This window comes from Benincasa hispida, chromosome 9 (genome assembly GCF_009727055.1).
Source record: "Benincasa hispida cultivar B227 chromosome 9, ASM972705v1, whole genome shotgun sequence".
In the NCBI taxonomy this organism is placed as follows: Eukaryota; Viridiplantae; Streptophyta; class Magnoliopsida; order Cucurbitales; family Cucurbitaceae; genus Benincasa; species Benincasa hispida.
Window position 1 is genome coordinate 77,620,142 of NC_052357.1, and position 61,613 is coordinate 77,681,754.

A 61,613-nucleotide genomic window follows, 5' to 3' on the forward strand; every position below is an offset into this window, starting at 1 on the left:
TTTTTATTTTTGTTTTTGAACATTGAGCTTATAGATACTACTTTCATCTCTAAATATGTTCTTTTGTTATCTATTTTTTACCAATGATTTAAAAAATCAATCCAAATTTTAAAAACTAAAAAATGGACTTTTAAAAACTTATTTTTATTTTTAGAATTTGACTAAAAATTCAACTATTATACTTGAAAAGATGTAAATCTTAATCTTTGTACTTTTCAAATAATTGGATCAGTCTCGAAATTTTAGTTTTATTTCTAACTTTTAAAGTTTCATTCATCAATTGACCGAAGTTCCTTTTGACTTTTTTAATACTAATTGCACATGTACATAATAAAAATATTAAAGGTGTTTTTCAAAAATGTCATTTTTATTATTTTTTATTTTTTTATTATTTTTATTTTTTTATAAAAATGGTTTAAAATAGAATTTGAAGGTATTTCAAAAACTATTTTGAATGGTTATTAAATACTTTACATTCTTTTCAAAATGATTTAAGGTGTGTTTGGGGCAAGAAATATCTTAAAACTATAATAACTACATCTTGCAATAATAAATATTATTTTGTATTTCCCAATTAGCTACATTCAACACTATTTCAAAACCCCATTTGCTACATTATTTACTATCTACTACAGTTTTTACTATTTTACATTCATCTTTTTTTTTTAACTCTTTTCTATATTGTTTACTATTTTCTCTCAAATTAAAATAGTTTACTCTTCAAACACATACTATAATAATTCAAACTAAAATAATTTACACCCCAAATACAAATTATAATAACTTGAACTATAACACTCCTTATTTTTTAAATTAAACACTTAAAATTTAAGTCAAAGACATCCATAAATAATGGTTTAAAAATACACTTAAATTAAATTAAGTTAAAAGGTAATTGATGTAACCACTTTATTTTTTAAAAAAAAGAATAATCGCTTAGCAAGTAAATTGTATATTTTAAAAAATTATATTCACCACTATAATAACAATCTCTTTTTATCAACGGTTACGAACTTGTACTAAAAAAAAAAAAAAAAAAAAAAAAAAAAAAAAAAAAAAAAAAAAAACCTTTTATGAAAAGTAAAATTATATTTTATTATTTTAATATTTTTTAATAAATATAATTTTATAGGTTGAAGAGAAAAAAAAATAAAGAAAATTGAATCGAGGCCCCACTTGAATGGGAGTCCATTCCTTGTCTTCTTCAACCATATTCTGCTTTGCTATGGAATGTGACAATACCCATTACTTACTATTCTTCTATTTTTCTCTTTCCATTTTTCTGTTGGCAATTAATTAATTGAGCGATAATCGACGATTAGAGATTCAAATCTTTACTTACGTAAGATTAATTTATATGAAAATTATTATTATTATTATTTAATTAATTTTGATAGGAATTAATCTCGATGGTTGATTTATTAAAAGTATGAGAATGGAAATTGGACCATTAAAAATAAATGGGGTGAAAGAAATTTGAAAATATAACCAAAATATTTTAAAAGGTTTGAAGTGAAAATAAAATAATATAAATTCTTAAGATTGGTCAAATTTATGTGTCGGTGTAATGGCTACGAGGAACCACAAACAAACAATTTATCCACCAACTAAATAAAATATCCCAAAGTAAAGAACACTTAAAATCGATCAATTTTGGTCTCTAGGCATCGGTCCCTAGTAAATCATGTACGGATACAAATCTTTTAAATTTTGGGTAATCAATTTTGGATTCGTATCTATTATCTGTTTGTTGATATGTCTGCATTTTGCTGCCCAAGAATCATACACAATAAATCTTATTCAAACAAATTAAAGAACACAAAGTATACATAACTTGGATTGGACTGACGGTATTTTTTTTTTAACTAATCCAAAAATTTGAATTAATTGGGTTGGCAACTCAAAAGACCCAAATAAAGTCTGAAACCCAACTCAACCTTTAAAATTCGGGTTAAGTTGGGTTGGATTGTCGGGTTATACCTTATTTTTTTAATTAGTTTAAAATATGTAAATTTATCTACGGTACATAACTAATAATTAAAATCTCATAAAATTCAAAGGTTATATAACATATATCTATGATATTTATTACAAACTTTGAACAAAGATAAACATCATAACAATTTTAAAAAAAAAAAAAGTAGTCAAGCTTTAATCAAAGAGAAGTATATATATCCATTTTATTATTGTACATATAATTCGAGTTGGGTTGGATCAACCCGATTTTTATTTTAGCCAACCCTAGACTCAACTCAACTCAACAAATATAGAAAAGTTCAACCCAATCCAATCCAAAAATAAAACTAACCCAACCCAATCCTTATAATTTGGATTGGATAGTCTAGATTGTTCGGATTATCGGATTTTTTGAACACCATTACTAAAGAGCAATCAAAATTAATATTCAAGAGGAGTTGATTTTCATTTTCACATGTAGCTTATATAATATTTGACGACATAGAAGCAACTTTTATTGTTCTTGGTAGAGTAAATCAAATGATGATTATGAGTTGATGAAGAGCATAATGTTTAATTTGTAAGAGAGTGGAGTTGGTTTTTTTAGGTGTTTCGAGGTTGTCGTCTTAGTTTATGTTTGAAGTTCTTCTAAACTGTGAAAGAAATAGTAGAATTGTTAATTATAAGATTTCTTGTTAATAGTATAATAAGATCAATAATATAATTGTTACAAGTGTTGAGAGATCAAGTAAAGAGTATCCAAAGGGGATTTGACTTAATTCGTCTTTGTAGGCCTGATTATTAACTTAATCCAGAACATATATATAAATACATATAAATTAATCCAACAACTCATTTTTTTCCCCTCAATTCTCTATCTTTATTGTTTCTTGTGTTGCCAATAGTTTCAACAATGTAGTGAGAATCAATCCAATAGTTTCAAGAATTGAGTGAGAACTAATATTTGATGTCATTGTACTTATGACGTAATTTGTGAAATTAACGGTTTGATCTTGAGAATCTATTATTCTTCCATCCTCTTAGCAAAATGTTGAAAGACAATGATTTGCCTTTTGAATTAATCAAATTCCTCACAAAAATATGTGAATGTCGTACAATTAAAAATTCAATTTGATAAATAGTGAAATGCAAAGAAGTTAACAAACTAAAATTGTCACGGGATAAACATTTAATAAACCTAAGCATGCAATCTAAAAGGAGTTTAGAGAAGAGAAGACCTAACCCTTGATGAAAAACCTTTTCACGCAATTCCCCTCTCAAGATCACGAACCCCAATGCTTCTGTACTCGAACAAAATAGGCAATAATCTAATCTTGAGAACACAACAACTCAATCTCCTCGTTATTCTCTGGGAACAAGGAATTGGATGCGTGGGCTCCAAAATGTTTTTGGCATAGGAAATTTTTATCCGATAGAGTTCTTGAAAATTTTTAGAGAGAGGTCTTTAACTTTTTATAGTATATTCTTCTTCTATCTTTTCCAAAAGAAAGATAAAGGAGAAGAGTGAGGGAGATGGAATTATAATAACTCCCTCTTATTCCGCCGAATAACTCCCTTGACATGAAGAGTTATAATTATATTATTAAAATACTAAAAATATAATATTATATTATATGGTTAGTTAATTGTTTAACAAACCATATAATATGCATTATAATCATATTAAAATGCAACTCTCACTTATAGTCTATAGTTTTAATATGAATCATATTCACATTAAATTTTAACCTATATTATTTATATAAATCATATTTGAATCTCATTCAAATATTTATCTCTTGCATATTATATAATTTTAATTATAAATCATATTTATGATTAACTATATATTATAATGTATCAATATACATTCTACTTTCTATTAATCATATTAATATAATTAATAACTAAATTCTCTTAAATAATTTGAACAATTCAAATTTGAGCTAACAAAAGGATCTTATAGACCTACCGATTAGAAGCTCCAATGATACGAGATTAATCAATTAAACTCTTTAGTTAGGTTAAATAACATTCATTAACTATCGATCAGTCCATAAAAATCGACAGTTGCACTCTTCGCATTATAGATATATTTCTGTTTTCACGGATTTAACCAATCAATAGTAAGTTGACCCTTCACCTATGAAACACAGACACATATCGGATACCGATACCTCCAGATACGTATTTGACACATGACGTATCTATTTCTACGTGTACTTTTTTTAAGAAAAAAGACAAGTAACTCATTTAATCTTTCCCAATCTAAAACTAGGCAACCTATTTAAAAAGCTCACTCCTTGAGTCCAAAATTAAAAGATAAATAAATAAATAAAAGACCAAACCCCAGAATCATCTAATCTTCATCTTCATATTTGATTCCCCATAAAATCCATCAAAATATAAACCATTTGGATATCTTCAACAATTCAATGAAGAAGTTTTTCGTTTATCTTCATACTTCTCTCTCTAATCTTCTTCTTCTTTGTAATATGAGTCACTTTTCTATTGCATTTTATTAACTATTATACTTCAACATCTTAGATGTTGTTTTTTTTATATATTGTATTTCAGTGTTTGTATTATATTTTGTGTTGTTGTTATTGACTTGTATACTAAATTTATCTATATCCTAGATTTTTTTAAGAAAAAAAAAATGTATCTTCAATGTATCAGTATCTTCGGTTTTTTAGAAATATATATATATAAAATGACGTATCTTTAGACATATCCGTATCTTAGTTTTTTAGAAATTGACGAATCGCCATATCCGATCATATCTGTATTGTGTAACCGTATATGTGTCTATGCTTCATAGCCCTTCACAAATTGCTCATAACTACAGCTGGGTCAAATTATTTTTTTTACTTCTGTAGTTATATTTAACTTCTTAAATACCACTTACCCTTCTAATGAACAAACAGTCTATAGCCCAATAATAAACTAACCTCTCTCGGGCTAATGAGAGGGTGGAGCTTCATTGTTCAAGACCCGAAATCAACTATTAAGGGAGCAATTTATCTACTTTTCTTAACTACGGAAAGGAGTTAATACCATTTTATGTAGTTGTGTTCCCAGCTTCTTACTCAGACAATTCCCCAAAATGATAAGCATGTTGAGTCGGCGAAGCAAGCTACTCTCACTCATACAAATCAAAGGATTGTTCTCATAGACAGGAGTTCGTAACTCACTTAGAATTAAGATCAAGTTATCTATGGTCATCCTAGTGAAATGTTAGTCTCTTCAAGTAACGGTGTTATATAGAGAAATCAATTATTAAGTGGTCTGATATTATATAAATTCTTTATACAAGATACCCCACTCACATGTCTCCACGTGTACTTACAATTCATGTAACAGTTACAAAGTAGGTCATATCCATAGTGTTACTAAGATAAGACATCCAACTTTATCCATGTACTGCAGACTTTTTACGTTATTACTTGAACATGATCCGCTTGTATGTCTGCCACATACTATTCATTTGCTTGAGTTTATTAGTTTATTTGATTGAGTTTATGCTATCTAAATGTCAAATAAAATATTTCTTATTTTAATAAATAAATAATTTATATTATATTTATAATAATAATAATAATGTGGCCAAAGAATTAATTATCCTTGTTCAAAAATCATTATTACAATTTGGACACTAATATTGAAAACTACACTATAGTCATTTTGACATTTAACTTTTCCTGCTACACTCAACAAAATTTATATCTTATAAAGAACAAACTTACAACTATAGTTGAAATTTGGTGGACTTCTTTAAATCTTGTTTGAAAATTCTCATATGGCCAAAATTCCAACATATGACAATGTAAAGAAATTAGCAAAAGCTAAACTATCATCTACTACTTGCCATATGACACAATTCTTGTTTTCTGATGTATGATGACAATGACAGGACAACAAATTATTCTCAATTCATACAAAGTTTTTAAAAGATAGCTTGGCTTTTAACTTTTTCCCTGCCACACCTAACAAAATTTATATCCTTTAAAACAATACATTTACAGTTAAAATTTTGTGAATTTCCTTCAATAATGTTGGAAAAATGTTGTATTACTTTTTTAACTGATCTATGGGGTGTTCATGGATTGGGTTGGATTGAGTTGAAAGACTTTTTAGACCTAACCCAATTGTTCGGGTTGTAAATTTCTTCAACCCAAATAACCCTTATTAAAAAATGAACCCAACCCAACCCAACCATGAAATATTTGGGTTGAATTGGTTCGGGTTATTCGGGTTATTTACTTAAAATTTTGTTATAAAAAAAAGTAAAACATAAATATGTAAAAATCCAATTTATTTATTTTTCATATATTGAATTAAGATTAGCAACTCAATTTCAATTTATATAATGAAAAAACTGCAAATAAACTACTTTTAAGAGTTGTTGAAGAATAAATTATTAAAAAATATTGGAATTAAATAAAACTAAAATCAATATATGTATAAATAATTGTGTTATAAGTAATAAAAAAATATTTTAAAGTTAATAATAACTTCGGATTGGTTTGGGTTATATTAGGTGAACCTATGAACAAACTCAACCCATAAAATTTTCATTTATTTGAACCAAACCTATCCCAAATGAGTTGATAATCTAACCCAAACCGCACGGATTGGATTAGGTTGATCGATTTTTTCGGGTTATCGAATTTTTTTAACACCCCTACTGATCTGACCCGGGTCAAATCTTAAAGTCCTCAAAAATTCAAGAGCTTCTTTTTTGTAATGAAGATTAATGTTTGTTATTTAAACCTACCACGTAATCATTTGAACAAAAACATAAAAATGATATGTCAAAATCAAATCTAACTCTACATAACAAAAGTCAAACAATAGTCTACAAATGTTAAAACTCAATCCGTTAGTAGCATATTCAGATATTGTTGATATACTATTGAGATATGATCTAATGTTACATATATTTCAACAATCTTACATATATGGCTGACATCTAAAGGTTGGAAGACAATATATTCATTGATTTCATCCATAACCTTTTTTCCAATTTTTTTTTTCAATCAACTTGTTTTTTCATCAACTAATATCCTGTGTCTTTACTATTTTTTTTTTTTTTATTATTGAGAATTTCAGGGATGTAATGAGAATTAATATTTGACGTCATTATAAAATGCACTTTGTGGTGAGAACCGATATTTGGCGTCATTATCAACCACAAAAACTAATGGTTTGACCTTAGAATATGTTATCCTTCCATCATCCAATAATTGTAGCAAAATGTTGACATAAAGATGGGTCTTTCCAATTTCAACAAAAAGTACCACAAAATAAGACCTTCGACGAAACATTCAACCAGCTGACCAACTTTTTCATGACTAGCATAACTAGGTGGTGTCTATACCAAGCAAGATACATGTTTCTCCATATATTCACTCACATCAATTCGAACGAGTAAAAAGATACCCAACCAAAGCTTTTGCATGTTCAATTTTTCTACAACAATTGGACCCATAACATGAAGGTGGTTGTAAGTTGATTTGGATACGAGAGTCCTACTCTTGAACTTGGAATGACACCTGCAACTGATTTTCCTATGATATCTTGACAAATTAGCTAGTGATGGAGGACTTCTTCGAGAAAATCTAGCTTGTCTTCTCAAATTGTTGGAGGTCGGACAGAGGTATGCTCGTCTATTAGCTTACAATCTCAGCAATATCAAGATATGTGACCTCTAAAGAAATTCCAGACTTTCGTGAAGATTCTTTTAAGCCTCTTTTAATTTACAGTGAAGAAATATTTGAGTTTCATACTTGAGCTTAGTAGCAAATCAAATTCTCACTTTCATTTCTTAGGGTTACTAATTTACAAATATGTCACTAATAAATAGTTGTAAATTGTACTAAAAATAATTAACTATAAATAATTACTTAATTATTATCAACAATAATAAACAAAAGGAATACCAAAAGTATTTTTCTCTACCATTTAAAAAAAAATTTATTCATTCTATTATAACATGTGATGGAATCTCAAAAGTTTTAGAATACAGTTTGGTAACTTTTTGTTATCAACTACTATAAAAAGGGCATTTAATTCATTATTTCACAACACTTTCACCAAATATTTCTCTAAGATTGTACTCTTTTTCTTTTTCTTTTTTTTTTAATTATTCTTGTTCTCTCACCTTCATTCTCGAATGCATCTCTTACTGATGTCAGATAAGTTGGATAGAAGGTCTACCGTTGTAAACTTTTGCAGTTAAGCTTACTATTTGACCTCACCAGAATATGTTATCCAAGTAAAAACAATTGTTCTATAATGTGGTAAAACTTTTAAATGAAGAAGACGTTACATTAATTGAACTTGGCATTTTGCATTGTATATTTGTGTACTGCGAATAGAAGGTTGTATTTTATTTATTTATTATTATTATTATTTTTTTGTAAGTCACACCAATAAAAAAAACAAACAATGTCTTCTTATATTAATATCTTATAGATGTTTTATGTAAAGTTTTTTTTTTCTTAATTCTTTTGGTTGTTTGATGTAAGGATCAATTTTTTTTTTTTTTATTTCTCAAACTATTTTTAATCTGATAATTAATAAAATATATTTTTCCTCCTCGAAGCATATAAAATGAATATTGATTTTCTTATTTTTGTATTTTCCAAGTACTAAACAAAGAGAAAATAACTAAACTAAAATGATAAGCAAATAACTTCTAAAATCAATGGTACACCATATCCTATCCATTTAATATAAAGTATTTTGCTCAATCTTAAAATTATTAAATTAATTACTATCATCCCCTTTTTGTAACTACATTGAAATGGTATTATACCCAAAAACAAAAATTTATATTTAATTTGAGGTTTTCATTGTACCCTCTTAGATTTACATTTATTACAATCATAGTTCCATATTAATTTTACAATATACGACACCATTAAAATAAATAGTGAGATAAAAGGGTGCTATAAAATTGTTTTTAATTTATGAGGGTCTGATTTAAAATAATAAAAATGGTTAAAAATTTATATGTTTCTGAAAAGTAACCATCTAAATATTCAAATTCTTTACAAATTAAAACTATAAAATACAACTCAAAGTCGACTCCTACTCAACCGTGATTGAAGAGTTACAGTCTATTAAAATGAATTTCTAGTGAAACCAATTAAAATAGGTAACTTTATAAATATTTGGTAGAGACTAATTTTAAAATTTATAAAAAGTACAGATACCAAATTTGAATATTTGAAAATGCATAGTCAAAAAAAAAATGAAACAACCAATCATAGGTACCAAAATAGTCTTTTAACTCATTTCTTTCTATGGGACTAAAATTAGTTTTTTCAAATAAAGAGTTTCCTCCATAAATTAAATATGTATTTTTAAGAAGTTATAATTTTTAGGGGTTGTTTGGGAGCCACTTGAGTTGAGATGAGATCCAATATCATCTTAGTGTTTGGGGACCTGTTTTTGTATGTCATCCATTTCATATGTCCAGCCCACTGATTTGTAAATAATGATTTCAATTTGGAGGGGGTGTTTCGTATCTCACCCTTTCTCACACATCTCTCTTTTCTCCAATCTCCCTCCCGTGATTCTCATCCCTAGATCTCATCGATCTAAAACCCTAACATCAAACCTTTATCTTCAGATCTCACATCTCAAACTCTCATATTTGAAACCCTATCACAACCCCTAAAATCTCTCATCTCAAACCCTATCATCTAAACCTCAGATCTTTCCTTTCATCAATTCCTTCCCTGCATGCAGATCTCAGATTTTCAGATTAGTCCCCTTCCCCCTCGTCGCTTCAATGAAAAGCTCAATATGCCCTTTGCCGCTTCGATGGTCCTCTTTCACCTATAACCTATTCTACATTTGACTTTCGGTCGTCAATTTTCTTTTGGGTTGTCGATCATCGAATACATAGTAGGGAGTCATTTTAAGACATTGAAGCTCGATGGGGAAGATACCATTCACCTTAGGTTTGTTTTCTAAATCCTAAGAGGTTGATGATTAGTTATTCCATATGAATATTTCTTCATAAAATCTCAATTTCATGTTGTTATTCTTTTATATATTTCATTTAATTATGTGTTCGAACTCGTTATTGCGTTTGAACCCTCTGTTGAATATGATCCAACTATTTGTTATGTTTCATTGTCATTTTTTTAATATGTTATATTTTTTATGTTCTAAAATTGTATTTTTTTTTTTTTTTTAATTTTCAAATTCATTCCTATGAATTCCAATTTGTATCAAATGATACACTTGCTTGATTACTTGATCCTTTTTAAAGTGCAATTCAAATGCAATATTCAATTTTGTGTGTACTTTTCAATGTTGCAGTGACTCACCCACTTTTATTTATTGATTTTGTTTGCTGAATTACACCATAATTTTAGTTCTGTATAGGTTATTACTACTTATGCGATGTTGGATATCCCAATGATGAGGGTTTCTTGGCACTGTATAGGGGAGAACGAGATCACCTTTCAGGATGGCGTGGTGTTGGAAATGCACCAACTAATCCAAGGGAATTTTTCAACATGAAACACTCATCCGCTAGGAATTGCATAGAGAGAGTGTTTGGCATGTTGAATGGTTGGTGGACAATTCTTCGTGGAAAGTCATTCTACCTAGTGAAGGTCCAATGTCAAACAATAACAGCGTGTTGCGGAGATAGGGCCAGCTATAATGTTGGAAGCACCAGAGAGCGAGGATAATATACAATTTATTGAAACATTTAATGAATGGACCAACTTTAGGGATGATTTGGCGAGTAAATCATGAAGAAATACTTTATCGTTGAAATTGCCTTGTTCTTTATGAAAAATGTCTTAAGTAATTCGTACTACTAAATGTATTTCTCTATGTAATCCCTTTTTAATTCAATTTAGATATACAAATGCATGTAGCTTAATGGCCGGCCGTGACAAGATCAAAAAACACACTTGGTCCAAGGTTGAAGACACAAAGTTGGTTGAATTGTTAAAGCATTTGGTCAAGAATGGGTGGTGAGCTGATAATGGAACTTTCAAGCCTAGCTATCTACTTGAATGTATGATGCAGGAGAAAGTTCCAAACCGTGGCATCGAAGCATCAACTAGTGTAAGGTGAGGTTTTTAAAACGATAGTATACAACAATTAATGAGACGCTGAGCAACGCATGCAAAAGAGTCACTTTTAAGGATGTATTGAGAGTTTTTTAATCATATTTTAAATATAGAACTTTGTTCTTTATAGAGCTTTTTTGAGTCCAATGATGGATTTTTCTTATTTGGTCATAGGTTTTGTCTAATGTTAAATATTTTACATCATTTTTCCATTATATTGTTGTAAATATCTAAAAAAAAAAACTTGTAAAATGAAAAATATTAAATTCATCTAACTAGAACTATAGAATATGGAATTTCGTTTTTTTGTTTTTTTTTCTTATGAAGTAAAAACATTAAACTAACTAAAAAAGTAGAAGTATTATTGAGAGATCCAACCTCCGATCCAAAATAATTTAAATAAAATAAAAATATAATTTAGACTAAATAGAAAATTATTAAAGTTACTTCACTCATATGAGTCAAATCATGATAAATTTAAATTATTTCAATTGATAAAAATAGTGTAGTACAAAATAAAAATTTTATTATAAAAAAACTACTCAGATAAATAAATAATCATCTTATTAATTTTACTTCATATTCACATTTTATATAAATTGAATAGCATATGATAAAAAAGAATGTATTATTATAATAAATATAGAATTATTATATAAAATTAATTAATACATATGAAATTAGAATTACAATGTCCAGGAAAGATATCATAAGAGTTGTTTTCAAATATAGGAAAATGAATCAAAATATTGACGAATATAGGAAAATTTCATTATCTATCAAACCGTGATAGACTCATATAGTAATCTATCGAGATCTATCGTGGTAGACTATGATATTTTGCTATTATTTATAAATATTTTCAGTAATTTGATTTTACATATCATAAATCTTTTTCATGAGTAAATGGTAGGCATCACCCCTCCCATGATTAAAATGTTATATTTAAAATTTTGAAATTAAAATTTTAAAAATAATTATTAAATTAATTGCATCAAAATTATATTTACATGAGCTATTTACCAACTAAATAATTCTATATAAATTATAAAAATTAATATTTATTAAATTTTAAATTAAATTTGTCAAATACTAGATTATTCAAAATATACATTTTTAAAAAAATAATACATGTGCCCTGGCACTTGGTAAAAACTAGTGGCGCAGCGAGGGATTTTATATAGGGACATTATATGTACAATTCTAACAAAAAAAAAATAAAAAAAAAAAAAATCTATAAATGAATGTAAAAGAATATATATTCATAACTTCGTATATTAATTAATTTATTACATTACAATTTTCCTCTACAAATTTTTATATTTTTAAATCGATTATAACTCTTTACTTCTGGTTTTAATAGATAACAATATAAACAAAAATCCTTTGAAATGTTTTATTTTAACTAATTAGAATATTCACTTAACCAAGCTATATTAAGTAAATATGTTATATGAACTTGATCTCGAATATTATAATTATAATCATAAATTTTGGTTCTTGGACCAAGATGTACAGGTAGTTTTTTCTAGATTGATTTCTGTATAAGATCGATCAAAATTTAAAACATTTTTCTTCTTTAAAGATGATACCTCTATAGTCTCTATTGTTGTTTTTCTTTTATAATATCTCTCCATATTATTTTAAATCAAAACTACAAAAGTACTAATAATAAGAACATTACATTCTATTATATAGATTTAAAGGCATAAGAACTTAAAGTTTAAGAAGATTTTAAAACTTACTCATCAAGTTTGTATATCTAAACGAGTGGCAGCAAATAATCCTCTTGTTTGAACTCTAAAATTAATTTTAAAAATCTATACGAGTAAATGTTAATGTAAAAATAACATGGAAACAAACAAAAATATGTAAAGTGTAACGTGAATATAAAAATTATGTACAAAAAATGAACGATAACTTTTTAATTGAATATTCTTGAGATTGAAAAATAAATTTCGAAAAAAGAAAAAAAAAATTCTATAAACTGTCCAATCTTGTTACTGATAAAAAAAAATATTGTTTGATTATTTACTAAAAATAACACATTATTATATTTAGTAAAAGCCATTAGAGTTGAAAAATATGGGTAAAAACTCATACAAAAATCTGAAATAAGATGTTGCATGAGTAAGAGTCAAACTCCTATCTATTGCCATCCAAACAACACTACACGCCAACAAAACTTACCGCCATCGTTGAAAATTTGTGTACTTTTTTAAATATTGTTTGAAAATTCTCACATAGCCAAACTTCCAACATGTCATAACTTAAACAAATAAATAAAAGCTAAACTATCACCTACCATTTATCTTATAACACAATCTTGTGCGTTCAAGAGTTTCAAAGATGTAATGAAAACCAATAATTGACATCATTATCAGCCGTAATATGTGAAACTAAATATTTGACCTCGAGAATCCATTATCCTCTCATCATCCAATAATTGTAGTAAAATGTTGAAAACATAATGATGAGCCTTTCCAATCTCAACAAAAAGTATCGTAAAGCCAACATGAGCGTTGCTTAACTAGCATAATTCTTGTACTAAAAAAAAGTACCACAGAGTAAGACCTTCAATGAACCTCTAGTTAGCTACCTTCTTGAACGTAGAATGACATCTTTAACTTATAGTTAGCCACCTTCTAACTTAAAAATTACTAGATGTTTCAAACTTGTAATTAGAAAAGAATAGGTATAGAGATGTATATGCACACGACAACACGATTCAAATCAAATTCTCTTTCATCGCTTTCATTTAGAGGTTAACCATATGAATCTATTAAAGAAGAAATGAAAATTGTTGGAGATGACTATCTATTTTCTATCAAGAATTGGTAGGAATTTGCACATGCATACATATTCAGGTTAACTTTGATGTAGGATTTTTTTTTTTTTTTTTTTTTTTTTAGATGACATGCTTTTTAAAGTAGAGATACATATTTTACCATAATAGTAACAATAATAATGTTACAAGACAGAAGAATTGAAATATTCTTGTTAAAAAATCATTACTGCAATTTGGAAACTACACTGTAGCTGTTTTGAATTTTAACTTTTTTCTTATAACACCCAACAAAATTTATATTTTCTAAAAGAACGAACTTACAGTCAGTTGAAAATTTGTGGAATTTTTAAATATTGTTTAAAAATTCTCATACCAAAAATTCTAACATATAACAAAAGAAATAAGCAAAAACCATACCATCATCATCTACCATTTACCATATGACAATCTGCACATGAATCAATCTTTCGCAACCATAACCTCTAACAAGAATTGCTGTCTATTTTTCTGATGCACCCTTTCTGACGAAACATCTATTTGGCCAACAAAGATCTATGACGATGATGATGTTAATGATGACAAGAATAACAAATTATTCTCATTCACACAGGAAATCATCATTAAATTTGGACACTTTCTAAAAACTACACAAGAACAGTTTTGGTTCTAACTTTTTTCCTACCCCACCGAACAAGATTTATATGCTTTAAAATAACAAACTTACTGATATAGTAAAAAATTTGTTGACTTCACTATTCTTTGAAAACTCATATACCCAAAATTCAAACATGTCAGTGTAAAGAAATCAGTGAAAACTAAACTATCATCACCTACTATTAACCATATGACAATCCTACGAGTGAAATCAGTCATTGGCAACCATAGCCTCCGAAGTAGAATTGCTGTTTATTTTCTTGATGCACAATCTTTTTTGGGGAGGCAAGTCTTTGGCAAATGAAGATTTATCGACATCGAGAATGATCGAGTCATCTTCTTGAAAATCGCCTCTCAAAACTTGCATCGCTATCTCATTTTCGACTAATTGTTGTATTACTCTTTTAACTGGCCTTGCACCATAATTAGGGTCAAACCCCAATGTCCCTAAAAGCTCGAGAGCTTCTTCAGTGTAATGAAGATTAATGTTCTTCTGTTTAAGCCTATCACGTAGTAGTTTGATCTGAAACACAAAAATGATATGTCAAAATCAAATATAACTTCTACATAAAAGAAAGTCAAACAATAATCTAAAGCGTTGAACTCAATTCATTAGTAGCATATTCAAACATTGTTGATATACTTTTGAGATAAAAACTTGTAAATGTTACCTGTATTTCAACAATCTTGCATATTTGGGTGGCGTCCAAAGGTTGAAAGACGATATATTCATCAATTCGGTTCATAAACTCTGGCCGGAAAGTTTGCCTTGCCAATCCAATAACTTGTTTTTTCATCAACTCATAAACTGCATCTTTACTATCTTTCGTGTTACTGAGAGTTTCAAGGATGTAGTGAGAACCAATGTTTGATGTCATTATCATGACACAATTTGTGAAACTAATGGTCCGACCCTGAGAATCCGTTATCCTCCCATCATCCAACAATTGTAGCAAAATGTTGAAGACATCATGATGTGCCTTCTCAATCTCATCAAAAAGTACCACAGAATAAGGCCTTCGACGAACCACTTCAGTCAGCTGGCCGCCTTCTTCATAACCAACATAACCAGGTGGTGCCCCTACCAAGCGAGACACTGCATGTTTCTCCATGTATTCACTCATATCAATCCTAACAAGAGCATTCTCAGTGTTAAAAAGATACCCAGCCAAAGCTTTTGCAAGCTCAGTTTTCCCCACACCCGTTGGGCCCATAAACATGAAGCTGGCTATAGGTCGATTTGGATCAGAGAGTCCTGCTCTTGAACGACGAATGGCATCTGCAACTGATTTTACTGCAATATCTTGACCAACCACCCTCTGATGGAGTACTTGTTCAAGTAAAACTAGTTTGTCTCTCTCGGATTGTTGAAGGTTGGACAAAGGTATGCCCGTCCATTTGCTTACAATCTCAGCAATATCAAGATCTGTGACCTCTTCACGAAGCAAAGAAATTCCAGACTTCCGGAAGTCCTGTAGATTCTTTTCAGCCTCTTCTAATTGCTGGCGAAGGGATATTAGAGTTCCATACTTGAGCTCAGCAGCCCGATTCAAATCAAATTCTCTTTCAGCCGCTTCCATCTCGAGATTAACTCTATCAATCTACCAATGACGAAATGACTATCCATTTTTTAACTTAAAAACAGTGAGATCTTTCAAACGTGAGAGAGACTAGAAAAGAATGTTGTATGGAGATGCACATCAAATTTTAAGTAAATTTAAAATTACCTCTTCCTTGATAGATCGTATACGGGTCATGAAAGATTTTTCGCGATCCCATTGTTCAGTCAACTCTTTTTGCTTTTGTTTAAGTGAACTAAGATCTTGCTCTAATTTGCTTAACCTTTCTTTGCTGGCTTTATCTGTGTCATTTTTTAAGGAGAGCTTCTCCATCTCCAATTTCAAAACCGCACGGTCAATCTCATCCAACTCAGTAGGCTTAGAAGTAATCTCCATCTTCAACTTTGCAGCAGCTTCATCAACAAGATCAATAGCTGCAAAGAAAAGAGAATTCATGAACCCAAAGGGACAGCACAAAAATTTCAACTATTTTTCTAATAAATTGTATATCCAAAAAAATAATCAAACTTGATTGGCTTTGATTGGTTATTTGTTCAAAAAAAAAGAACAAAAAAGTGCATGGAGGAAAGGATAGACAATGAGAAAGGAAGGAACTAGAGAAAAATCCAAATTTTAAGCATGAACCATAATAGTAACCTTTGTCAGGCAAAAACCGTTCTGTGATGTATCTGCCTGCTAAAACGGCTGCTGATACAAGTGCACTATCAGATATCTTTACACCATGATGTAGCTCATATCGCTCTCGTAACCCACGAAGAATAGAGATTGTATCTTCAACAGATGGTTGGCCACAAAATACTTGCTGAAATCTACGTTCGAGTGCAGGATCTTTCTCAATGTATTTTCTATACTCCTTCAATGTAGTTGCACCGATACATCGTAGTTCACCTCGACCAAGCATAGGTTTCAACAGGTTGCCAGCATCCATCGCACCACCAGTAGCCCCTGCATGAAAATCATTATCCAATTATGTAAATTCATATCCGAACCATCAGCATCATGATTACAGCATCGTAGACACCATAATGAGATGAATACAGGACAATGATAAATAGATTGACAAAATGAGTCAGAAAACAAACCTGCACCAACAACTGTATGAATTTCGTCTATGAACAAGATAATTTGCCCATTTGAGGCAGTGACTTCCTTTAGCACGGCCTTCAATCTTTCCTCGAAATCTCCACGGAATTTTGCACCAGCAACCAGTGAACCCATGTCCAGAGATATTAACTGCAAATGCAATCAAAGTAATGCATATAGTTTTAGGTAACAAACGCATTGAAAAAGAACGAAAGGAAACAATAGCATAAAAAAGATGTACAATACAATGACTAAATGATGGTGCCAAAATATACCGGATGACGAACAATAACACTACTATGAACATAAGAAAAGTAAATAGTGAAGCCACATTTTACATATATCAGCTATTCTAATATTCAAGAACAATTGGCCTCGATAGGACTTCGAGCGGACATAGCGAGAAACAGAGCATAAAGTCTATAGAAAATTTACACTGATCTTTCCACAAATAATAATAATAATAATGTAACGACCCGAATTCAGGAGGGATACATGAATGAACCGGTATCACACCCGAATGAGAGGGATATCCTGAGGACATGAAAGTATGGTTAAGAAAGGCTTAAAAGAATTGAAAGTTACTATCTATACCAACAAGGTGCACCTTCCTTTTCGGTGGCTCAATCTTAAGAACTCCAAAGTTAAGCGTGCTTAGCTTGGAGCAATCCTATGTTGGGTGACCTCCTGGGAATTTTCTTAGGATGCATGTGAATGAGGACAAAGCATGTTGAAAGGATCCGTGTTGGTTTATGGGGACAACTTTCACTTCTAAAAAGCATTCAAGGTAAGGGAGGAAGGGAGGTTGATATAGTCAGGTCGCAGGGGACGTAGGGGGAATGCCGGGACCATTAGGGGTCGAATCCGGATTCCGAATCCTACTCCGGGGGTGTTACAAATAATAATAATAAAATGTGTAGAAGATAATAATAAGAGATCCTTTATTAGATTTACAGTATCCTCCTTTTACCATTATTTTATAATTATAGAGGATCATTTACAATGGTTTCAGGCCAAGAAAAAAACATATACAATACAACAATGACAAATGTATGCTAATGATCAACAAATGAAAATTTAGGTTTCAATAATAGTCGCACATCACATCAGTGAATATAAACATACGCAACTTCTAATATTGGTTAAATGAGTTACAACCTTTCTATTCAACAAAGGTTCTGGAACATCCCCACGCACAATTCGTTGAGCTAATCTGCAAGAAGAAGAATTCAGGTTCTGTATCAATAAAAAATACCAACTCAAAGCACAGATTTCTGAAGCAAAACAATGAAGACACCTATTTAGTATGAAGCAGGAAATTCACCAGACAATAATGCAAAATAAATCCAGTATGGCAGTAACATACCCTTCGGCGATTGCAGTTTTCCCAACACCTGGCTCACCAATGATCACGGGATTGTTTTTAGTTCTCCTCGATAGAATTTGGATGCATCGTCTTATTTCATCATCTCTTCCTATGACTGGATCGAGCTTACCGCGTCTAGCAAGTTCAGTTAAGTCAGTCCCATACTTGTCAAGAGCCTCATATTTTCCTTCAGGATCTTTGTTCAAAACGAAAGACAAAAATACAATCAATTGAAAAAAAAAAACAAACAGAGAAAATACAAGAGTATTTGACAAATGAAATTCGATTCCAATTTTTTACTTTGATCAGTCACCCTCTGATTTCCACGAACAGCCTGAACAGCATCCTTCAAGTCCTTTTCACTAAGTTGCAAGTTCTTAAATAGTTGCTGCCCAAATCTCTTATCTGAATGGAAGGCTAACACAAAATGTTCCACAGAAAGAAAATCGTCTCCCATTTCTTTTTTATGTTTTCGAGCATTGTCCAAAATCAAACCTAGATGGGTGCCTATTATTGGACCACTAGTTTCGCCCGTTACCTGTTATAAGATTCATGATTATTTCTTGTTTTTTAAAATAAAAAATAGGTATAACTATATTATCTAGATGTACCTTAGGTTGTTGAGATATAAAATCAACTGTAGCCTGCAAAACTGATGAATTGTCAAGTCCGGCCTTAGAAAATATTCTCCTTGCAAGGCCATCCTTCTGTTCAAGAAGTGTTTTCATTAAATGTTCACTCTCCACAACTTGTTGTTTATTCGCCCGTGCAGTATCAACTGCCCCAACTATGCCTTCCCATGCCATCTCAGTGAAGTCTGTCTGATTTATCTGATAAAAAAAAGAAATGTTGATCAACTTATCTTTGGCATACAACAGACGTTGACCTTTTCCAATCAATCATAAAAATGGATGGAAAAAATCCCTACTAGATTTCAACTATCACTAGTGGATGGATTTCCTCAGCAAAGAGTGAGACTCAAATTGATACCATTAGTTGATGCTGCAAAACTAGACATCTGAATTCTTAGTCAAATTCCAGGGAAAAAGGTTCTGATTAGGTTTGAACACACTCCAAAACATAGATAGCCCGACAGAGAAATCAATAATGTAAACCATTGGTTTCTTTCAATTGATTTCTTTGTGCTTGTTATGAGTGTTTTCAATATCTAAGCAAAGTTTTCAAAGCTACCCAAAAAAAAGTTTCGAAAAACTAAATTTGGCAAGGAATTCAAATATCTACCTATGAAAGATGAAAATCGGAACAAATTATCGGAGTTATCGAATGATGATCAAACGGGGCCTAATCTCTCAAAAACCAACTCATTAAACACTGAAAATTACTTCTTTTCCATCAATTTACGAGACTACACCATCAATTAATTCTATGAATAGATTTTTCAGTCAATTCCAGTCCTCTTCAATACTTCCAGCACCAGTAACTGCACATCAAATAAAAAAGGCGATAGACGGATGATAAAGCAATTAATTTGTTATCTTCTTTACTCCACTCTAAATCAAAACCCAAATGCAAGAAAAAAAGTTCAGATATGGACAAAATCGAACCTGAGAAGAAGCCGTGGCAGAGTAGCGAGAAGGAAGCGTAGAATGGAAATTCCGAGTGAAAATCGTAGCCAAATACTTGGCCGACGCCATGGAAGCGCCATTGACAGGTCTGGAACCAAAAATCTTTGCAACAGAAGAGGGACCGATGGAATTACTAAGAGAAGAAGACGAAGAACGCGACAGTGCAGGCGAAGAAGAGAAAATGGAGCGAGAATGAGAAAGCTTGGTGGCGTCAATGGCGGCTAAAGCAGGCCTGGTGAGCTTCGAAACTCTTCTGGTCGCCATTTTTTTTCCGATCAAAGAGAAAAGATTACAAAGAGAGAGGGACGAAGATGATAAACGCCGGCTTGTCGATAAAGCAATGGAACCTTGGAGAATGCTCGACTCTGTTCTTGAAAACATTCTATGATATTTTCTATTTTCTAGAATATTTTACGAAATTTAACCAAAGAACTTATATTACAAAAATGGAAAAAATAACTTTTTTATCCCTCTATTTTTCTAGTTTCAATTTAATGTTACATTTTGAGTCCACGAGTTTTGAGTTTAACTTTAATTTAGTTTATAATTTTAAAATGTTACAATTTTACGTTTGAAATTTGAGTTTTGTTTCAATTTAATCTTTAAGATTCAAAATTTATACTTTTAACATTTATTTTTCCACTGAATACACGCATTCAGATTTTGACGTTAATGTTTATTTATTAATTTAAAATATTAATAAATGAATTTTTAAAATTAATTTAATAGTGTTGAAAAAATAATGAAACTTAATTAATCATAATTCTTTCAATTATTTTAAATTAATTAATAGACATTAACATTAATGACTAAATATGCGTATTTAGCGAAATAATTGAGATTAAAAACGTAAATCTTCAAACCTATAGACCAAATTAAAGCAAAGCTCAAATCTCAAATGTAAAATTGTAACATTTGAAAACTAGAGACTAAATTGAAATCAAACTCAAAATTTTAAGGACAAAAAATGTAAAATTTTGAAACTAAGGACTAAGTGGAGTCAAGTGAACATTAGGATCGAGTGGTGTTGAAGTTGTGGTAGAGTTAGTGATGCTTGAGTGGGCCAATAGATCAAAGACATATTTTGCTTAAGACAACAAATAACCAACAGAGTGTATTGACACCTCAAGACCAGGAAAGTACCTAAGTGAACCTAAATCTTTCATCTCAAAGTGTTCTCCAATATAACATTGTAGATCAAAAATTACCTGGGGGTCATCCCCAGTAATAATCATATCGTCAACATACAGGAGAAGGAGAACAATGTCATGAGACGTTTTGTGCGTAAAGAGTGTCATGTCATGTGGACTGGAAGTATACCCAAGTTGAACGATGGTAGAATTGAAAGTCACAAACCAAGCTCGCAGAGCCTGCTTCAAACCATACAATGCACGACGAAGAAGGCACACTTTTTAGGGTGGAGGAGAAATTTCTAATGCTGGTTACATGTATACTTCTTCAGATAAAACCCCACTAAGAAAGGCATTATTGACATCCATCTGAAGGAGAGGCCATTATTTGGTAGCAGTAACTGCTAAGAGACTTCGAACAGATGTCATCCGTGCAACAGGAGCAAATGTCTCTTCATAATTGATGCCATACTTTTACGAACATCCTTTCAATAAGCCGAGCCTTATATCGTTCGATAGAACTATCATAGTGAGTCTTGATCTTGTAAACCCACAAGCAACCAATGGGTATTTTTGTTGGGGTTGATATCCTAAATCTCTCATGTATTCTCATAGTTTGTAAACTTTGTAAACAAATTGTTATTTCATAAGCATATACTCAATCCAATAAACTAATATCCTAAGTTATTTTATGTAATTTAAACATGTATGTAGAGACATAAAGGGGGATCATATATAAATGATAGTCTGAACGGTCTGTGGTAGATGGATAAAGTTGGGTACCTTATCCTAGTGACACTACAGATACGACTTGCTTCATAGTTGTTAGTTGTTACAAGTGTTGTAAAGTGCTACAAATGATCTAATCCTGATCATTCATGTGGAGATATGTGGGCGAGGGTATCCTATACAAAGAGTTTGTATAAGACCGGACCACAAAATGAATGGTCTCTCTTTATAACACCGTTGCTAGAAGAGACTTACATTTCACCAAAATGACCATAGGTGACTTGACCTAAATCATGAGTGAGTTGTGAACTCCTACCTATGAAAGGGGTTCTTGATTTTCATGGGGTGAGAGCGGCCAGTTTCACCAACTCAATATGCCTACCATTTTGGGATTTTTCTAATTGAGGAGCTAGGAACACAACTACACAAGAAGAAATTTACTCATGCCCTAAGACTTGAACAATGGTGCCACACCTTCTCTTGGCCCGAGAGGGTTTGATCATAGTTGAACTATGACTTATTGTTCATTATAGGAATCATTGGTACTTAAAGAGTTAGATATAATTATAAGGGCAAAACTGTAATTTTGGTCTAGTTATACTTATGAGCAATTTGTGAATGGTTAATGCACTATTGATGGTTATATTCAATGAACACAGAAATACACTGTAGTGCGAAGAGTGCAGCTGTCGGTCTTTAATGGAATGATCAACAGTTAATGGAGGTTGATTAATTTAATTAAAGAGTTTATTTAATTAATTAATCAAGTATCATTGGAACTTCAATCTATAGGTCCATAAGGTCTCCTCTGTAGCTCAACTAGGATTATTGATAATCGAATTAATTTTGGATTAATTTAAATAGTTTAAATTAATTGAAAAAAAATAATTATATTTTATATAATTAATATAATGTATGTGATACATTATAATATAAAGTTTTATTTTAGAGAAAATAAATATTTGAATATGATTCAAATATTAATTATATGAATATGATTCATATAAAAACTATAGGTTAAATTTAATATGATTTTGATTCATATTAAATACTATAAGTTAAATAAAAGGTTAATAAACTATAGGTTATGTATTGTATTTGATATAACATAAAGTTTAATAAACATACATATTAAAGTAGTTAATATATATATGTATTAATTTAAATTATTCTAAATTTGGGGAGAGAGTTATTGTAATTCCCTTGCCCCAATTCTCTCTTCTTTTTTTTTTTTCTTTATCGTGTATAGACAGAAAGATAATGGGAGTTTTAAAATTGATCTTCCTTTCCTTCTTCATAGAACATTCACTCCTGACAGAGTACACAAAGATCACTCCTGCATTTTCCTCTCATCTCAATTACTCTCCTGACAGAGTACAGAGTACACAAAGAAGAGACTTGCATTTTCCTAGCCCTATAAAGAATACAAAGGTCTCTGCTTAGTTGTGTCCAAGTCTTGATCATGAGTTTATGGAAGAAGGAATATAGTTCGAAGTGTTCGTGATCAAGAAGAGGAAGTCGTGAAGATATTGTGACTTCAAGGGTAAGTACGACTTCCCCTTTGTTCTTATCTTGTCTGTAAAAGCATGTTATAGGATATTGAATGTTTATCATATCGTATTTCCATCACATCTCTGATTCATGTATGTTCTGTAAAATTAATTGAGATACACGATTGCGTATCACGCTTCTGTGTGGGTTTTTTCTAACCTTCAATTGGTATCAAAGCACTAGGTTTAGTCTCTTGATTTATTTTCTGAACATTAAAATTAGATTTAAGGTGGGTGCATTAAGATCTACATGGTTGATGTATATTCTGTTGGTTTGCATTATGGATGTTTACGAAATTGGCATATTAGGTTGTTTTCTTCTTTAATTTCCTCAGTTTGTAAGGGCCCATTGTGTTTTTAAGGGCATTTATTCATGTTATCGAGTCCGTATTCATGTCCATGTCGTTCGGGTCATGATTCTAGCTTCATTTTGGAGAAGATTGAAGTATTTATGATGAATTCGGAAGAAGGCAATTGCCTAGAGCGCAACTGCGCCCTTGCGCAGCATTGCGGCGCTTGGGGAAAACCACGCGGACATAGCGGCACTCGAGGAAAACCGCGCGGAGCATAGCGGCGTTCTTCATAGAGTGTCGCGCGCTATGCGACTTTCCGCCAAGTGCCCCTGTGCTTTGGCCATAGCGCTGCGGCGCTTCGAGAAATTAGACCAGAGCGCCGCTGTGCTCCGACGACGTGCACGCGCATTTGGGAAGTTTGTGAGACATGCATTCGAGCCCTAAGGAAAATAGTTTGCAACAATTTTTTATTCTTTAATTTATTAATTATTGTTTGTAATAATTAATTTAGTTTTGGTTAATTAAATTATTATAAGTGTTATAGTAATTTAATCAAAGTTGGGTATGCCAATTTCAGTCCACAATTGCTATTTTAATTAATTGTGGATGCGATGTATGATTCTATATAATTATATGACATATTGTATGTCATATAGTTAAATTTTTACCTTAGGATAAACATTATTCATGCGTCGTGTTTATTATAAACGTTATAATTTATAGTTGCATAAATTATTTATAGCATGCTCATGCATCATATAATGTAAGAGTTATAATATATGAACACATACATTAATGACATTACCATGCATCATACATTATAAATATTATAATATATAGTTAACATGTATGGATGTATGTTTTTTTTTTTTCATTAATTTAGTATATAATAGTATGTATTGTATGTAATGAAAAATGGGGATTGTATGAAACATGACATTACTTTAGAAAAATAATATTGCTATATGTTTTTTTAAGGTATGTCATTAGATACATGGCAATAGGTTTTAATTATTGCATTCAACCTTATAATAGTTATAAGTTAAAATGAAATTAGATTTAAAATCTATAATAAGGAGTTGCATGCAAACATAAGTTAAATAAGTTTTAAAATGGTTTTAAATTGATTTCACTTTTAGATCTATGTTTACAATATTTCTAATATGATTAGAAATAAGTTTAATCTTTTAGTTCTGTTTAATAAAATTAAAATGGATTGAATAAAATATTAAATTTATGATATAATTATCTATAAGATACCTTTGTCTAAGGAAGGTTCTATCTAACGTTGGGAGTTTTAAGCTGACAAAAACGGAACACTCTTACTTGGAAATCGACCTGGAAGATGAATTATATAATTATATTATAAGCATGCAATGAATGATTAAGGTTTATTAAAGTGTTTAATAAACAAGAATCATTATTGTCAAACTATCCAATGCAATAGTTACTTTGGTTAAAGTTAACAATCACTTAGTTAAATTAATTAGTCCAATTTACCCAATTGAAAAACCTTAGGTTTTAAAATACTTAGTGGGAGGAAATGGATGTATATGATACGTCATTTTTCCACTCACGTTCTCCCTTAATATTCACACCATGAGACTCATGCTTGGCCTTGGGGTGCCCTGGGAGCGTCCCCCTTCGGATAGTGTTTGCATAAGTCAATATCAAGGTGAATGGAGAGAGGATTTTTAGTAAGTGGGAGAGAGATATGTGTCAACATGTCCTACAGTCTCCTTCATTGGTTTGCATCATGAGACCTTCTTGTACAGCCTCGAGGCGCCCTAGGAGCATCCCCCTTTGGATGATTTGTGCATTAGGTCAATATTAGGGAAAACTTCAGAAATTTCTATTGATTGGTTAAGAAAAGTTAGCTCATTGGGGTGGAGCTTTAGGGTCTAAAATGAAGGGTTACACTTACGAGAAATTGTTAAACTAGTTAATGATTTCTTGACCAAATCAATGTTGACTAATTGTTATAGGAATAAGAGTTATTTTGGTGTAATGACAGGTTGAGAATGTCTCAATTCAGTGAATGGACGATTAACTACCCTTCGGTGGCTTTTGTCCTAAATCACTGAAACGTCACTGTGAAATTAGATATTAAATAGGGTTCATTTAATTTATGCTAAAATTGATTGATATTTTAGAGTGATGCTAAAATCTAATGTAGATCAATTTGTTTCATTTCAGTAAAATGTGAAATTTTATTCCTTCGTCGTTTGTCTCTACTTGTTTGACCGAATTTAATTATACAACTTGGAAAGATTCGATTAAAACTATTTTCATGGAAAATGACCTTGACTTCGTCTTGACTGAGGAATGTCCTCCAGTCCCAACCCCTAATGCAACACGAAGTATTTTTTATGTATACAAAAGGTGGACGAAGGCCAACAATAAGGCCTGGGTCAAATTTTGGCGAGCATTTTGATGTCTGATCCAAAAGGTTTGAGAGTATGGCCATTGCACTTAAGATCATGTAGTCAACGTAGGAATTGTTTGAGCAAAAGTTCTCACAATTCCAGCAGAAGGGGGTTAATATTGACAAACAAGTAATGCCAACTCTTTAAACAAACTTCAATCCATATTGAATGTCAATGGACTAATAGAAAAGACAAATGTTGCCAACTCTAGTGAAGTTAATCAAAGAGGTTCGTCCCTGAGATAAATCTTAGAGTTTATGATAAAGGATATAAAGTTGATCCCACTACTCTCTAGAAAAGGAAGAAATCCAATGCTGGTAAATCTGATTTACTTATCTTGGAGATGTGCTTAGTAGAGAATGATGATTTTGTCTGGATAATTAATTTAGTGGCTACTAATCACGTATGTTCTTCCTATCAAGGATTTAATTCCTGGAGACAGTTGGTAGCTGGAGAGATGACTCTTCGAAGTGGTATTGGTGAGGTCGTTTCAGCTGTTGTCGCATGCAAGCTTAAGTTATTTTTAGACAAGAAACGACATATGTTATTATATGACATATATGTAGTTCCTAATATCAAGATGAACTTAATTTCTATTTCTTGTATAATTGAACAAAAGTATTATCTATCCTTCTCTGAAAATAAAGTGTTTATTTTTAAGAATGGAATGGAGATAGACTTAGGTTCAATAGAATTAACGTGTATATACTAAAGTTGTTAGTTACAAAGGTTCTCCTAAATACTAAAACATTCAGAATGGAAACCACTGCAAGAAGACCAAGAGTTTCTCCTAAAGAAAATGTCCACATTTGGCATATAAGATTAGATCACATTAATCTCAATAAGATTGAGAGGTTAGTGATAAGTGGACTTCTAAATGGTTTAGAAGAAACTCTTTACATGTATGTGAGTCATGTTTCGAAGGCAAAATGACAAAACGACCTTTTACTGTAAAAGAATATAGAGCTAAAAAGACCTTGTAGCTTATACATTCAGACCTATGTGGTCCAAAGAATGTAAGAGCAAGAGGAGGGTGTGAATATTTCATCTCTTTCATAGATGATTATTCTTGTTGGGATTAATGTCCTAAATCTAGTGTATCTCGTGGTTTGTAGTTTTATTAACATAACTATTTATCTAATAAAATCAAAGGTATTTTATTTGACATTTAAACATTAATTCAATCAAATAAACTAATATCCAAGGTTATATGATGTCACTTGAACATGTTGGGGTTTGTACCCTAAGGTCTCGTGTCCTGTAGTTTGTAAAAAACTTTGAAAGAACACTTGTGATGTTTAATATACGTGATATTTACTTCACTTCTTGACTTTTCACATTTAGATGTTTTTGTTTTACCAAAAACCAATAAACTTAATATCTCTGGTTGTCTTTATGTAACTTAAGCATATATGTAGTGACATACAAGTGAATCATGTCTTAAGTGACAACAAAAATAGTCTGTAGTATATGGATACATGAGGGAAACCTTATCCTGGTAACACTACGGATGCGGCCCGCTTTGTGGAATTGTTACAAGTGTTGTGACTTGTCACAAATGGTCTGATCCTGGTCATTTGTGTAGCGGACATGCGAGCGGGGGCATCCTATACAAAGAGTTTGTATAAGACCTGACCTCGAAGTGTTCATGTCTCGTCATATAACTCCATTCATGACTGAGACTTCACTTTACTAGGATGACCATAGGTAACATGACCTCAATCTTGAGTGAGTTGGGAACTCCTGCCACTGAGGGCAGTCCTTTGATTTGTATGGGTGCGAATGGCCAGAGCGCCGACTCAAACCTACCACTTTAGGGAGTTGTCTGATTTGGGAGCTGGGAACTCAGCTTCACAAGATGGAGTTCACTCCTTCACCGAAACAGGGGTAAGTAGATAGATTTCTCTCTTAAGGGTTGATCCCGGGGCTTGAATAATATGGCACCACACACCTTCTCGTGGCTCGAGAAGTGTTCACACATAGTAGAACTATGTTGTATTGTTCATTAGAAGGATCAATGGTACTTAAGAAGTAAGATGTAACTATATGGGCAAAACGGTAAATTGGCTTGCTGTAATTACGAGCATCTGTGAAGGGTCTGTACTGATGATTGGTTATATCCAATGAACATAGATATATATCTATGGCAAGAAGAGTTCAACTGTCGATCTTTAGTGGAATGCCTAACAGTTAACAGATAGTGGATATCGTGACTAAAGAGTTTAGTCAGCTATTCACGTACCGTTGGAGCTTCGAGCCATAGGTCCATAAGATCCCCTTGGTAGCTTGGATACAAGTTGAGAGTCAGTTTTTGGGTTAGATTGAAATGTTCAAATTGACTAGAGGGAGTTCAATTATATATGATATAATTAAACTAGTTNAACTAGTTAATTATATATGATATAATTAACTTTATGTATGAGATACATTAATTTGGAGGAAATTGGATATAAATATGATTTATATCTAGTGGAGGAAAAATACTATGATTAATATATGATATTAATTCATATGTTATGAATATGATGTGATCACATTCATTGGACGATTAAAAGAGAAACGGGACGACGTCACTTCGGTTTTAATAACAGATGAGTAAGCTGAAAGATCACTTTGAGACGCATAAATAGCTCACGATGTGTCAAGCATAAGATGCACAGACATTGTGTTAAAAAGTGTGTCATCACTTAGAAAATCTGTGCCTATACGATAGTGCCTGCACGATCGCTTACTTATACGATAGTGCTAAGTGATCGCCTAACGATTACACCCACATGTGCTATTTACTAAACGATCGTTTACTTTTTCCTAAGCGATCGTTTAGCTCCCGATATTTACTAAATGATCGTATAGATGATCGCATAGTTTTTTTCTACACGATCGTTTAGATGATCGCTTACCTTTTTTCTACATGATCGCTTACCTTTTTCCTACACGATCGTTTGGATGATCGCTTACCTTTTTCCTACACAATCGTATACTTCACCTAAACGATCAAGCATTTTTGTCTATACGATAGATGAGCTCATCTCCCACTTACTTGATCGTTGTATACGATCTCTCTTCTTCCTTCTCTCTACCAAATATGAACAAAGCCCACCCTTTGGATTTTCACTCCAAGATACTGAGGGCTCTGAGTGGTGGTGTCATATCCATTTCCTTCTATCGAGGTAAATGATTGGGTTTTAGATTTGCTATGAAGAAGAAGTCTTCAACTGGTATGATCTCTCGATCTTTTTAGCATTATGAATGCATTTTAGTATGTTTGAATGTATATGTGGTAATTCTGTCACAATGAATTGGAAAGATCTGCTTCCGCTCGTAGGTACTCTTGAATAAGAGTTCCTTCAATTGGTATCAAAGCACTCGGTTTTTGATATTCCAATTCATTGCTGCAAAATAATTGCATTTACATTCACGGTGGGTGCAACATGTTTACTCTATGTTTTAATTGTTAATTCATTTGTGGATGTGTGGATTAATGGAGTTTTCTGGGATGTAATCTCGATTTGTTGAATTATCTAGCTAATTGTAAAGGCCTTGCATTTTTTGGCACAATTAATTACTATCAAGTTTGTAAATTCAAAGTTAGTTTTAGTCTTGAGTCGTTCGTGATAAAGTTCAAAGCACGGGTTGCTGTTCTTCGTGAAAGAAGACAATCAAGTGTTGGTTGTGTCCTATAGACGATGAAGTAGACGATCGCTGAGTATCGGATGCTCGGCTGTCATTTAATATGCGTGTGCACTAGACTATCGTATAGCTCAGCAAGCCTCATCGCTTAGTTACTGACTATACGATCACGGAGTAATTGCATGGTAAATCATTTACTTTTCATGTGCTAAGCGATCGTCTAGGCGATCAGGCTTCGCGGCCTCATTGTTGTCTATGCGATCGTTTAGCACTTGTGCTATCGTCTAGTGTATGCTACACGATCGTTTACTTAAAGGCATTTACTAAACGATGAGAGCTTCACCCGGTGGTTTAAGACCCGGTTCGTTTGTGAACCAATTTGCTTAGAAGAATAATGTAAATAGATAGTTTTCTCATTTCAGTTTTGTTTTGGTTCATCCTGGTCCATTAACCCATGGTTTTATGCATGTGATGTATGTTTTTTTTTATGTCATATGGTATGCACATATAGATAAATCCCACCTTAGGTTATGCATTGGTCATGCATATTCTCTTTATTATAAGTGTTATGATTTAATGAAACATGATTTAATTTACGTAAGTGCATGCCCATGCATCATATAATATAAGGGTTATATTTATGTATGCATTATTTATTTAACATAATATTTATAAGCGTTATAAACATTTCGTTATGTGGCATGTGTGTTTTAGTTGTTTATTTTATAAATGGTTATAAAATGAAATTAGAACTAAAATAATTAATAAAAGATTAATATGTAGCAAATCTATCTATAAAATACCTTTTGTCTAAGGCGGTTTTGTCGAGGCTGGAGTATTTAAGGTGACAGCAACGGAACAACCCTACCTGGAAACCTACCTGGAAAGGTGATTTAGATAGATTTGATGCATGCATGCAAGTTAAGGATAGTCCATTAAAGAGTTTGATGTGACTACTTGGACTTATTTTATTTCAAAGACAAAAGTTGTTTTTGAACAATCTTAATAAATGACTTAGATTATAATTGGTAGCTGGATTGTCTAGGTTAATAAACCCCTGGGTAGAACATTCAGTGGGAGGTACTTGGGGCATTTGATGCTTCATTTACACCTCTCATGTTTCTCCCTCATAGTTCACACCGTGAGATCTATCCTTGGTCTCGTGACACTCTGGGAGTGTTCCTCTAAAGAATGGTGTTTGGGTAGATCAATATCAAGGTGGATGGAGAGAATGTTCATAGTAAGTGGGAGCGGGAAGTGCTACACTCGTTAGATTGAATAAAGTTTCTGTGCATTGCCTCGTGGCGCCCTGGTGTGTCCCTCTATAGGATGATTGTTTTGCGCGTTTCTTTAGTTGATCTCCTGTAAGAGAATAAGGTCACCCAGTCTCTTGTTCTAATCTGCTTTTTTCCTACGGCGGGCGTATTAGGGTGGGACTCTAGGGCCAAAAACGAGAGGTTACACTTATGCGGAATTGTTAAGGGTTAACAGTTCTGGACCGAACAAATGGTGGCTATTAGGTTTAGTTCCAAGAGTTGGTTCTGCCTAATGGTTGATAATGTCTTATCCCAGTGAAGGAACATCTCCACCGATGTCGTTTGTCCTGCCTCGCTGGGGCATTATTGCAAAATAGAAGTCTTATCACTTAGGGTACTTGGAATCTGTTTTGCTAAATCTAATTGGATAAAAATGTGGTTTTTACAAAGTCTTATAAAAGGTTATTCGTTTTTTCAGCAATGATTTTAAATGGCTGTAGCCATTATTAGTTTACTTAGTGCCGAAAAACTGAATGGCCAAAACTATTCAAGTTGGAAACATATGCTCACGACGATACTCATCATCGAGGATCTAAAGTTTGTCTTTATGGAGGAATATCCTTCTATTTCACCTCAAGACGCTACACGAAATGTTCAGGCGGCGTACAAGTGTTTGGACATAGGCAAACGAGAAGGCCCGAGCCTATATCTTGGCTAGTCTTAGTGACGTGTTGGCCAAGAAACATGAGTCCATGGTCTCAGCTCGTGAGATCATGGAGTCCCTACGGGGAATGTTCGGACAGTCGTCTGGACAGCTCAAGGTCTGTCTCTTATACACATCTAGATGTGTATAAGAGACAGGTCTTAGTGACGTGTTGGCCAAGAAACATGAGTCTATGGTCTCAGGCTTGAGATCATGGAGTCCCTACGGGGAATGTTCGGACAGTCGTCTGGACTGCTCAAGCATAAGGCTCTGAAACACATCTTCAGCTCCAAAATGGAGGAAGACATCTCTGTTGGTGAACACGTACTGAATATGATGGTCACACTTTAACGTGGCGGAGATGAATGGGTCTAAAATTGATAAGGGCAGTCACATTAGCATTATCCTACACTCATTGCTGGAGAGCTTCCTCCACTTTGTTAGCAATACGATTCTTAACAAAGTGGACTATTCCCTTACCACTCTCCTCAACGAGTTGCAAACTTACCAATCTTTGCTGAAAAGTAAGGAGAAAAAGGTAGGTGAGGCAAATTTTGTCTCGTCCTCTAAAAGGTTCTATCGAGGTTCGACCTCGGGACCAAAGTTTACACCTTCAACTTCTCACTCTAGAAAGGGGAAGAAGAAGAAGGGTGGTAAAGTGAAAGGGAATGCGCCTGCTAACCCGCCACCTGTCGCCCAGAAGAAGCGTCCACCACCGGTTGAAGAAGGAAAATGTTTCCACTATAACCAGGACGGACACTAGAAGAGGAATTGTCCTCGTTATCTGAAGGAAAAGAAGGCAGCCATGGCAGACAAAGGTAAATGTGATTTACTTGTGTTAGAAACTTGTTTAGTGGAGAATGATGATTCTACTTGGATAATTGATTCGGGCGCCACTAATCATATATGCTCTTCTTTTCAGGGTATTAAGTCCTCGCGACAGCTAGAGGCTGGTGAGATGACGTTACGAGTAGGCACCGGACACATCGTCTCTGCTGTGGCAGTGGGAGGCATCCAGTTAACTTTACAGAATATGTTTCTTATATTAAAAGATGTCTTTGTAGTTCCTGAACTATAACGGAACCTTATTTCTGTAATGTGTCTGTTACAATGCAATTACATTCTTTCTTTTAAATTGAATAAAGCGTTTATTCATAAGGATGGTGTTGAAATTTGTACAGCTAAACTGGAAAATAACTTGTATGTGCTAAAACCGTTAGCCTTAAGTTCTCTCCATAATATAGAGATGTTTAAACCTGTCGTCACTCAATCTAAATGCCAACGAGTTTTTTCAAAAGAAAATGTCAAACTTTGGCACCTTCGATTAGGGCACATCAATCTCAATAGGATTGAGAGATTGGTGAAGAATGACCATCTAAGCAAGTTAGAAGAAAATTCTTTACCAGTGTGCAAATCTTGCCTTGAGGGTAAGATGACTAAAAGACCTTTTACTGGAAAAGGTTATCGAGCCAAAGAGCCTCTAGAGTTAGTACATTCTGACCTTTGTGGTCCTATGAATGTGCAAACTCAAGGAGGCTATGAGTACTTTATCAGTTTTACTAATGATTACTCGAGATATGGGTATGTCTATTTGATGCAACGAAAGTCTGAATCTTTTGAAAAGTTTAAATTATTTAAGGGTGAAGTTGAGAATGCTTTGGATAGATGAATTAAAACACTTCGATCAGATCGAGGTGGAGATTTTTTGGATTCTGAGTTCCAGGACTATTTATTAGAACATGGAATCGTTTCCCAACTCTCAGCACCGGGTACACCTCAGCAAAATGGTGTAGCGGAGAGGAGAAATAGAACCTTGTTGGACATGGTTCATTCAATGATGAGTTACGCTTCCTTACCAGACTCGTTTTGGGGTTTCGCAGTGGAGACTGCTGTATACATTCTCGACTGTGTTCCTTCTAAGAGTGTTGCGAGAACACCTCTGGAGTTGTGGAACGGGCGTAAAGCTAGTTTACGACATTTCCGCATATGGGGTTGTTCAGCATATGTGCTTGAGGCAAATCCCAAGAAGTTGGAATCACGATCGAGGTTATGCCTCTTTGTAGGCTACTCCACAGCTACACGAGTAGGTTACTTTTATGATCCTTCCGAAAACAAGGTGTTTGTTTCCACGAACGCTACTTTCCTGGAGGAAGATCATATCAGGGAGCACAGTCCACGTAGTAAAGTCGTGTTAAATGAGCTTTCCAAAAAAAATACTGAAATTTCAACAAGAGTTGTTGAAGAACCTGCTTCATTAACTAGAGTTGTTGATGATAGTTCATCTGGTAGGTCGGTTCCACATCAAGGAACCTCGACGCAGTGGGAGGGTTACGAACCTACCTGATTCCTATCTGGGTTTCATAGAAATCCTAGCTATGGTGGTAGATGGCGACGTTGAAGATTCGTTGTCCTATCAAAAGGCAATGGAGGATGTTGACCGGGATGAATGGGTCAAAGCCATAAATCTCGAGATGGGATCAATGTACTTCAACTCGGTATGGGGTCTTGTAGATCAGCCTGATGGGGTAAGACCTATAGGTTGTAAATGGATCTACAAACGCAAACGGGGTGCTAATGGGAAGGTGCAAACCTTCAAGGCTCGACTTGTGGCAAAGGGTTATATCCAGGTGGAGGGAGTCGACTATGAGGAAACTTTCTCACCTGTTGCCATGTTAAAGTCGATATGCATCCTCCTGTCCATTACAGCTTATTATAATTATGAGATTTGGCAAATGGACGTCAAGTTGACTTTTCTGAATGGCAATCTTGAGGAGACCATTTACATGGTACAACCCGAAGGATTCATCGCCCAAGGTCAAGAGTAAAAAGTTTGCAAACTAAATCGGTCTATTTATGAGCTGAAGCAGGTGTCTCGATCTTGGAATATTTGGTTTGATGTTGTGATCAAATCGTATGGCTTTGACCAAAACGTTGATGAACCTTTTGTTTACAAAAAGATAGTCAACAGTTCAGTAGCTTTCTTAGTATTATATGTAGACGATGTACTACTCATTGAGAATGATGTAGGTCTACTGACTGCAGTTAAGAACTGGCTAGCAACCCAATTCCAAATGAAAGATGTGGGGGAGGCTCTGTTTTTCCTGGGTATACAGATCTTTCGAGATCATAAGAACAAAGTGCTAGCGCTATCTCAGGCATCGTATATTGACAAAATCTTGCTCAAATACTCGATGCAGAACTCTGAAAGAGGCCTACTACCATTCAGGTATGGAGTCACTTTGTCTAAGGACATGTGTTCTAAGTCTCAAGAGGTTGAGGACATGAGACGGATTTTATATGCATCTGTCGTTGGCATTTTAATGTATGGATGCTCTACACTAGGCCAAACATCTGTTATGCTGTGAGAATAGTCAGTAGGTATCAGTCTAATCCAGGCCAAGGTCACTAGATCGCAGTTAAGAATATCCTCAAGTATCTTCAAAGAATGAGGGAATACATGCTCGTATATAGGTCTAGGGATTTGATCCTTACTGGATACACAGATTCTAACTTTCAGACTGATACGGACTCTCGGAAGTCCACTTCAGGGTCAGTATTTACTCTTAACGGAGGAGTTGTAGTGTGATGAAGCACTAAGTAAGGGTGCATTGCCGACTCCACGATGGAGGCCGAGTACGTAGCGGCTTGTGAAGCTGCTAAAGAGGTCGTCTGGCTCAGAAAGTTTTTGACAGAGCTGGAAGTTGTTCCAGATATGTCTACGCCCATCACCCTTTATTGTGACAATAGTGGTACTGTGACGAACTCCAAGGAGCCCAGGAGTCACAGACGTGGCAAACACATAGAGCGAAAGTATCATCTGATCCGCGAGATAGTGTATAGAGGAGACGTGATCACGAAGATCGCCTCGGAGCAAAATGTTGCTGATCCATTTACAAAGGCTCTCACGGCTACAATGTTTGAGTTTACACTGGGTTTTTATGCCCTCGTTTATTATTTTGTACCTGTTTGTTTGTACTCCCCACTTCCCTTTAGGACAAGTGGGAGATTGTTGGGGTTTGTGCCCTAAAGTCTCATGTCCTATAGTTTGTAAACAACTTTGTAAGAACACTTGTGATATTTAATATATATGATATTTACTTCACTTATTGACTTTGCACATTTAGATGTTTTTATTTTATCACAAACCAATAAACTTAATATCTCTAGTTGTCTTTACGTAACTTAAGCATGCATGTAGTGACATACAAGTGGATCATGTCTTAAGTAACAACCAAAATAGTCTGTAGTATATGGATATAGAAGGGAAACCTTATCTTGGTAACACTACGGGCGCGACTGCTTTGTGGAATTGTTACAAGTGTTGTGACTTGTCACAGATGGTCTGATCTTGATCATTCGTGTAGTAGAATGCGAGCAGAGGCATCATATACAAAGAGTTTGTATAAGACCTGACCTCAAAGAGTTCATGTCTCGTCATATAACTCCGTTCATGACTGAGACTTCACTTTACTAGGATGACCATAGGTAACATGACCTCAATCCTGAGTGAGTAGGGAACTCCTGCCATTGAAGGCGGTTCTTTGATTTATATGGGTACGAGTGGCCAGAGCGCCGACTCAAACCTACCACTTTGGGGATTTGTCTAATTTGGGAGCTGGGAACTCAGCTTCACAAGATGGAGTTCACTCCTTCCCCGAAGCAAGGGTAAGTAGATAGATTGCTTTCTTAAGGGTTGATCCCGAGGCTTGAACGATGTGGCGCCACACACCTTCTCATGGCCCGAGAGGTGTTCACACATAATAAGACTATGTTCTATTGTTCATTAGAGAGATTAGTGGTACTTAAGGAGTAAGATGTAACTACAGGGGAAAAACGGTAAATTGGCCTACTATAATTACGAGCATCTGTGAAGGGTCATTGTACTGATAATTGGTTATATCCAATGAACATAGATATATATCTATGGCAAGAAGAGTTCAATTGTCGGTCTTTAGTGGAATGTCTGGCAGTTAATAGATGGTGGATATCGTGACTAAAGAGTTTAGTTAGCTATTCACGTATCGTCGGAGCTTCGAGCCATAGGTTCATAAAGTCCCCTTGGTAGCTTAGATACAAGTTGAGAGTCAGTTTTTGGGTCAATTTGAAATATTCAAATTGACTAGAGGGAGTTCGATTATATATGATATAATTGAACTAGTTAATTATATATGATATAATTGAACTAGTTAATTATATATGATATAATTAACTTTATGTATGAGATACATTAATTTAGAGGAAATTGGATATAAATATGATTTATATCTAGTGGAGGAAAAATACTATGATTAATATATGATATTAATTCATATGTTGTGAATATGATGTGATCGCATTCATTGGACGGTTAAAAGGGAAATGAGACGATGTCTCTTCTGTTTTAATAACGGATGAGTAAATTGAAAGATCACTTTGAGATGCATAAATAGCTCACGATGTGTCAAGCATGAGATGCACGGACATTGGGTTAAGAAGTGTGTCATTGCTTAGAAAATCTGTGCCTCTACGATAGTGCATGCACGATTGCTTACTTATATGATAGTGCTAAGCGATCGCTTAATGATTACACCCGCGCATGCTTTTTACTAAACGATCGTTTACTTTTTCCTAAGCGATCGTTTAGCTCCCGATATTTACTAAACGATCGTATAAACGATCACTTAGTTTTTTCTACACAATCATATAGGCAATCGCTTACCTTTTTCCTATACAATCGTTTAGTTAATCGCTTACCTTTTTCCTACACGATCATATACTTCACCTAAACGATCAAGCATTTTGTTTATACGATAGACGAGCTCATCTCCCACTTGCTTGATCATTGTATACGATCTCTCTTCCTCTTTCCCTTTACCAAATCCAAACAAAGCCCACCTTTTGGATTCTCATTCCAAGAATACTGAGGGCTCTGAGTGGTGGTGTCATCTTCGTTTTCTTCTGTTCGTGTAGAGATTGTTCGAGGTAGACGATTGGGTTTTAGATTTTTTGTGAAGAAGAAGTCTTCAACTGGCATGATCTCTCGATCTCTTTAACATTTTGAATGCATTTTAGTATGTTTGAATGTATATGTGGTAATTCTGTCACAATGAATTGGAAAGATCCACTTTCGCTTGTAGGTACTCTTGAATAAGAGTTCTTTCAGAACAATATGTGGTTGAAAAACATGAGGTTCATGTTCAAGTAATAACCTAAAAGGTCTGGAGTAAATAGATAAAGGTTTGGTGCCTTATCCTAGTAACACTACGGATACGACTCACTTTGTAATTGTTACATGGAATGTATGTTGGGATTGGTGTCCTAAAATCTCTTCATAATCTCGTAGTTTGTAAACTTTGTATAAACATATTGTTGTTAATAAAATAAGTGTTATTTTATCAGCATATACTCAATCTAATAAACTAAGACCCAAAGTTATTTCATGTAATTTAAACAAGTATGTAGAAACATACAAGTGAATCTTGTTTAAATAATAACCTAAATGATCTGTAGTAGATGGATAAGACTGGGTACCTTATCCTGGTGACACTACGGATACGGCCCACTTTGTAGGTGTTACAAGTGTTATAAAGTGCTACAAATAATCTGATCCTGATCATTCATGTGGAGACATGTGAGCGGGGGCATCCTATACAAAGAATTTGTATAAGACGGACCACAAAATGATTATTCTCTTTATATAACGCCGTTAATAATAGATACTTACATTTCACTAAGATGACTATAGGTGACATGACCTGAATCCTAAGTGAGTTGTGAACTCCTGCTCATGAAGGCGGTTCTTTGATTTATATGGGTGAGAGTGGCTAGATTGTCAACTCAACAAGCCTATCATTTTGGGAATTTATCCGACTGGGGAGTTGGGAACACAGCTACACAAGAAGGAATTTACTCCTTTCCCGATGCAAGGGCAAGTAGATAAATTGCTTCTTTAAGGGCTAATTCGGGTCTTGAACATAGTGGCCACACCCTCTCCTGGCCCGATAGAGGCTTAGTCATTGTTGAACTATGACTTATTGTTCATTAGAGGGGTCAGTGATACTTAAGGAATTAGATGTAACTATAGGGGCAAAACAGTACTTTTGGCCTAGCTGTACTTACGAGCGATTTGTAAAGGGTCATCGCACTGTTGATTAGTTATATCCAATAGATACAGAAACTTATCTGTAGTGTGAAGAGTGCAGCTGTGGGTCTTTAGTGGAGTGACCGACAACTAACAAATATTGGGTAATTTAATTAAAGAGTTTAATTAATTATCTGAGTACCGTTGGAGCTTCAATCTACAAGTCCATAAAGTCCCCTTTGCTCAACAGGGATTTAATTGAGAATTAATTTTGAATTAATTTGAAGTGTTCAAACTAATCGAGGGAATTAATTATATGTGATAAATTAATTAAATTAATTATATGTGATATAATCAATATAATGTATTTCATACATTATAATTTAAGGTAATATGAGAAGAATTTGAATATGATTCAAATACCAATTATATGAATGAGATTCATGTTATTAAATATAAATATGATTTATATTGAGAGGAATTAAATCTTTGGATATGATCCAATATCAAGTATATGGATGAGATTCATATAAGTGAATTTAATATAAATGTGATTAATATTAAATGTCATGTATTGTTGATAGAAAATAAAATCTATAGTTTTAGTTGTATTTAATGCAAATAAACTATAGACTATATATTATAATATGATATAACATATATTGTTAATAATAATAAAGTAGTTATTATATATATATATATATTATTATTATTATTATATTAATTTAATTGAAATTAATTAAGGGAAGGAGTTACAACTCCCTCCCTTTGTTCTTTCGATGTTTTTATGTGGGTTGTGATTAAAGTGGTTGGAGATTTTTTATATCTTCTTCCTCAATTGGCTCTGAGAGAAGAGTTCTTTCCAAGAAAAAGTTCACAGAGAAGAAAGTTCTTCTCTTCTCTCTCATCCTTTCCATTTTCTTTCTCTCTTCCAAGGATTCAAGCAAAGCCTACAACTCTTGCTTGAATTCTTTATCCCAAGAAAATACAGAGGGTTCTCAAGTGGTGGTGTCTATTCTTAAAGAAGGAGATCCACGTGGAGAAGAAGTTCCGTTCGTGACTTGTACGAGTCTTGAAGAAAGGGTTCTTTAAAGGTAAAGGTTTCTGAAATCCTAAATATTTGTTTTAAAGTATGTTGTAATTTAAGAAAATGCATATCTTGTTCTTATTTACTGTAAAACTTATATCCAATGAAAAATGGAATTTGGGTCGATCTTTGCTTCCGCTCAAATGATCTTTTTCGAAAATTTCCTTCAATTTAAGTGTTACAAATAATATGAACCATATTGTTTCATATAAAGACATATGAATGAGGGTATCCTATATAAAGGAGTTTAGACATAGACCGGACCACGAAATAATTGGTTTCTCTTTATAACTATTATTTGAAGAAACTAATATTTCATTAGGATGACCATAGGAGACTTGATCTTAATCCTGAGTGAGTTGTGAACTCTTGTTTATGATGACAGTCCTTTGATCTGTATGGGTGAGAGTGACCATAATTGCCAACTCAATATGCCTACCATTTTCGAGATTTGTCTGATTAGAGATTTGGGAACAAACTGTACAAGATAGAATTCACTCCTTCTCATTCCTTGAGAAAGTAGATAAATTGCTCCCTTAATAGCAAGTTACGAGTCTTGAACAATGAGACCTCAACCTCTCACTGGCCCAAGAGGTGTTAGTTTATAGTTGGATTATAAACTGTTTGTTTATTAGAGGAATCAATGATACTTAAGGAGTTAGATATAACTGCAGGGGTAAAACAATATTTTGACCTGGCTGTAGTTATGAGCATATTTGAAGGGTCATCGGTCTGTTGATTGGCTATATCTATGGACATAGAAATATATCTGTAGTGCAAAGAATGTAGCTATCGGTCTTTAGTGGAGTGATCGGTTGCTAATGAATATTGATTAATCGAATTAAATGAGTTTAATCAATTAATGTCATATCATTAGAGCTTCTAATTTGTAGGTCCATAAGGTTCATTTGTTAGCTCACTAAAGGATAGTAATAAAGAATGATTTAAATTATTCAAATCAATTGAGGGAATTTTATATTAATCAAATATTATATTTATATGAATTGGATTCATAAAGACATGTACACATATACATATGTGACAGTTATATGTTAAATAACTCCACATTAAATATGATCTAATATAGTTATATAATTGATTAAGTAATGATTAATTAATTGATTAAAAAATAATGGAGATTGGAGGTTAGTATAAACATATGATATTTATAATAATTAATTAAATGTATACTAAATAGGATTTAATATATGGTTATTTAATTAATGTGTCAATTAATTAAATAAGGGTTATATAATTAATTAACACTAAGGATATAAAGAGAAATTCTTGGAGAAGGGGTTAACCCTTCTCCATATAAATATATCCTTATAGCCTATTTAGGGCAAGGGTTTTTTATCGCACAAAAATACCTAGCCTCCAAACCTCTACCTTCTCTCTAAAAATTCTTTACCATTTTCTTCCTCAAAAGTTCTTAGAAACCACTATTCCAAGTTTTTGGAATCCTAAAGAATAGCAACCCAACTTTGTTGGAGGTGTCCTTCTTAATTGGAGAAGTTCGAGATCATTGGTAACAGTGGAAGAGGAAAGCTTGAAGATTCAACAAATGTGAGTTTTGATTTCTTCTCTTCTTTCTCTTTTTTAGCATGCTTATAATTTTGTTTAAATGTTTATCCTACAAATGCATGTTTTTTTTTACTGTTTTTGTTTCCATAAAAATTGAATGTCTAAATGCAAGACGTTCACACGCTTCCGTGGGAATTCAATTCCTTCAATTCTAGATATGGGTGTCTATACCTAATGCAACACAAGTATGAAATAATTGAAAAGTTCAAGGAGTACAAGATTGAGGTTCAAAACTTGTTAGGTAAAAAGATAAACACTACGATCTGATCGTGATGGAGAGTATATGGACTTAAGATTCCATAACTATATGATAGAACATAGAATTACATCCCAACTCTCAACCCTTGGTACATCTTAGCAAAATTGTGTGTCGAAAAAGAGAAATAGACCCTTGTTGGACATGGTTTGGTCTATGATGAGCTATGTTCAACTTCCTGATTCGTTTTGGGGATATGTAGTTGAGACTACTGTCTACATCTTGAACAACTTTCCTCAAAAAGTGTTTTTGAAACACCTTATGAGTTATGGAGAGGTCATAAAAGTAGTTTACGCCACTTCAGAATTTGGGGATGTCCAACTCATGTGTTAATGATAAATCCCAAAGAGTTGGACATCCCCAAATCTTGAAGTGGCGTAAACTACTTTTATGAGTTGGAACCTCGTTCAAGAGTATGCTTATTTGTAGGCTATTCTAAGGAAACAAGAGGTGGATACTTCTTTGATCCAAGCGAGAATAAAGTGTTTGTATCGGCAAACACTTTTTATTTGAAAGAATACCACATGAGGGATCAAAAACCACGAAGTAAAATAGTTATAAGTGAAATTTCTAATGAAACTACTGATATTTCAATAAGGGTTGTCGAAGAGGCAAGTATATCAACAAGGGTTGTTGATGTTGGTTCATCTAGTCAAACACATCCATCTCAAGAGTTGAGGTTACCTCGATGCAATGGGAGGGTTATGAACCCACCTATACACTATATGAGTTTAATAAAAGCCCAAAACATCATATCTGATGATGGTGTTGAGGATCCATTGTCTTAAGAGCAAACAATAGAAGATGTTGACAAAGATGAATGGATTAAAACCATGAATAAAAAAATGGAGTCCATGTACTTCAATTCTGTCTGGAAACTTGTAGATCAACTTGACAGAGTAAAACCTATAGGTTTTGATCTACAAGAGAAAAAGAGGTATAGATGGAAAGGAACAAACCTTTAAAGCTAGACTAGTGGCAGAGTGTTATACCCATGTTGAGGGAGTGAACTATGAAGAAAATTTCTTATTTATTGCGACGTTAAAGTCTATTCAAATTCTCTTGTCCATAGCCACATATTATGACTATAAGATATGGAAAATGGATATCAAAACTGTCTTTTTGAATGGTAATCTTGAAGAAACCATCTACATGAATCAACTAGAGAGATTCATTAAACAAGATCAAGAGCAAAAATTTTGCAAGCTTAATCAGTCCATTTATGGACTTAAACAAGCATTTCAATCTTGGAATATAAAATTTGATAATGTGATCAAATCTTATGGCCTTGATCAGAATGTTGATGAGCCTTGTGTTTATAAGAAAATCATCAATAGCTCGGTAGTTTTCTTCGTACTGTTTGTGGATGATATCCTACTCATTGAGAATTATGTAGGTTTTCTAATAGATGTAAAGAAATGGCTAGTCGCCCAGTTTCAAACGAAAGATTTGGGAGTGGCGTAGTTTTTTTTAGGGATCCAGATCATCAAGGATCGTAAGAACAAAATGCTAGCCTTATCTCAGACATCATATATTGACAAGATGCTTGTCAGATATTCGATGCACAGTTCCAAGAATGACTTTCAGGCATAGAATTATTTTGTCTAAGGAATGGTGTCCTAAGGCTCCTCGAGAGGTTGAGGAAATGAGTCGAGTTCCCTATGCATTGACTATTGGCAGCCTTATGTATGCAATGTTATGTATCAAACTTGACATTTGCTATGCAACAGGGATTGTCAATAGATATCAATTCAATCCAAGATTAGATCACTAGACAGCGATAAAAACAATTCTCAAGTATCTATAGAGAACGGGTGACTATATGCCTGTGTATGGAGCTAAGGATTTAATCCTTACAGGATACACGGACTCTGAATTTCAGACTGATAGGAATTCTAGAAAATCCACATCAGGGTCAGTATTTATTCTGAACGGAGGAGCTATAGTTTGGCGAAACATCAAGCAATGATGCATTTCGAACTCCACTATGGAAGCTGAATACATAGTTGCTTGTGAAGCAGCTAAAAAGGAGCTAAAGAATTTCCTTACTGATTTGGAGGTTGTTCCAAATATGTCATTATCCATCACACTTTATTGTGATAACAGTAATGTTGTGGCAAATTCTAAGGAATCTAGGAATCATAAAAGAGGCAAACACATTGAGCAAAAATATCACTTGATTCAAGAGATTGTGCAACAAGGTGACATTATAGTCATGAAGATTGCTTCAGAGCACAAAGTTGCTGATCTGTTTACAAAGGTTCTCACGGCTCAAGTGTTCAAGGATCATCTAGAAAGTCTGGATCTACGAGATATGCGACATGTTGTCTAAGGCAAGTGGGAGATATAACTAGGGTATAGTGTATGCCCTAGTTTATTGTATGTTTATACTTTATTTGTATTATACATTCACACCCTAGCTTTAGGACAAGTAAGAGATTGTTGACGGTTGGTCCGCAAATGTGACAGGGCAAGTCGACAAGCAGGAAACTCTAGACGGATCGACGTCCGTTGGCAGCTCTGAAAACCAATTCGATGGATGGGGGCAGGTTAACGTTCGGATCTAGATGACTTTGGACGAATTGAGTCAGGTCTCCACGACAGTGCAAGGCTGAAGATGAAACAGGTAAGACAGTGCACCACAATCAAATCTACCCACAGTTCGGCAAGGGCAAGATGGTGTTGCCTGATCAACGACCATCGATGGTGGCAGTAGAAGGCGTTGACTGGGCCGATTGGGCTAAGTCAAAAATCCTGCTCTAATACCATAATAAGAGTTCAATAGTTTATTAATCAGCAATATGTATTTCATTTTTTCATAATCATACTTTTTAATAACAATGTTAGTTTCTTATTTTGAAATTTTAAGAAACATTTATAAGAAATGGGCAAAGTAGTTTCTCAAGATTTTATTTCTGTTTTTTTTTTTTTTTCATGTATGCGCTTAGATATATATATATATATATATATTTCTCTTTTAGGAACTGGGCCTTGCAGGGACCTGTCACTAACATGAATGAGGGAGTGGGGAAAATTTTCATAAGCTAAATAGCGATGAAAACATTTTTTAGTTCCTGCCCCCAACCTATTTATCTCTTTTTAAATTTATGGATAATAATTGGGTGTATCTCAATATGCACCTATGTTTATGCATCCCACTCTTATCATTTATAAAATAATAATAATAATAATAAATAAAGTAAATAAGAAAAATTCATATGTCTAATTATGATTGAGCAATTTGGTGAAATGCATAAAGATAGGTGCTACCCAGAATGTCGATGCACCTAAGTATTTTTCTAAATTTTTTATAATAATTTTTTTTGTGTAATTGTTTTAAATGACAAAATTGCTAGAAATATTTTCAAATTTAGCAAAATGTCACTGTCTATCAGTTATAGACATTGATAAGTGTTTATCACTGTCTACTTATCAATGTCTATCGACACACAGATTAATGTCTATCAGTGTCTATCATTAGGGATAACAAAATTCTCTGACCAGATCGGGTACGAGGTCAAATTGGGGATTTAAATTGGGTCCCCGATATATATATATAAAATAAATTTTATTTTAATTAAATTTATAATAAAAGTATTAAAATATATTTTAGTTATTAATTTAAACAAATATATGTAACAATAATACTAATTTATTACCTAAAATTTACAATTTCAATGTAAAGAATAAATTTCATTAATTTTAGATAATAAAAATAATTAATAAAAATAATAAAATAAAAAGCGGAAGGATTCGAGTCTCAGAACGGGATTCTCGACTCCGACCCCAATCCCTCAAAATGGAGAATGGAAGAGGATTAAAAATCTCCACAAGGACAAGGATGGGGAGTGCATCCCTGCCCTGTCCCGGCCTCATTGCCATCCCTATCTATCACATTATATCACTCATAGACAATGATATTTTGCTATGTTTAGAAATATTTCCTACAATTTTCTATATTTAAAAACATTCCTAATTTATTGGTATGTTGTTGTTCTTGTTATTATTATATAAATATTATATTTAAATTTTCAATTTTATTTTTTAATGGTTAAATAATGAATATGTTTGAATTGAATATTTAAATTTAGATTATATATATGAGTAATTTGATATGTAACTATTTTCATCTAAGAGAAACTTTGAATAATTTTTTAAATTCAAATTGTTCATGTGGAATCACCGTATAGAAAAAGAAGTGACAAATTTAACTATTTAATTAAAATTTTTATAGGATAGTTATTTAAGTTTACTTTCCCTATAAAATTAAATGAGAAATTTCACATGGATGATAATGAAATGAGGAGCGAGAAGTCATCCTTCACGATATAAGGTTAAATCCCCACCCCACATATTGTAAAAAAAATCAAAACAAGACAAATGACATTCATATGAGATTGAAGGTTCATATCCATACTCCCACGTATTATACTTGTTATATAAAATTGAGGCATTTAAGTTTTTTTAGAGTACAATTAGGGGTAGTAAATTCTTACCACAAACTTCGTGGTTATCAATAAACTCACATACCAATTGAGCTGTGTTCGGTTTGACTGAAGTTAAATTAATAGTTCATTAAAAAATATCAATATCTCTTCATAGAAAATGTAATAATAATAGTAATTGTAGTAATTAACAAGGGAAATTTCATTTTTTTTTACAATAAACTTAGACTTATATCGGTTATAATTCTAAACTTTTAATTTCATCAACTTAAATTAGTTTAAATACTATTTTGGTCATTGTTGTTTTAGTTTAATTTATTTTGGTCCATGTATTCATATTGTCATTTTTACTTCAATTTTTAAGAGATCAAAATTTTCACTTTTTTAAAAAATTAAAGAACCAAAATAACAAGGTTTGAAATTAATATTTTGAAAGTAAAAAATGTTAAAAGTATAGAACCAAAATAATTCTTAATTAAACTATTTAAATTTTAAAGATGACCAATTGTATCCATTTTAATATAATGAACCTTAATCAAAAGTGCAAATTTGAGTTAAAATCGATAGAACATGCCAAATTTGAAAATTAACCAACAAATATCAAATCTTTGACATGTCCACGATCTCGCCATTGCTTCACGCACTAACCAAATCAACCTGTCCAGCAAAAAGCCGTCCCAGGCCCAGTCCTGAAACCGTCGATTCCGTTGTTGAGTTCTTCCAATTTGTCAATTCGATTTCCGATCGGGACTCCAATAACCACCGGCCAAGATCTCTGGTAATAGTACAATTTCGGTTCATTTCATTTTACAACTTCGATAAACATTTTAGAGTCTAGATTCCGGTGGTGTTTCTGATCCTAGCGAGATAGAGAGAGCGGTGATTTGGATCCCAATCTCGTCCTAATGCATCACACACCCATTTTCGTTGGGTGTTTTATCTTATTATGTTCGGTTCTTTGTAACTATGCGGATGCTGGATCTGGTTGTTCCAAAACCAGTCCTCTCGTCGATTTCGAGTCTGAATTTAAAATGGTACAGCACCAACTTAGAGGTTCCTTTAGGATAATTGATGATTGCTCTTTTAGGGTTTCGAATTTTGATATGCTTTCTGGTACCGATGTGCACTGGTGGGGTGCGATCGCTCTTGATTTTACTAATTTAACGTCCGGGTTTGTTGTGTCTGATCAAAAGCTTAATGAGACCTACAAAAACGCTTCCTTCGTTGTGCGTTTGAAGAAGAATGTTAAATGGGATCAGATCCATGTTATCGCCGCCTGGGACCTTCCTGCTGCGTCGGATTTTGGACATGTTATACTACAGAGACCGGATAATGGATCCGCGGGTAGTCCCAACATGGCTCCATCTCCGTCGGAAGGTGGGAATTCAGGGGAAGAGATGGGTCCGATTTCTGTTGAGCCCACCACGTTTGAGAATTGCAAAGTTTTGGCTGATAACTACAGGCTTAGATGGACATTGAATACCAAGGATAAGTTGATTGACATTGGGCTGGAGGCAGCGATACCGATGACAAACTACATGGCATTTGGGTGGTCAAATCAGAACGAGAGTTCGAATCTCATGATTGGGGCGGATGTTGCTGTGATGGGGTTCAAGGAGGATGGAGTGCCGCTTGTGGATGATTTCTACATCACAAAGCTCAGCGAGTGTATGATGAATAAGGATGGTACAGTGCATGGTGTTTGTCCAGATACAATTTTTGAAGGTTCAGACCCTGTTGGTTTGGTGAACAATACTAAGTTGATTTATGGGCACAGGAGAGATGGGGTGTCGTTCCTTCGGTATCGAAGGCCACTGGTTACAATTGATAAGAAGTATGATATGCCAATTAATCACACTGAAAATATGACTGTTATTTGGGCCGTGGGGCCAATGAAACCACCTGATGCAATTAGGCCATTTTATCTTCCTCAAAATCATGGTGGGACTTATGGGCATCTGGTTCTTAATGTTTCAGAGCATGTGAATGATTGCTTGGGTCCGCTTGATGCAGAAGACAATGAGGATCAAGATGTTGTAATAGCAGATGCAAATGCTCCTCTTGTTGTAACTAGTGGTCCGGCTTTGTATTATCCAAATCCACCCAACCCTGCAAAAGTTCTCTACATCAATAAGAAGGAGGCTCCTTTACTGAGAGTTGAGAGGGGAGTGCCAGTGAAGTTCTCAATACAAGCTGGACATGATGTTGCACTCTACATTACTTCTGACCTGCTTGGTGGAAATGCAACATTGAGGAACATGTCTGAGACTATTTATGCAGGAGGACCCGAAGCTGAAGGAGTACAAGCCAGCCCCATGGAATTAACTTGGCAACCTGATAGGAATACTCCTGACCAAGTTTTTTACCACTCAATTTACCAACCAAAAATGGGTTGGAAAGTGCAGGTTGTTGATGGTGGTTTGTCAGACATGTATAACAACAGTGTTCTTTTGGATGATCAGCAAGTTACATTTTTTTGGACGCTGTCAGAGGATTCGATAACTATTGCAGCTCGTGGTGAGAAAAAGAGTGGTTATCTTGCTATTGGATTTGGAAGTGGAATGATTAATAGCTATGCTTATGTGGGTTGGATGGATGAAACTGGCAAAGGTAGAGTGAGTACCTATTGGATCGATGGAAGGGAAGCTTTAAATGTACATCCAACAAAAGAGAATTTGACTTTTGTGAGGTGCAAATCAGAAAATGGTATCATTACTCTGGAGTTTACCCGTCCCTTGAAACCATCATGTACTCAAGGTCAAGGACCAGAGTGTAAAAATATAATTGATCCCACCACTCCACTTAAGGTTGTATGGGCAATGGGTGCTACATGGGTGGATGAACATTTAAGCGACAGAAATATGCATTCTTCTCGAAGCAGTAGGCCTATGCGGGTGCTGCTTATGCGTGGTTCTGCAGAGGCCGAACAGGATTTACAACCAGTATTAGCTGTTCATGGTTTCATGATGTTCCTTGCTTGGGGTATTTTGTTACCTGGTGGGATATTGGCTGCTAGATACTTGAAACATGTGAAGGGTGATGGTTGGTTTCAGATTCACGTTTACTTGCAGTATTCAGGTTTGTCAATTGTCCTACTTGGCCTTCTTTTTGCTGTTGCCGAGCTTCGGGGTTTTTATGTCAGCTCAGTACATGTTAAGTTCGGGATTGCTGCTATTCTTTTGGGATGTATGCAGTCAGTAAATGCATACTTCAGACCGGCCAAACCAGCCAATGGGGAAGTGGTTTCCCCCAAAAGGATTTTATGGGAGTATTCACATGTCATTGTAGGCAGATGTGCGATTGTTGTTGGTATTGCAGCACAGTTCACTGGAATGAAGCATCTAGGTGATCGATACGACAGTGAAAACGTCCATGGCCTTATTTGGGCTCTAATTAGTTGGTTTATGATCATGGCATTGATGGCTATTTATTTGGAATACCGGGAGAGGCAGCGGAGGAGGGACAGAACAATTGGAAGAAGCAATTGGGTGCTTGGTAACGATGATGATTCTGTTGATCTTTTGGGTCCGACTATTTCAATTGAAGGAAAAGAATCTCATCCTTCAGGAACTATGGAAGTTCAGTTAGAACCTTTAAGAAGATAAAAATTTCTTCTTTAAACCTATTCTTTTTTATATGGAGTTGGTCCATTAACCAGCTTTGATTTTTGCAAAACGGAGATAGCTGCTTTGGGTTTTGTTCTTGAAGCGTTCACTGAGAACATGAAGGGGTTTGTTACTTGCCCAGACATTGCCCCATTTACTCTGCCTAAGATCATTGTCTCCTTACTTATTTTGGAGTACAACAGGACACCTCTACACATTTGAAAATGATAATTTCTACTGTTTGTTTTTTGTCAGAAATGATAATAACGCTGGCAAATTTTGTCATGTTTCAGCTACACAGTTAGGAGGTTTATAGGTGTGTCCACTATGGGCTTGAGAAGCAGAAAGTTTCATTAAACGAAATGAAAGCGATATTGGTTGTATATATGAGACTATCACCGATACACTTGCAGTGAAGATATTTGCAATTAACGTTTGTCAAATCCAGTGCAGCTCCTAGTTCTTCCTTATCTTTATGTTTAATTCCCCCATACGCAAGGTATATTTGCAATTAACGATTTTGGTTTTTTTTCCCCAAAAGATTTTAGAACTATTTTTGGCTAACAGAAAACACCACCTTAATTCTTCAATTTCAAATCATATTTGGTAAGAAAAATGTTCATTTAAAAACTCTCAAGTGATAATCTTTAGTGTTGAAGTATGTTTCGATGGATGTGGTTCATTGTTTATTCTTAATGATGTGAGTGCACTCAAGCTGAAACAATAGATGATTGATTCTCTTCTAACTGCACTCTATAGTGCATCACGTCCTAAACCTCTCAAGGTTATTCTAACTAGCATAGATTTTCTTGTTGCTAATTGGACACATCTTTTGTATTCCCTATCATAGGAATTTTTGTGCATCTGTTGGATATTTCATTCCTCATTGAAATTGTTTCTTATTCAAAAGAAAAGAAATAGTGCATCACGTCCTAAACCTCTCAAGTTTACTCTAACTAGCAAGTTCTATGTTTGTTTGAATGATTGAATTAGAGAACTTTTAAGTGAGCAAAATAATTTTTATTGGAACGATAAAATTGTCAGGCACATTTGATGACTGTGGCTGCAATACTTCTCCAAGTGTTATTCCCGGGACTTTTGAACTTCAAATTGACAGGTATCTAGTGGAAACTTGACCTAATAGAATCTTTGTTTGAAATGGTTCTCATGTTTTCTTTTGACACTTGACAGTGTCACATTTGGTGGAAGAGGTGATATTATTCTGTCATATATGGCCATTGGCCCATTGTTATATTTTTATATGATTTTTTAGGCCATTTATTTGTCTGTTGAAGAAGGTGCAAGTCAAGCTTGTCGAAAAAGTGCAAGCGTTCTCTCGTGTGATGTATAGTTCCTTTTCAACTTTGAATTTGTTCGTGTAGATTTTGTAATGATAACTGTTGAATTTCTTTTCCATCCTTCTATAGGTTAGCCTCCTAAATGATATTGATTACTGATAAGATATCGGACTGTGAAACGTGTTGTATTCTTGCTGAAGGATGATCTTATCTGCGCGGAAAAGTGAAATTTGGCAATGGAAAAGTCAAAACCTTTGTCTAACTGGTGTGCAAAGTAGATGGTAAGTGAGATCCAAGTGTTTCTCTTTTGGCTTTAGAAAAGCAACACAAAATATTATGGTTATGCATGGTTTTTGTTTTGATTTCTTAAATACATGCACAATCCTTTTCTCTAAATTCCGAATTATCATTTCTGTATTAACAACAGTAGGCTAGTTTTTGGGATCGGATTTCCTTGCCTTACTGTCCAGCCAGAAGTTCTCAATTTCTAGAAATAGGCATCCCCAAGTTGATATTATTACCTGTTTCAAGCACAACAGGGGAGTAGTTGAGCTCTATTCTTAGTTTTTTGAGAACCCTCGTGTCTTTTATCTCTTTACTCTCTAGACAACAGGTCTCGGTCGAAAATGTATTTATTTCTCCAGTTTAATTATCTCGTATTGTCCTATGTTATTGTTCTAAGTGTATTTGGCAAGTTCTTGTTTTATATTATTTCCTTGTATTTTGAGCATTAGCCTCTTTTCATTTACTCAATAAAAAGTCATGTTTCCTTTCTGAGAAACCACACCCTTATGTTGTACCTGGCTCGAGGGAAACTTCGATTAATTCATCAATTCATAAATTCTTCATGGTCCCTTCCTTCTCTTCCCATTAGATTTTTCAAAAAGCCACCTTGTTGCATGAAAAATCTTCTCCAATACACCAAGAAAGCAAGACCCATCTCATCAATAGCCATAGAGATCTTTCATTTCCCCTCAGAGGTCTTTTCTTTCTTTATGACGCAGGATACCATAAATGTTGGTCCTTCGTTTAAAACCATTATTTTTGTTTATGGCTGTAATTACTATCACCCAATCATCAATGACGACCTTGGTTTTGAGAGCAATTTTTTTGCTCCCAATTAATACTAGAATATCCCGTCATTTTGCAATTTAGAACTTCAAACATAAATACATAATTTAGAACTTCGAATGAGAGATCATTTCACTCATAAAGGTTCATCAACTGTCTCTACAACTTATTGGCAGTGGCATTTAGTGTAAGAGAGCTAATTCACAAGAGATGTACCCAGGCTATAGATTGTCTTATCAAATAGTTGTTGTACTTTTAAAATTTGCAATATTACTCCTAATACTTCGAGTATAAATTTTTCAAAATTTTGGGTAGATATTGAGACGTGAAATGGTGTGACAGTGGCCTAGAACGAAAATTTGGATCACTAGCATTGTTTTAGGTCATCGCCACAGTATTAACTCTCAATTTCTATGTGAAATTCCAAAGGATTTTTATTCCAAGGGAAGTTTGTAACATTTATGAAAATTGGGAATAATATTACAACTTTTAAAAGTATTAGGAATATTCTTTAAACAAATGACAAAGTTCAAGGATATTGGTTATAATTTAGCGAGGATAAAAAAAGAAAAAGAGGAAGAGATTGCACTCAGACTTAAGACAATGTTTATGTTATTGTTGGCTTTCTTTAGATTTCGTAGAGAAAGGCTTCAGAACTGAATTACTCAAATTAATTCGTGGGTATGGTTTATGAACATGGTTGTATTTTCTCTTGAAATGATTTGGCCTCTAATTTTTTGGGGGAGAAAATTTTACAGAAAGAAGTGCCGTGTTTGCTACCTTCATTGTTCTTTTTTCTTTTTTTCTTTTTCTTTCTTTTTATTTCTCTATAGTCAATTTAGACCTAACTTAACTGATATTTCATCGACTAAAAGGTCAAAGGTTCAAAATTTAAATCTCTAATGAAATAGGGGAAACCCCGAATGTAAATAGACAATTACACGAAACATTTTCAATTGTGGACTAAAGAAGACAAGCTGAGATGATTAAAAAAAATCTAAAGTTAGAATCTTGATTAAGTAACCTGGCTGGCTTTTCTGCTTTTGATGGAAATTATCATATGAGTAATTGTTAGTAAATGGACCTTGGTGAATTAGGGTTGACTTTTGGTACAATAAAGAGTACTTTTCTTTAGCACTTGAGAAATTTCAGAGTTTGGTTATGTAATCAAAAGTAATTATGAGAATTTCAGAAGATATTTAAAGCCCAAGTGGTTTGACTTAATTAAGAAGCTCTCCCCCTAAAGAAACTACATAAAGGTAATTTTATCATGCTCACTCTTAGGTATGATGTATGTTGTGAGTACACAATGAAAGTGTCTTTTGAAGTAGTCATGAGCACTTTAAAGTGCTTAAGGATTTAGAGTATTTGCCTGGGTCAAGTAGATATTATATAGAGTAGAGCATTAACATATTTACAATGACTTCTAGAAGTATGAAACATTTAATTATTTTATAATCTAAAAGGTGTTTAGAATTAAAATATAATAGCAAATAGAACAACATTTGTCAAAATGTAAATATATTCCTTCTTCGAAGATCAAAGATTCAAATCTTTTCATCTTCCGTCTAAAATAAATAAATAATTTGAACAATTTTTGAAAGGGAAAGGACTAGCTTGGATGAAGGGACATTATTTGGGCTTAGCCCATGAAAATAATGTCCAAAGGAGAGTGAAGAAATGGTTGTGTTATAGGAAAAGGAAGGAAAGAAGGTCGGTCTTCTTAATCACAAAGTTGATGGCTCTATCAAAACGTCTTGTGGCAAAATGTTTCACAGAAACCTACGATATCGATTATCTCGAGACATTTGTTTCTGTGGCCAAACTCAAAAAAATTCCATACGAGTCATTTTGTCAATTGCAGCTAACAGATCTTGGTCACTGTATCAACTTTTTTAGGCTTCCTCTGCCTATATCTCTATGTGCTCGCAACACTTCCATAAATTAATAATAAATGATTATTGATTAGTATTTCTTTAATAAATATTTTGTCGTTGACTTTGAATGTTTGTACTACATTGACAATTGAAATGCCCCACGATTTGGCTAAATAAATGGCACAACAACTATTGCTTTTTATTGTGGTGGTTTCTTTAGAATTTGGTGTCCTTGTTGCTCCACTAAACCAATATGGCCATTTATTTCTTTGGTATTAAAAAGGTTTTAGTTGGATGGTTAGTGTAAGCTTATTTCATCATTATTTTCCTTATTTTTTGTTTTTGTTGTGAAAGATCGAGTGACTAGGAATCCTTTGTTCTACACCTTTTTCAGACGTATGGCCCCCTAAATTTTTTGGTGGTCCAACTTTGATTTTACAATTTTGAAAAATAAGATAATAAAACTCATTCTAAATTCAATCCATGGTGATCACCTACTACGAATTTCCTTAACACCAAAATGCAGTAGGATCAGATGGATTGTCCTGTAAAATTAGTCGTGGTGTGTGACCCCGAATACCCATCGATATAAGAAAAAAAAATAGATAATAAGATAATGTAAAAGCACACATTTTTGTTATTTATTATTATTATTATTATTATCATTATTTTGTTAGGGAGGGATTAGCTTACAACTTGTTTGGAATAGTTTTTTAAGTGTTTAAGAACACTATTGAAGTGTTTTTAGTAAGTTAATTTTAGATCTAACTTTCAAATATGTTTGGATAAATTCTAAACAGCTTGAAGAAGTAATAAAAGTAAAAAGGTAGAACAAACCCTACCAAATTCATCCTTAAAAACACTCAAAATTAGGTTATTCAACCCTGTAATAAATCAAGTGGTAAAAAATGTATCAAATCCAACAACAAAAATGTCTATAGTACATATAATTTTGTAATTAAAGTGAGATCATGGCTTGGAAAGGGTGAATGAAGATTAAGTTAGTTTAATAATAAAAAGCAACCACCATTCAATGAAGATGCAATAATCCATTTTGCCTCTACCAAAAGGGTTATAAATAAGATGTGGAGAGCAGCTTTAATACTTAAAATAGGACACCCCACAATCCTTAGTGCTACAAATTCTTTGCTCCCCACTTGAATTCAAAGTTCAAAGTACTTGTTTGGAGACCATGTGGTTGTCTTTGTGCCTTTCAATTTAAGATTCCCACATCACTCTCATCACTACTTCCTTATTTTCCTTTTGCATCACTCAGAAAAAATAAATAACAACAATAATAATAAATAGAACCCAACTTTTCATGAATACACTTTGGTTTTATATACTTCCATTCATCTCTTTTCTATATGCTTTTATAAATGTATTAACTTGATTAATTAAATGGTAACTATGGTTGACATGACAGTGTAAATATCAAAAAATTATGGTCTTTTTCAGTTTCTTTATCACTATTAAACTAAAATGATTGATATCTTCATATGGTTAGAATATATGAATAACAAACCATACAAAGAGATTAGAGGTGGAATAAAACTCGCTATATGGGTCCTATGATATATTAAACATTAATTCCATAATTTGTTAATTCATTACACTGTCGATCATACGACCAAACAACTTCACCCGTTGTCCTAAATGTTCCTAGACTAGATCATTACAAAAAAAAAAAAAAAAAAACCCTTTAAGTTTGCACATTGTTTAAAAAATGCTTATATTCTTCCAAAAGTAGCATATCTTGATCTTTCATAAACGCTTTAAAATTGTCTTTCTAGTAGAAATGATTCTTAAAAATGTTAGACAAAAATTTGACGTGATGACTATGCCGTGAAACAGCGTGATAGTAACTAAGACACGTTCGAATCTTTTATCTAATATTGTAATTATATTTCTAGTGTCCAATGTCAACCTTGAAAACATTTATGAAAGGTGACTAGTAATATTATTGACCCTTTTTGAAAATAACATAAGATTTTTTCTACATTTGAAAAAATATATAGAAAGAAATGACAAAGTTGATTTGGTATTTGTTATAATTAAAACTTTTATAAAAAGTTAATATTGTAGGAGTTGACAGGTTTGGTCAAAGGTTGCTGCTTGGTGCAAGTTGATGTCACATAGCATTAAGAGAGAGAAAGGAGGTGAAAGATAGGGTTTGGGAAGAAGGTAAAAAAGTGGTTGCTATGATTGATTGATTAAAACCCCTTTTTTGGAGTTTGACACTGTACTTTTTTGGGCTGTGAAATGAGATATATATATATATTTATATATATATATATCACCACACCATCATGCCATGTACAATCTACTATACATTGTACATTTTTGTTTTTCCATCTCCATCAGGGCATAACATTGACCATTCCTATATCATCTGAATCAATCTTGATTCATATACATGCTTGTTTTTGTTCATTAGTACCATTTATTTTCGTTCTATCACTTTTGTCCGTATTTTATCGATATATTTGTAAATTTGAAATCTCAATATTGATATTTGATACTGATATTTTTCATCTTTTTATTATAGATGTAGCATAATACTTTATGAATTACACAAATTTAGAAAGGAAAAAAGTCATTTAAAAGAATTATGAGCCTACTTAATTCACTTAGGCTTACCAAGTCTAGTCTACAAAAAGAGGGCTAAGAAATTTGAGTTTTCTTCTTTTAGATGACATTTCCCCCCTAAATTTTTACTAATTAATTAAGGGTATGTTTAAGAGATTCTAATGTAATCAAAATTACTAAAATGAAATGCTAAAATTGATGTTGGAATGAGATCGTGAAGCATGAAAATGATTGAAAAGAGAGTTGGGATATAAACGGTAGAAGGAATGTAATAGGGATTACGAACCGGACCCAAAGCCCTTAGTCCAAATGTGAGTTTGGAATTACATCTCATTACGTTCCAACCTCCCAAATAGATTTTAAGTATTGTGAGTATTATCAATGGATTTTAACATTTAGTAATAAGCTAAACAGAAAAATCTTCCTAGACTAAACTGGTTGTCTTTTAACCGTAAGAATTGAATTGGGGAAAAAAATACTCAAATATTATGGACTAAACATATATATAATCTAAATATTTTAATACATAAAAAATCTGAAACTTTTAATTGAAAACTTAGATGTGGCAGTGTGTATTCAACTTAGGGTATATTTAGGGTCAGTATTCCCAGCAAAAATCTTTTAATTACAAGCATTCTAACAAATTATTTTGGAGTTTAATCTTTTTTTTAAGTGTATTTGAAGTTTTTGCTGATCAAGTACTTGGATTAAAAAGCACTTTTTATTTTATGTTCTTTTGACTTCTAAGAGTACTTTTACATTTTCTTTCAAATATGACAACTTTGATGGAAATGTGTTATTGGTCATATCTAAAAACACTCCAAATTTATAACGTATCCTTTAGTGGATAAATATATGATTTGTCAAAGAAGAAATGATTTTTTATTTCTTAATGCAAGTCTGAGAGGAATTTTGAAATGGTTAAAATCATTTTTATCAAGTTCAAAATCACTCCGAAATATACTTTTAGTTACTCAAACCTTAATTTAATATGTGATTTCACCTTTCTATAATTTTTATTTCGTCAAAATTAGTTTTAAGAGTGTCGTGAAATCACTCTAAAACACTTTTGTTTTGAAGTGATAAACTCTCAGTTGAGAGATTAATCCTTGCTAATTCATCTCATTATTTTAATGTAGAAATGACTTTTATATTGATCCTTTTTTTTTTAAAGAAAAAATGTACTTTATTTATAATTTAATACAACCATTACAAGGATCATGAAAGGAGGGTATATGGTCTTGTATATGGTCTAAATTCAGTTTGTTGATTATTTATTTATTTATTTATTTTTCAAAAGTCAATATGATTTGCATAAAAGTTTGTTTAATATAATGATTGTATGTGCTTTCTTCCACATATATTTATTGGGTACTCCTTAAATTATTCTGAAAAAACAATAGTTTAATATTTATTTTTGTACCAAATTTTCTTTCTAAAAATTTACAATAAAGTTCTTCTTATTAACAAACATTAGATTATATTTATATTGGGATGAAGGTAGGTCACCATGTTAGCCGGCCAAACATTTTTAATGAATATATTTTCTATGCAGCAGCAACTCGTTTAATTTTCACATATTCTATATTAAGAAAAGATAGGTCTGTTGTGAAACAAGCTATTTAACACTACATTTTATCATTATTACATAAATTGGATTACTTGACTTTTTTTCAATGTCAAGTAAAGGATATACTTGACACTTATAAAAAATTGAGTATTCGAATGTCAAGTATAGTATAATACCTTGACTCCGAAAAAACGTCAAGACAAATGTTTCTTGATACAATTTTTGTGTCAAGAAAGATAATACACTTCACATTGGTGGTATGTCAAGTTTATTGATTCTTGACATTGACTACGTATCATATATGATAACACTCTGACCTTTTTTATGTATAAGTATATGTCTTTTTTTTTTTTCAAATTAAATACCCCAACTAAATAACATTATACATTTAAGATCTATCAACTCAATGATTCACTAAAAATCCATATGTTCAAATATATTGTCCCATGAAAGAAAAATATTTGGATCTATTTCGACTTTTTTTAATACAACAATTTCATGGTGGAGAATCCAATCATCGATATTTGAGATAGTTGTAACTATTGTCTTTATCCACTTAGTTATGTTCAGATTAACTTGTTAATGTACCTCTTTCTATGTAATTAATGAATCGTTCCCTCGTATAAATTGCAAAATTCAAGAAATTCTTCTAGCTAAACTTGAAAGAAGCACAAAAGCCAAAATTCAATTCATTTGTAATCAGATCAAAACAACGACAAGATTTTAATAGTCTTCCGATGAAAACCTTAATGTGCCATCTTAGAACATAGTAAAATGACCAAAACACCCTTAATTGAAAAACATGAAATTTACATCAAAATGGTTAAATAAAATATAATGTCGTAGACAGTTCATATTAATTTACGAGAGGAACAATTATCTTGTTTCGATTTAATCGAAGGAGAAGGAGAGCATTATAAAGCTTAGAAAAGGGTTTTTGTTGAGAAGTGGAGATTGAGTGCAATGAACATAAAACTAACACGACAACATTGATTTCTTCTCCTTTTCCTAATTAACTTTTAATGAAATTTAGTATAGATTTCATTAATTGTTTAGATTTGGTTATAATTAGTAACAAAATTTCGTATTCTTAGAGATCGAATTAAAGGATCATTCCCTAATGGATTGGTGCAAATTAAGGAACATCCTTAAAGATTCCAAAGAAAAATTAAAATTAAAAAATTAAAAAAATAAATAAAATGTTAAGGTTTATGGTTTTGGAGGCATCAATATGATATCCGACACATTTTCACATGGGGTTTGCCCATCCAATTGATTTCTCTTCCCACTTGTGAAGATTCCTAGACAAAGGATCCCATGGCCATGGAGGCCACAAAATATAATTAAAATCTTAAATCATTTTTTATATTACCCCAAGAAAAAGAAAATTGAAAAAATGAAAAAAAAAAAAAAAAAATATCTCTCTTTTCTAATTTGTTTGGCTTGTCTAGCAATGGTACAAACACAAATTTTGATCACCATTACTATGTTTTCCTAACAATAATATGTTTTCCTCCATTTTTGGGAGCTTCATGTCTATGTTTAGTAATAATTTGGAACAACTTTAGGGTTTTTAAAAAGAATATTACAACATAAATACTTGGGTAGAAATTCAAATCTATGGCTTAAGATGTATGGATATCGTAATTACTAGGTCTCTTTGGTATTCATTTGGATTTTGTTTTTGGTTTTTTTAAATTATGCCTATAAATGTTAGTTCTGCAACTCTGAATTTTTTTATTTGTTATCTACTTTTTACTAATGTTTTCAAAAAGTCAAGCCAAGTTTTGAAAACTGGAAAAAGTAGTTTTAAAATTTTTTGTTTTTGTTTTTTAAATTGGGTTAAGAATTCAACTTTTTTACTAAAGAAAAATGCAAACATTATAAAAAATTGAGAGGATTAATTTTCATAAACCAAAATGATTACCAAACATAGTCTAAGTTATGCTCAGGTTGACATAAAATGTAGCAACAAAAATATTATTACTCAAAATCAATTTCTCATGTTTTTTCATTTTAATTTAACTCACTCATGTCGATCAAAATACTTCTCTCTTTTAAGATAAATATCTTTCACAATGAACCTAGCTTTTTTATGGTGTGCGTTATAAGGTTGGGATATTTGATCAAATCTATGATTTCTTTGGGTTGAATTAATATACATACTTATTTATATAGGAAAACGAACTTGAATGTAAATTAATCTAAAATCCAACTAACTATAGAAATATTGGCATTAATTGCTTAGAATTCTTAAAGGAACTTGACACAAGACCAAATAGAAAATGATTTTTGTCCATGAGTAGTTCACTGTTCTGGTATGTTGCAGCCACATTGTCAAGGCATAACACCTCATGGTTAAAACATTGTTACACCTATGTTCATCCATTCTTACTTACTATTTTCGACTAAATAAACATTTGCCTACTTATTATCTAAATCACAACTTGGTTACCCTCGGTCACATTGGTTCATAGTCTTAATAACTTTAGAATTGATTCTAGTCTCATGAGATTCAATTCATGGAATACTCTCAAATTTATTATTTCACTGATAGTGTATGCTTGCACTTAGACCTTATCTATCTCTCGTTTTACCTCTTATATACATTTGGTCGATCAACATCGTTTACATGAAAAAAGATATACGTAATAAACCCCACTCTTTTCCCTAGTGATTTTTGAAGCATCATGTTAAATATAAATTAAAAAATTGTCACCTCCAAAGCACATAAATATTATAGTTCTTTTCCTTGTGCGATCGGTTATTATATTGGATTTGATGGGGAACTTAGAAGAACCATCTCCAAACAAACTCAATAATAATTATAAAGCTAACTCCTTAAGAAAAGGGGAAACCAATCTTTTATCATATCCTTTCTATCTTTTCACTTTAAATACACTATTAATTTGAACGTGTATTTTCAATACTACTAAAACGTTTTAATACTATTTTGAATTAAAAGGAATTTGATAAGAAAAAAGTTTAGAAATGTCCATAGTGATAGACGACAATAAGACTAAATATAAACGAGATTAGTAAGAAAACTATTGTACATTATATAATAATACTGTAACTTTTCTTCATTATCACGTGATTCTGATTACGATGTTTTTTTTTATCAGGCAAACCCACACTCGACACATGAGAGAGAGAGGATTTTAGAGGGAGAGATAGAAATTTAATTTGAAGGTGTATAAATTGAATTGAGTATTAAAGAAGTGGTCCATGCATGAGCAACCAAAACTAGACTAGAGTCCCCCTTAGCCAAAAAATAATAATAATAATAACAATAATAAAATAAAAGTGGGACACAATGGGAATTAATAAGGGTGGG

At 32.9% G+C, this 61,613-nt stretch overlaps 2 protein-coding genes across 7 annotated transcripts; one reads left to right on the top strand and one right to left on the bottom strand.

The window, feature by feature from the left end:
• Positions 1-14,421: 14,421 nt before the first annotated feature.
• LOC120086032 (chaperone protein ClpB3, mitochondrial) lies at positions 14,422-20,508 on the bottom strand. Of its 4 annotated transcripts, none has more exons than XM_039042442.1 (12): positions 20,097-20,237; positions 19,774-19,972; positions 19,460-19,533; positions 19,143-19,361; positions 18,832-19,069; positions 18,532-18,727; positions 18,324-18,378; positions 17,165-17,315; positions 16,719-17,027; positions 16,230-16,495; positions 15,174-16,103; positions 14,422-15,025 (listed from the first exon to the last, which is right to left on the bottom strand). In XM_039042442.1, the coding sequence occupies exons 4-12, from the start codon at positions 19,335-19,337 to the stop codon at positions 14,714-14,716; spliced, it is 2,652 nt and encodes an 883-aa protein (XP_038898370.1). In that variant the 5' UTR covers positions 19,338-19,361; positions 19,460-19,533; positions 19,774-19,972; positions 20,097-20,237; the 3' UTR covers positions 14,422-14,713. The 4 variants fall into 4 exon arrangements, with proteins under 4 accessions (XP_038898370.1, XP_038898369.1, XP_038898371.1 ...); XM_039042441.1 differs by having other exon boundaries at positions 19,460-19,541; XM_039042443.1 differs by lacking the exon at positions 19,460-19,533.
• Positions 20,509-46,885: 26,377 nt separating this feature from the next.
• Positions 46,886-51,333, top strand: LOC120085454 (cytochrome b561, DM13 and DOMON domain-containing protein At5g54830). 3 transcript variants are annotated; one of them, XM_039041418.1, is made up of 3 exons: positions 46,886-50,370; positions 50,916-50,988; positions 51,063-51,333. In XM_039041418.1, exon 1 carries the CDS (start codon positions 47,172-47,174, stop codon positions 49,869-49,871), a length of 2,700 nt encoding a protein of 899 aa, XP_038897346.1. In that variant the 5' UTR covers positions 46,886-47,171; the 3' UTR covers positions 49,872-50,370; positions 50,916-50,988; positions 51,063-51,333. The 3 variants fall into 3 exon arrangements, with proteins under 3 accessions (XP_038897346.1, XP_038897347.1, XP_038897345.1); XM_039041419.1 differs by having other exon boundaries at positions 51,145-51,333; XM_039041417.1 differs by having other exon boundaries at positions 50,916-51,333.
• The last annotated feature ends 10,280 nt before the right edge of the window (positions 51,334-61,613 follow it).

Coding starts and splice junctions, on each gene's coding strand:
- LOC120086032 (XM_039042440.1), bottom strand. CDS start 20,498: ATGTTTTCAAGAACAGAGTCGAGCATTCTCCAAGGTTCCATTGCTTTA. Junction 17,028..17,164: donor TCATACAGTTGTTGGTGCAG/GTTTGTTTTCTG, acceptor ATTTTCATGCAG/GGGCTACTGGTGGTGCGATG. Junction 15,026..15,173: donor GCAAGATTGTTGAAATACAG/GTAACATTTACA, acceptor TTTGTGTTTCAG/ATCAAACTACTACGTGATAG.
- LOC120085454 (XM_039041417.1), top strand. CDS start 47,172: ATGCATCACACACCCATTTTCGTTGGGTGTTTTATCTTATTATGTTCG.